Raw genomic sequence first — 72,089 nt, forward strand, 5'->3', positions numbered from 1 at the left:
TAAGAGTAGTCTCACTTTAGTCCCAACCACTTATTAGCCAATATATTTTGAGGTACTTGATGTCATCTTTCTGAGACCATCTCGACTATAAAAAGGATATATTTTCTACCTTATCTACTTCATAGCCTCTTGGGAGAAACTAAGTTTATTCATTTAATAAACACAGAGCCCTGCGTGTGCCTGGCCCTGCTGTAGACAACCAGTGACGTGTCATGAGCGAAACAGACAAAATCCACACCCTCGTGGAGTTTGCATTCTAGGTGGGAGACTGATAAAAACCAGAATAGACAATAGTAGATAAATACTATAAAGTGACAAGTGCTGTAAAGAAAAACACAGGACAGGGCTTAAGAGAGTGATCCAGGAAGGAAATAACATTGGACAGAGATTGAATAAAGAGAGATCAAGCTAGACAATGATGTGAGGAAAGGGCGGTCTGGAGAGAGAAGGAACAGAATTTGTGAAGTTCCTGAAGTCAGAATGAACTTGGGGTTCATATCTGAGGCACAGCAAGGAATAAGCCGGGACAACGGTGGATGATGCTGGAGAGGTAGGTAGGCAGAGGCCAGCTCATGCAGCCTTGCAGGCGGGGCAGAAAGGATGCATGTTACATGTTATCATGCTCGAGAGAGGAAATAGTTGGACACAAAAACACGTGACTGAGCAACAGAGACAATAGGCAAAGGAGGTGGAGCACATGGGCTCTGATATGCCCGAGTTGGAATCTTGGATGCACCGCTGTGTGTAGCCTTGGATACGTTAATTTCTCAGCACCTCAATTTCCCCATTTGTAAAACAGGATTAATAGTACCTACCATGTTAGAGTGGTGTTGACAGTTAAATGAGATATTACATATATAACCCTTAGAATAATTTCTATAACACAACTGCTCAGTAAATGTTAGCTGTTATTACTATTAACTACCAAAGTGTGTGACAGCCTGAGTTCACTAATACAGAGTTGTCTAATTAAGAATCTACCATTTATTTTTTAAAAGATTTTATTTGAGAGAGAGAGAGAGAGAGAAATAGCAAAAATCACCAGCAAGGGGAGCAGCAGAAGCAGGAGAAGCAAACTCTCCGCTGAGCAGGGATCTGGACGTGGGGCTCAATCCTGAGACCCCGGGATCATGACCCAAGCCAAAGGCAGACGATGAACCAACTGAGCCACCCAGGTGTTCCTACAATTTATTTTTTAAACAAAAAATTTACACATAAAGAAAAAACCTTTTAAAACAGAAAAATTAATTGCATATTTTTAAATATATAAAGTGTTAAAGAATTCAGGCAATAAATGAAATTAACCTCCTACAAAGTACTGGATAATATTTTTTTGAAAAGATTTTATGTATTTATTTGGAGAGAGTGACAGAGAGAGCGAGTGTGCACAAACAGGGGAGGGGCAAAGGAAGGAGGAGAGGGAGAAGCAGACTCCCTGCTGAGCAGGAAGCCCAAGACAGAACTCAATCCCATGGCCCTGAGATCATGACCTGAGCCAAAGGCAGACGCTTAACGACTGAGCCCCAATTCTGGATAATATCAAAGTTCTTAAATATAAGGGATGTTAAACACACCGAAGGGCTTTACTGCCCATTGTTCTCTTCTTCAAGGGACCAGCCCTCCCTCTTCCCATGATTTTTCTTGATCCATGTAATAATGGTGAGGAGGGAAATAAGATCCAGGTCTGCCCAGAGTCCTCCATCTGCACTCTGCCATCACTGTCCCCACCCACTCTCTGCACTGTATACCCATAGTGATTGTTCTAAGAATGAACAGGACAAGACCCAGACTAGGACAAATCAGAGTCCTCCTTGAGGTTTTTGCCAAACCATAGGAGAAAGATGCTCTCTCTCTGACATCTCAAGCCTCCAGCAGCCAACACTACCTACCACCAGGTGGACAGAAGGAAGCCAACACAGAAGCATCAAAAAGTGGAATCAGAGCCCTGCTGGGAATTCATTCATGTCTAATTCATTCATGTCTACCTCTGCACTTGACAGTTATGTGAACCATAAATTCCTGTTCTGCTTAAGGATTTCGTTTGTCACTCGTACCAGAAGATTCTCGATATACATACCTTCCATGAAAGAGACTCTGATTTGCCAAAATCTGTAATAGCTTGTGTCTGTATAACATTCTTTATATGATGCTTCAAGAATCCACTACATTTAAAAATTTAGTACAAATGTTACAGGATGGATAAGGATGAAGGTTAGAAATCAATATCCACTTAACTGATAAACCTAGGCACAGACTTTGTCAATATTGTTGGTAACCCTGTTTTCAGATCTACAGAGGACCTCATGCTAGTAGAGGCACCTTAGGAATGACCTGTGTCATATCAAGCTTTCATTGTATTTATTACTTTTCAGAGAAAGTGATTTCAGTCTCAGTAAAAACTAATACGTGTACCATGGTGATGCCATTTTTGCATCTTTGTGTAATAATAAAAAAGGCAACATCTGTTTTCAATAGTGGACTATGATTCCATATCCACAAATTCACCCTATTTTGTGTTTTTATAACTTTCCCCTTACTTTCACAATATTTAGAAAAACCTTGGTTTTGCTGTCTGAATGTAAGAAGGATATTAGAGTAATGTATAATGGAAGCAAACCAGATTAAGAACAAAGCTATTCTTTTTTTTTTTTTTTAAGATTTTATTTATTTATTTGACAGACAGATCACAAGTAGGGAGAGAGGCAGGCAGAGAGAGAGGGAAGCAGGCTCCTTGCCAAGCAGAGAGCCCCATGCGGGGCTTGATCCCAGGACCCTGGGATCATGACCTGAGCCGAAGGCAGAGGCTTTAACCCACTGAGCCACCCAGGTGCCCCCCACTTTTTAAAATTTTTTTTTGGCAAGTTTTTTTTTTTTTTTAAGATCTTTATTTATTTGACAGACAGAGATCACAAGTAGGCAGAGAGGCAGGCAGAGAGAGGAGGAAGCAGGCTCCTCGCTGAGAGAGCCCGATGCGGGACTCAATCCCAGGACCCCGGGATCATGACCCGAGTCGAAGGCAGAGGCTTTAACCCACTGAGCCACCCAGGCGCCTGAGAGCAAAGCTATTCTGAAACCCAGTTGCCAACCAGCTACTCAGTCACCTACCTTACTTAATTTGCTCTCTTGGAATTGAAGAGCAGCCAAAAACAAATTCTCTTCAAAACTGGTTTAAGATGTACGTGCATAACAAAATGCTGTGAAACAAGGCTTCTGATACCAGTAAATAGCTTGAAAGAGGCAGGTGAAAAATCACTAGGAATTTATAAAAACTTGGCAGAGATGTCTGTCATTTGGGTCATGCAGGAAACTACCCTGATAAATAAGCACACTGAAAAAGTCTTGGTGTAAAGCATAGCATATTTTACCACCATTTGAAAAGTAAACATGTTTTTGTTTTTATTTTTAACTTGTCTAAGTCGAAGCACCCAGTGCCTTTAAGAAGCTATTTCTGGTGACGGTACAGTGTTCTGACACCTTTCCTCTAAGTAAAATTGACACAGCTGCTGAAATTAACATTTTTATCTCCATGGACCCACATGTTTCTGAAAAATATAAAATACCATGTTTTCTGCTAACCAGCATTTAGAAGCAGCTGTTAAGCCAAACCTACTCCAGTCCCCGGAGAGAGGGACTACGTTATCACAAATTCCTATCCCCTGTGAATACTGTAAGGCCTTGAACAGGGTGGGTAAACTCAGCTCAAACTAACTAAACTGGATAGATGTGCCTGTGGCAGCCCAAATCCCATCTGTTGGAATCTGCATATAGATAATGCGTTGGCAATCCAGCAAGTTTGTTTGCTGCCTAGAGCTAAAGAGGAAGGAAGAGCAACACAGCTGTAATGTTTTTCTTACATCCAGTAAAGAAACCCAAGGCGCTGGAATCTTTCTTCTTGGTCCCTTCACCGCTATCCAGCTATACATTGCCACTAGGGCTCTCTTGGGTTCCTGGACCCAACTTCCAATGTGTGGAGGTGGAAGGCTTCCCCACACATCCAATCAACGCACCGGGTATCAGCTCAGTGTCCTACAACTCAACTAAATTCTGGCACTATCTACTCAGAACATTAGATTCCATTGATTAAGGGTTCAGTCCTAGAAGACTGCTCTGCACCCCACCATTTCAGACACCAGCCACAATCCTCATGCTGTTACCCGTGATGCTGACCAACAGCTACAGGTTGTGGAGTCTCCAGCCTCCTACTGGGTTGGATTAATTTGTTAGCACAGCTCACAGAAGTCTGGGAAACATGTTTACCAGTTTGTTAAAAGATAGGATAAAGGATAGGAACCAACAACCAGAGGAAGAGCTATCGGGACAAGGCATGGGGAAAAGACATGGAAGCTTCCATACCCTCTCCATGTGTGCCATGTGTTCACCAACCCAGAAACTCTCCAAACCCAGTCCTTTCAGGTTTTTATGGAGGCTTCACTGCATAGGCATGATAGACCAAGTCATTAGTCATTGGCGGATTCAACTTCCAGCTCTGGCCTCCGGAGGTGGTTGGGGGTCAGGACTGAGTCCCAACCCTCTAATTACATGGTTGGTTCTCCTGGCAACCAGGCTCACTCTTGGGGGGTAGGATCTAAAAGTCACCTTCATTAATAACAAGACACCCATTTCACCTTTTTGTCTCTGAAGCATTTTCAGGAACAGTGGATGAAGACCAAATATGTCTGAGAAATAATATTTTGGTCATCTGAATGACCACATCTACATTTATTACAAATCATTTTATCATGGGCTCCATCATTAGAGATTAGAATCACACAGACTGGGGCCCCTGGGTGGCTCACTGGGTTAAGGCCTCTGCCTTCGGCTCAGGTCATGATCCCAGGGTCCTGAGATCGAGCCCCTCATCGGGCTCTCTCTCAGCGGGGAGCCTGCTTCCCCCTCTCTCTCTGCCTGCCTCTCTGCCTACTTGTGATCTCTTTCTGTGAAATAAATAGAAAATCTTTTTTAAAAATTTAAAGAAATCACACAGACTAATGCTTTACTAGTTAATATGCCTCAAGACTCAAGAATTATTAAACATTTGTCATGCACTTTCCTACCTGTTAGAACATAAGTGATTGGTCCAAGAAAAGAGAAGATAGGTATGCAAATAATTGTAACACGGAACAGAACATGATTAGGGAGAAATAAGCATAACGTAATAGGGATTCAAAGGGGGGAAATCATATGGAAAAAAAGGTTAATAAACAACCTAAAGAACAGAAATGATCAGAATGATAGAGGGTTGACAGAGAAAAGAAAAAGAAGAAAAGAAAGCAAGAGTTATGTTAAAGAAAAAAGAGCTGTGAGCCTGCCCCAAAGCTAGGGGAGATACAGCGAGTAGAGAGAAATATGCCTGGGAAGGTAGATCAGGGTCAGAGCACAAAGGACCTGAGGATACTCTGTTTCATTTTTATTCTGCAGTCTAGAGGGAGCCTGGGGTCTCCAAACTGGGAATATTTTAATGTATGATTACATCCATTTTAAAAGGAAATTAACTTCCAGGAATCGAATGTAGATTACTGAGGGTGACAGAAGAGGTACTGAAGGCAGGAGACTAACTGGAAGGTGGTAGTGACAGGTCAGAGTGAGAACAGTTACAGAGAAGCTAGAAAAGGACAGATGAAAGCAGTACTTTGAAGGTAATAGTCACAGTTCAGTAATTTAGAAGATGTAAGGATGAGGGCAAGAAGGGCATCAAAGATGACCATGCATAGCATGGGTAACAGGAAACACTGCTCCACAATTAACGGCATTTTTTGGTAGGGAAATTTTATGAGTTTAGTTTTGTACACATTAAGTTGAAACAAAAGGATTCAAACTTAAAATTTTTTTTCAGCTATTTTGAAAAATTTTGCTTTGACTGCTGAGTTCCAAAATTAGCTCTGAGCTGTCCAGCTCCATGCTCAAATGCTTTTTGGGGGGGGGGGGGCGTTAGAATATCCCCTTTCTCTAAGACCTGCCACTTTTACTGTCCAAAAATTTCATTTAAAAAAAAAGAGGACATGGTAATTTTAAATGTTTTTCTCAATAGTCTTTCCCCTCTCTGCCATCAGTAGATATTTTAATTTTTACTATAATAAAATTCTGGATGCAATAAATTTTGTTAGTAAGATGGGTGAACAAAGAACCATAAAGTTTGGGGTTCTAACCTTATACCAAAGCCTCTGACTCTAAAACATATCTTTTAGCTGTTGTGCCATCTGTTTAGAAACTAATGGTTTAAAAATAGATGATCTTTTAAAGGCAAATGACATGAAAATAATAGAAAATATTAATATAGCTCTCATAAACCTACACTACGGAAAACAATGGTGTGTTTCGGGCATTGCTTTAAAAGAACAGGATGAGACGATGTCACAATGAGATGCTTAATAAAGAGTATGTGTACACTGTAATGTACACAGATAAAGAGGAAGCTACTTCAAAGAACTGTTAAGTCACAGTTACTAATTAGGTATTTCCATAGGTCTCTGTTCACACTGTTATTGCTGGTGATTAATTTGTAAACTTTATCTAGTAGTGTGTACATTCATACCTATATACAAAAGGTGACCCTTCTCTTTCTATCTTCTAAGTCTATACTAATTTGTAAAATATAAACATACAAATCTGTTCTACCTTGTCTACTATCTCCATCTTCCCTTTCACAACTAAATTCTTGGAACAAGCTACCCACATATTAGTCTCTGTGTCCACACCTTCCACTCACTCCTTAGCCCCCTGCAACAGCCCCTTCCACCTTCACAAGCCCAATGAAGTCAGTTCTCACCAAGATCAGCAGGATCTTAATGAAGACTTTGTGGGGTTAGCCCTCTTGCTTTGGGGACTGAGTAAGTTAATTCTATATTTAGTACTAAGTGTCTGAAATGTTAAAAATATGTTTCAAATGTATCTTTCATTGGTCTATCCATACCTTCTATAGGTATTCCAGCAAGTGGATCTTCATTATTTATTTATTTATTTTTTAAAGATTCTATTTGAGAGCGAGCGAGAGAGAGCAAGAGAGAGCACAAGCGAGGGTGGGGGAAGGATAGGGGAGGAGCAGAGGGAAACACAGACTCCATGCTGAGCAAGGAGCCTGATGCAGGGTTCCATCTCAGGACCCTAAGATCATAACCCAAGCCGAAGGCAGATACTCAGCCAACTTAGCCACCCAGGCACGCCTTTGCTGGTCTTTTTCAAAAGCAAAATATGTGAGGGTAGCTACCAGCTTCTGGGTATGGGGCTTTGTGACTGTTTTCCTTAATGCCAAGAGCCATTTCGTTTCTGGCTTATTGTCTTTGTTTCTGGCTATAACTGCCAAAATTTCATGCCAGGGTGAATTACTGTAATGTAATACTCCCTGAACTGTGCCCAGCCCTACCTGTCTGAGTTAGGTCTTTACACTTTTGAAAAAATACCAGTTGCCAAGTTCTGTAGTCCAACTAGAACGTGAGTTCAAAAAGTTCTACAAATTTTAAGAACCGCAGTTTAAATACTTTAAGGATTTAACTTTCTCTTTTGCCCAGATTCTGGAAAACTATATGTTGATGAGATTCTTGTGAAGATTTAAAGTGGAAGAGCTTACTTTACCTTATTCTTTTATTTTTCTGGTTTAGTTCTAAAAATACAAGTGAGTGTAAATATGATGGCTTCTCAATTATTTTAAATAATGAACATAAAAAATTTTAAAAAAAAGAAAAGAAAAAGACTAGCTTGTTAGACTTTAGAAAAATCCCTTCAATGGGCTCTTGAGGGCAAGACTTCCAGACAACACAATGATCAATGCTTATAAAACAAACTGTGGTCAGTAAGTAGACAATGTCTGGGGTCACTAGTTTGCAACCATAGTGCAGGAAAGTGGTACAAGATTTGAAGAGGTAGGTGGGGACCAGTACACGCAGAGAGGGTGGTAGAGAAATCAACGAAGGGCTTTAAGTAGGGCAGCAATGCTTGCTGTTATAGGAAATGCATTGGAAAGGGATAGAATGAAAGCGGGGAAATCAGGAAGTTGTGACGGGAGTAAAGGCAAATTATGATGGAGCTTGACTAGGATACTGCAGTAAGGATTGGAGAAGGCAAGGGATATGAGATACATCATGGAGCAGTCAAAAATGTTTACTAAAAGGACTGGTTTTATATATTTGAGAGAATGAACAAAATCAACACTGAGAAATGACAGTGGAAGAATGCTTAGTGTGGGGAATAGTGTAATTAAGAATAGTTTGGAGGACAAATAAAAAGCTCAGTTTTGGACATGCTGTTTGGTGTGGGAAACATCTTATGTAAGCAACAGACATTCTGAACCCTCTGTTCTACTTCTTACATCTTATGTTTTGATTTTGGTCCAGCAATTGCGTATCTTTTTTCTAAAACCATCTTTTACTTTTTTATGCACATCGCTCAGTAAATTCCTAGGCATATAGGTAGTGCCTAATAAATGTTTACTAATGTTCTCAAAAATAAACATCTTCAATCAACTCTATATTCATCAACGTGTTCTCATTCAAACCACAAAATTCTGGGTAACTCTAGTCTAGGTCTACAGAACAATACTTGGGCTTAGAACAACAGAGCATACTATTCTGGGTCCAATTCACTTCGCAATCTGGTCCACTTCTCCCCCTAGGACTGTTTTAAAAAAGACTCCTAGATTAGATTCTTTATTTTGTGATTTACCATGAAAAATCCAGAATGCTCCCAGTAGGTTAATGGAGAATAATTTGCTTCCCAAAGTTAGCACTGGATCAGGGCACACTTCCTGATAGTTTCAAGCTAGAGTGGGACTCCCATAACTGTGGTCTTGACTCAGACCTTCTTACCCATCCCCCCTTACTCCCAATAAACTGACTTAGGGATTACTAATAGGGTTGAATTGGCAACAAACCGTAATTTTTTTTTTCCAGATTTTATTCATTTGACAGACAGAGATCACAAGTAAGCAGACAGGCAGGCAGAGATAAGAGGAGGAAGCAGACTCTCCACTGAGCAGAGAGCCCGATGCAGGGCTCTATCCCAGGACCCTGGGATCATGACCTGAGCTGAAGGCAGAGGCTTTAAACCACTGAGCCACCCAGGTGTCCCAACAAGCCGTAATCTGCTTCAAGTTCAATTTCTGAAATCCAACATTCTGGAATAGACTTTCAAAAAAAAAAAATTTCTGATTTCTGATTTCTGTGGGATCTAACTTGCTTGGTAACAGTTTTGTGGTAGGTGACTAAAGAGATTGTACTTTGGTTTTCAGGAGCACTGCATACAAATCCGGTTAGTAGCAAAGTCTTGCTGATTAGCCCAGCCTTCCCTACCAGAAAGGCCTCCTCAGAATGGCTAGAGGGTGAGTGTACTGCTTACTCCTTCCTTTTTCCCCAAAGCAATGGTTTCTGCTCCATTTGCACACATAAATTTAAAATCTCTATAAAGGCAGGGAAATTCTTTTATGTCCATAGCTCCCAATTAGCTTGACATGGTGACCTACAATAAAGAGCTTATTTTTCAGTTAGGTCTTTCTTTTATATAGGAAGATAAAAGGAAATACAGCTGACCCTCGAACAGTTTGAACTGCATGGGCGCACTTACATGCAAATATTTTTTTTGATAGATCCACCAGAGTACTATAAATGTAGTTTCTCTTAAGATTTTCTTTAAGGGGCACCTGGGTGGCTCAGTGGGTTAAGCGTCTGCCTTCGGCTCAGGTCATGATCCCAGGGTCCTGGGATCAAGCCCTGCATCGCGCCCTCTGCTCAGCGGGGAGCCTGCTTCTCCCTTTCCCTGATGCTTGTGCTCTGTCTCTGTGTCTCTCTCTCTCTTGCTATCTCTGTCAAATAAATAAACAAAATAAAAAAAAAAAAAGATTTTCTTTAAAACATTTTCCCTGCAGACTTTATTGTAAAAATATAGTATATCATGAGTATAACATATAAAATATGTGTTAAGCAATTGTTTACATTATTGGTAGGCTTCAGGTCAACAGTAAACTGTTAGTTAAGTTTTGGGGGAGTCAAAAGTTACACGTGGATTTTCAACTGTGTGGGGAGTAGACACCCCTAACCATTGCATTATTCAAGGGTCAATTATACCTTGTCTTTTAAGTAGCTGCTTATGTAAGAGATACTTCAGGTAGCAGGGAGTATAACTAACCAAGAGTATAACTAAACTGTCTTCTTCCTGTGTTTTGTTAGTTCTATTACTGGTAAGACCTTTTCAGGTTGAACCATTTTCTTAGAACAATTCATACTGCAAAGCATACTGCTTATAATTCCTTTTTGCTTAAAAAGTGAGGTCATATGATATTAAGATAAAAAAGATCAGCCTGCACAATCTTCTTCTATTTCTAGTCAAACACGCTGTTATCAATTCAAAAAGAATTAAACAGATGAGAACAAAAATTTATAGAAGTCCTCTTTCATTCCAATAATCCTATTGGTAATAGAACTGAAATGCTGAACACTCACTTGGCAGACTTACTGAAAAAAACTTCAGGTTGGGCAGTTGAGATAAAATCATGACTAAAACACTTGCCAAATCCACCCTCACCTACCTACTTTCAGCATTACCTCCCCCAAATAATTCCTCAAATAAAAAACTAGATGAGTCAACCCCCCAACCAGAACCCCCCAAACACTTAGCTGGGGCAGCTAACCAAGGCTTGGGGGTGTAAGCCACAGACCAGAGACACTTGCTGTAGGCTCTTTTATTTTCCTAATGTGTAGCAGATGAGCTGATGGGGAGGAGAAGGCATTTTGGAAAATTGCTTAGAGCAGCAAGTCTGAGCAATAGTTGTATCAATAGTAAACCACAGCACAAAACAGTTCCTTCCCTGTCACATGTGCTAAGCAGTCTTGGTTGGGACCATCGCTCATCTAAAATGGTTCCTGCCCAGGGAGCACAGGGACCAGCCCTGACCAACAGTGCACCCACTGTGGTAGTGAGCCAGTCACAACAGGAGGGCACATGCAGCCCACAAAGGGGAGCTTAGGGCTGACTGTGCCTCTGGGCTCCACAGGACTCATTCTACATAAGGTCAATCCTTCAAAACTAGGAAACATAGCTGATTTACCGTTTTGGTTTTTTTAAAGATTTTATTTATTTATTTGACAGAGATCACAAGTAGGCAGAGAGGCAGGCGGAGAGAGAGAGAGGAGGAAGGAAGCAGGCTCCCTGCTGAGCAGAGAGCCGATGCAGGGCTCCATCCCAGGACCCTGGGAACATGACCTGAGCCCAAGGCAGAGGCTTAACCCACTGAGCCACCCAGGCACCCCGCTGATTTACCTAATATATAGAAACAAATGCAGAGATGTGGGCAAAATGAGAAGACAGAGGAATATGTTCCTAATAAAAGAACAAAACAAAACCTCAGAAAAAGAATTAAATACAACAGAGATAAGCAATCTGTCTGATAAGGAATTCAAAGTAAAGGTCATAATGATACTGCACTGAGAAGAACACACATGAACACAAAACTTCAAAAAAGGGATAGAAAATATAAAGAACTAATCAGAGCTGAATAATAACTAAAATGAAAAATATGATAGAGGGTATCAACAGCAGCTTAGAAGCTCCAGAAGAATGGATCAGTGATCTGGAAGACAGTGTACTGGCAATCACCCAAGCTGAACAATAAAGAGAAAAAAAGAATTTAAAAAAAAATGAGTATAGACTAACATCAATCACACTAATGGGCTAACATCAATCACACTAACATTTCCATTACAGGAATCCTAGAAGAGAAAGGAGCAGAAAATTTATTTGAAAAAACAGTATGTGAAAGCTCCCCTAATCTGGAGAGGGAAACAGACATCAAGGTCCAAAAAGTGCAGAGAGCCCAAACAAGATGAATCCAAAGAGGTCCATACAATGACACATACTAATTACAATGTCAAAAACTAAAAATAGAGAATCTTAAAAACCGCAAGAGAAAAGCAACTAGTTATGTATAAGGGAAGACCTATAAGACTATCAGCTGACTTGTCCCTGGGAAGTTTGCAGGCCAGTAGGGAGTGGCTTGATATGTACTACAACCAACAGTACTCCAGCTGGCAAGGTTATCAATGGCAATTAATTGAAGGAGAGACAGAGATTCCCTAAAAAACAAAAGTTAAAGGAGTTCATCACTCCTAAACTGCCCTTACAAGAAATGTTGAAGGGACCTGTTTAAGCGGAAAAGAAAAGGTCAAAGCTAGAAGAAAATGATGAGAAAAAAATCTCACTGGTTTAAAGCAAACATTCAGTAAAGGTAAGTGGATCAACCACTTATAAAGCTGGTATAAAGATTAAAAGACAAAAGTAGTAAGACCAACTATATCTACAATAATTAGTTACGGAATACATAAGATAAACTATGGACAATTTGACATCAATTACATAAGACCTGACTGGGGAGGAGTAAAAATGTAGTGCTTTTAGAATGTGTTTGAACTTGAGTGACCGCCAACTTAAAATAGACTGCTATATACACAGGGTGTTATATATGAACTTCAAGGTAACCACAAACCAAAAACCTGTAATATATATACAAAAAATAAAAAGAAAGGAATCCAAATATAACACTAAAAGAAAGTCACCAAGTCAAAAGGGAAGACAACAAGAAGAGAGGAACAGAGAATTACAAAAACAACCAAAACACAATAAAACAGCAACAAAAGCACACACCTAAAAAATACATATATATGTATGTATATATATGTAAAATTATTTTTAAAAAGCACACACCTATCAATAATTACTTTAAACATAAGTGGACTTGAGATGTCAGCTCCTCCATAGGCAAAACACATCCAATCTGATGTACTTCTCTGGTGTATAACTAGATGTTCAAGAACTTTGTGCAACATGTCAGCACCCCTGAGGAAAAATCAACAAGTGATTTTGTCAGTGATACGGTGTGCTATGCCTAAAAAACGGCCTCTCTACTCGCTGGCCCATTTCCCAACACTTGTTGGAGCTGTTAGCATTCTTGGCAGAAAGTTAGAGAACCTAACTCCAGCCAGCTCATTAAAACAGTAGCTATAAAATCAATTAAAAAAAGAAAAAAAACCCAAACATAGGATAAATGACTGAATAAAAAAAACCAAGACCTACCTATATGTTGCCTACAAGAGACTCACTTCAGACCTAAAGACACATACAAACTGAATGTGAAGGGATAAAAAAAGATGTATATTACATACAAATGGAAATAAAAATAAAGCTGGGACAGCAATACTTTTATCAGATAAAATAGACTTTATTTTTTTTTTAAGATTTTATTTATTTGACAGAGATCACAAGTAGACAGAGAGGCAAGCAGAGAGGGGGAAGCAGGCTCCCTGCTGAGCAGAGAGCCCGATGCAGGGCTCCATCCCAGGACCCTGAGATCATGACTTGAGCCGAAGGCAGAGGCTTAACCCACTGAGCCACCCAGGCGCCCCCAAAATAGACTTTAAAACAAAGACTGTAACAAGAGACAAAGAAGGGCATTACATGATGATAAAGATACCAATCTAAAAAGATAGAACAATTTTCAGTATCTATGCACCCAAAAAGGAGCACCTAAATGTAGAAAGCAAATATTAACAGACATACAGGGTAAACTGTAATAGCAGGAGACTTTAACACCCCACTTAATCAGTGGTTAGATCATGCAGACAGAAAATCAATAAGGAGGGATGCCTGGATGGCTCAGTCAGTTAAGTGTCTGCCTTCGGCTCAGGTCATGATCCCAGGTTCCTGAGACTGAGTCCCATGTTGGGGCTCCCTGCCTTTCCCTCTACCCCGCTTCCTGCTCATGCTCATTCTAATAAATAAATGAAATCTTCAAAAAAAGACAAAAAAAATCAATAAGCATATAGTGGTCTTGAATGGCACATTAGACCAGATGGACTTAACAGATAATATACAGAGTATTCCATCCCCAAACAGTCGAATACACATTCAAGTACACATGGAACATTCTCCATGAAAGATCGAACTAGGCTACAAAATAAATCTCAATAACTTTAAGATCTAAATCATATCAAGCATCTTTTCTAACCACAACAGTATGAAACTAGAAATCAATTGCAAGAACAAAAAATGGAAAAAACAAAACACATGGAGGCTAAACAACATGCTAATAAACAACCAATGGGTCAATGAAGAAATCAAGGAGGAAATAAAAAAATACCAGAGGCAAGTAAAAATAGAAACACAGCATTCTAAAATCTGTGGGATGTAGCAAAAGCAGTTCTACTAGGGAAGTTCATAGCTTATAGACCTACCTCAAGAAACAAGAAAAATAATCTAACCTTAACACCTAAAGGAACTAGAAAAAGAACAAAGCCCAAAGTTAGTGGAAGGAAAGAAATAATAAAGATCAGGGTGGACATAAGTGAAAGAAAAACTGAAAAAGCAATATAAAAGATCAGTGAAAGTAAGAGCCAGTTCTTTGAAACAACAAACAAAACTGATAAACTTTAGCCAGACTCATCAAGGGAAAAAAAAAAAAAAAAAACAGCTCAAAGTAAAAAATGAAGAAGTTACAACCAACACCACAGAAATACAAAAGATTATAAGAGATTACTACAATTAGATGTCAACAAACTGAACAAAAGAAATGGATAAATTCCTAGAAAGATATAATCTTCCAAGAATGAATCAGGAAGAAATAGAAAATCTAAACTGACTGATCGCTAACCATGAAACTGAGTCAGTAACAACAAAAAAACTCCCCACAAACAAAACTCCTGGACCAGATGGCTTCATAGGTGAATTCTACCAAATATTTCAAAAATAATTAGTAATACCTATCCTACTCAAACTATTTTAAAAAACTCAAGAGGAAGGAATGCTTTCAGATTTGTTCTATGAGGCTAACATTGCCCTAATACCAAAACTAGAAAGATACTATAAAAGTGAAATGTCCATGATGAATACTGTCCATGATGTCCATGATGCCAATGTCCATGATGAATACTGATGCAAAAATCTTCAACAAAATATTAGCAAAGAAAATTCAACAATACATTCAAAGATTCATACAGTACGATCATTTATCTCAGGGATGCAAAGAGGGTTTAATATCTGCAAATCAATGTGATGTAAAACATTAACAAAATGAAGGATGAATATCATGATCATCTCAACAGATGCAGAAAAAGCATTAGACAAAATTCAATATTCATTTATGATAAAAATTCTCAAAAAAGTAGATATAGAGGAAACATACCTCAACATAATAAGTCATTTATAACAAACCCAAAGTTAACATCACACTCAACAGTAAAAAGTTGAAAGCTTTTCCTCTAAAATCAAGAACAAGATAAGAATGTCCACTCCTACCACTTTTATTCAACATAGTACTAGCAGTGCTAGCCAAAGCAATTAGACAAAAGATATAAAAGCATCCACAGTGGTAAGGAAGAAGTAGAACTGCCACAATTTGTAGATGACATGATACTATGTATGGAAAACCCTAAAGATTCCACACAACAAAAATATCAGAATAAATGAATTCAGTAAAGTTTCAAAATACAAAATATACACAAATATGCTGCATTTAAATACACTGTTAACTATCAGAAACAGGAATTAAGAAACAATTCCATTGACAATTGCATGAAGAAGAATATAATACACAGAAATAAATTTAACCAGGAGGTGGAAGCCCTATACTCTGAAAACTGTAAGATGCTGATAAAAGAAACTGAAGATGACATAAATAAATAGGTACACCACACTCATGAATTGGAATACTACTAAAATGTCCATATTACCCAAAACAATCTATAGATTCAGTGCAATCCCTATCAAAATATCAGTAGCATTTTTCACAGAACTAAAATGAAGAATTCTAAAATTTGTGTGGAACCACAAGACACCCCAAATAGCTAAAGCAATGCTGGGTGGGTGGGGGGGGGAACAAAGCTAGAGGCTAGAAGAACAATGCAACCAAATCACACTTCCAGATTTCTAATTATATTATAAAGCTTTAGTAACCAAAACAGTAGGATATTGACACGCTTACAAATAGTGGCACACACAAAAAAGAAAAATCCACACAGTTAAAAAGAACAGAATAGAGAACCTAGAAATAAACCCACACTTACAGAGTTAATTAATCTATTAAAAAGGAGGCAAAAATATACAGTGGGGAATATTCAATGAAACTATATCACTATTTACACCGTATTAAAAAAAAAAAAACTCAAAATGGACTAGGGAACTAAATGTAAGACTTGAAACTGTAAGACTCCTGAAAAAAAAACATAGGCAGTAAACTCCTGGACATTGGTCTTAGCGACAGATATATATATTTTATTTCTCTCCTCAGGCAAGGGCAACAAAAGCAAAAATAATTTTTTATATAGTGAAAGAAACCATCACCAAAATGTAAAGGTAACCTATGGAATTAAAGAAGATATTTACAAATCATGTATCTGATAAGGGTTTAATATCCAAAATATACAAAGAACTCACACAAGTCAACACCAAAAAAACAATCAATTCAAAGAAAAAATAAGTAGAGAACCTAAATAAGCATTTATCCAAAGAAGACATACATATGGCCAACAGTCACAAGAAGAGATCCTCAGTATCAATAATTATCAGGAAAATACAAATCAGAAATAGTAAGAAATCAACTCACACAAGTCAGAATGGCTAGTATCAAAAAGACAAGAACGACTTATAGCGAACTGCTGAATAACTGTATTTTACACCTGAAACTAATATAACACGGTATGATAACTAATGGGAATTAAAATAAAAACTTAAAAAAATGAAATGGGAAAAAAAAAGAGAAGAACAAGCGTTGATGAGGATGTAGAAAAATGGAAACCTTATGCACTGTTGGTGGGAAGGTAAACTGGTACTGCCACTATGAATAACTATGGATAGTACGGAGGTTCCTCAAAATGTTAAAAACGTTAACACCAGATGTTTCACTTCTGGGTACTTACCTAAGAAAATGGAAACATGAATTCAAAAATATATATGTATTCCTATGTTTACTTCAGCATTACTTACAATAGCCAACATATGGGAAACAACCTATGTGTCCATCAACAGATGAACTGATAAAGATACAGTATATATGCACAATGGACTATTAATCAGCCATAAAAAAAAAAAAGAAAAGAAATCGTGCCATCTGAGACAACATGAATGGACCTAGAGGGTATTATGCTAAGTGAAATAAGCCAACGACAAACACTGTGATTTCATATGTAGAATCTAAAAAACAAAACAAATGAACAAACAAAACAAAAACAGACTCATAAATATGGAGAATTGGTAGTTGCCAGCAGGGAGAACAGGTGGATGGGCAAAAGAGATGAAGTGGATTAAGAGGTACAAATTTCCAGTTATAAAATAGTAAATCACAGGGATGTAAAGTATAGCAACAGCGAATACAGACAATAATATTGTAATAACAACGTATGGTGACAGACTGTAACTAGACTTATGGCAGTGATCATTTTGTAATGTATACATGACAAATCACTATGTTGTATAGCTAAAACTAATAGAATACCGTATATGTCAACTATATTTCAATTTTAAAAATATTAAAGTATATATATAAAATATAAATCTATAAAATATTAAAGTACAACAACCACATCAACCGCATCTTTATCTGTCCCGGATATGTAATTTACCATTTCTTGCTAAGTTAGCCAAAAGTTATTTATTTATTTGTTGAGGGAGGGGGGAGCACACAAGCAGGGGGAGCGGTGGGCAGAGGGAGAAGTAGGCTTCCTGCTGAACAAGAAGCCCGATGCAGGACTCAGTCCCAAGACCCCGGGATCATGACCTGAGCCAAAGACAGATGCTTAACCACTGGGCCACCCAGGCATCCCATAAGTCAGCAAAAAATTGAAGTCTTATTTTAACAAATTATATACCACCTACAGATACTGTGCACTTATAGCTACCAAGCCTTACCTTTTTTTTTTTTAAGATTTTATTTATTTATTTGAGAGAGAGATCACAAGTAGGCAGAGCAGCAGGCAGAGAGAGGGGGAAACAGGCTCCCCGCTGAGCAGAGAGCCCGATGTGGGGCTCGGTCCCAGGACCCTGAGATCCTTCAGACTGAGCGGAAGGCAGAGGCCTTAACCCACTGAGCCACCCAGGCACCCCAACAATTATTGTTTTTTAAAAGATTTTATTTATTTGAGAGAGAGAGAGAACATGAGCAGAGTGAGGGGCAAAGGGAGAACCATGATCCCCGCTCAGCAGGGAGCCTGATGCGGGGCTCGATCCCAGGACTTGGGGATCATGACCTGAGCCAAAGGCAGAGGCTTAACACACTGAGCCACCCAGGCGCCCCAAACCCTCCCTTTTCTTTTTTTTTTAAGACTTTTATTTATTTATTTGACAGAGAAAGACAGAGCTAGAGAAGGAACACAGCAGAGGGAGTAGGAGAGGGAGAAGCGGGCACCCTGCGGAGCAGCGAGCCAGATGTAGGGCTTGATCCCAGAACTCTGGGATCATGACCTGAGCAGAATCGAAGGCAGATGCTTAACCAACTGAGCCACCCAGGCGTCCCACCAAGTTTTCAGTTTAAAACAAGAAATAAAAACTCAAACACATGAAAAATATTCCTACAAGCACACAATGTTTATCAATAATCCAAATAAAGTTTATTTGTAAGGTGCAACCTCTAAGGAATTTTATGTATCTAAAAAAGCATGGATAAAAAACATATTTAGTTGGTCTGGATTTGAATCCCGTCATTTAGCATTTAAGAGAGACTGAATAACTTGGCCAAGAGCTTTTTCCTCCCTACAAAGTATTACTAAGAATATTTGCTTTGTGTGGTTGTTCTGAGGATCAGATAATAATAAAGACTGAGCACAATGATGGGCAAGAACAAATAATAGGTTTTCAAGAAATGGTGTTCTTGTTACCATTTGTATAACAAAACAATTAGTTTGCCACAATATACTCCAAGAACCTCTCATGGTATTCAGAACACGTGGTAAACAGAACATGGGCCTAAGACAGGTGGGTAACAAGAAAATAAAACCCACAGGAAGAAAACTGTCATACTGCTATAGTTTCTTATAATGTGTTTACTAACCTAAAGGGGAAAAAATTATGAACATTTGGAGAAAATGGCACTTTCCTTCAATATTCAATTTAAAGTTATTAATATTTTAACAATCTTTCATACCATTATGTGTCTCAGATTTTAAAGAGCATCATTGCTCGATTTCAGACTGAAAAATGAACAAACAAAAAAAAGATACTAAAAAAACTAAGCAGAAGTGATGTTGACTAAAAACCTATCTTGGCTAGAACTGAACACTGACAGACAACTTTCTCCAAAGGAAGATCTAACTTGAATTATATTCATTTTTTTATATAGTCCAATAACATGTCAGTGAGGAACTCATGACACGAAAATGGTTTTACTCAATTACATAAGACTACCTAAAATTCTACTGAGCATGTCATTTTTTACATCTTACTCCTCTGATATAATTATGTACTTCCTGAAACCAGAAATGAGTGTTTGCCTTTGAGTTTGTAGAAAACAGCAAAACCAGTTGTTAAAGGTCTTACCTTTTCTTCACTATATAGCAGCTATTTCTACAGAGTACATGCATACTTTCTTAGAGCTCAAAATGAGAACACCAGAAACAGAAGTCTATGTGCATGAACATATGTATACACATATGTATCAACTTACATTCCCCGAAGTGGATTTAAACCAGTAAGAATACTTCAACATTCTAAATTCAGAAAGCAAAAAGCAGACACAAACACTATTTTGTTTATAAATCAGAGGCATAATGAGCTAGTAAGTTTCAGTCAGAATACTATATAGTTTAGAAGTACTCTGACTGGATCCCATTAAAAAAAAAAACTCATTCAAAATAAAAAGCACATTCTTCTAACAGCAAAGAATTCTCCCACTTTTTATTTATTTTGACATATTGGTATTTTCATAAACTTGCAAGTGGAAGATAAGCTGTTCAATAAAAGCTTTCATATATACAATATACAGAAATTATTTTAAAAGTCTGTTCATATAATGAATTCTTTTGGTACTGACAAAAAAATTAAGATACAAATAATTGACTAGAAATGAAACTATCACTAAACTAACACAGGAACTGCACTTCATTTCAGGAAAAAAAATCCAGATCTTACTGTGTTAGAAGAATAAAGCACATTTGTAGTATACATTATCATATTCCCTTAAAGCAGGACTATTTAAAGTTTTTAAATTAAAAAGTGTTCAGGGTTATTCTGTCTGTACATTCAGGAACTATCATATCACCGGTTACACACAATTCTCTCATCATGCAAAAAACCTGCTAGCTGTTTTCTAAGGTCTAATCAAGTCAAACAATAAACTAATTATAGCAATTTAATTAGCAAGCTATAAATCAGAGAGGTGTAGAAATTCCACAGTTGAATTGTATTTTCTGTCTATAGTATGGCTGCTGTTCAACTTTCTCCATACATTAGAAGAACTAATAGGCATTGATAGTCAAATAAACATTTCATTGTAGCAGCAAATGATAGAATATGTGAGAGAAAGAAGAGTTCCTAATTCCATGACCATCTTTATTACCCTTTTTAAAGGTAAAGAGCTGTGTGTGTATATGTGGAAAGAAGTAAGAAACAAAGGCAGGAGGTTAAGACAGGTATATAAAGGGAATGTTGAGACTGTATCAGAATTGTATTTATTTAAAAAACTGATCTGAAAGTCTGCCCATGGAGTGTACAAAAGCAGAGCAGATGTTCCTGCAAGTTTAACCTGGTAATTTATTTGTGAAAAAAGCTAGTTTTGATGAGGAAAAAGTCAATCCTGTCCTTGTAAACATAAAGAAACTCAAGGGGAATTTTAGAGATAGTAGGCCAGAAAACGCCAACAGTTACTCTTATGATCCTTTTCAATTAAACAGACAAATCAAGTTGAAGACACATGTTAAAATACTGTTCAGACTGAGTATTACCAGCTTATATAATCTGCTATTCCAACTGGATTATGATTTTAAAAAAACCCCACTTTTTATAAGAGCTATCACATCTAGAAGTGAAGAAAATAAATTAGATCCCCCCAAAAGATATTATTTTAACCTCTAAAGCATAAAAAGCTATATAATATACAAATTAACCAGTGTTCTTACAAAAGTAATGTAGTTTTGGACTGATGACATTATGCTATATTTGTGGTGAAGTACTAGGCACAAGAATATATGTATCAATTAGGCATTTTCAGTCTAATTAGTCTTGAAAGTCATTTAATTCTTGGCAATATATAATAACTGGTACGCATTTTGGTACTTAAGTCATGAATTGTTGAGAACAAGAAGCAGTGTATTATAGGAACAGGGTCTGTATCTGACAATTACAGTGCTGACAAATCTTTTCTATGAACTCTGTGATTTGTTTTGCAGTTGGTCACTTGTAGTAGATCCTGCAAAAATAAAAGGAAAACAAGTCAATATAATTTAATGTGTATTGCCAACCTTGGAACTACCTGAGCTAAAGTCCCCTTTTACTGCCACGGATAATAAATATAAAAACCTAAAAAACAAATAAGGTATATATGATGTAGGCTGATTAGTGACATAAAAGAATTAGTATACCTCCTAAATATTCTAAAGACCAAAACAAGAGTATCTACTTAGTATTGGGACAAAAGGTTTCAGATTAAACATTTCTGTGAATAAGTCACAAGCAGCAGTTAAGACAACTCAAATATCCAAAGTTATTAAAAGATCTCAAAACAAGAAAATATTTCCTTAGCGTCTAAACACGCTACTTTTCTTTTTACAAAAACAGCAATAAAACAGATGAGGATGGGCAGAGGTTGGGGAGAGGAGGAAAATGACAATGTTCATGAAGTAATGGGCTACAGAGAACCTGGAGATTTTAAAAGCTGGTAAATTTTTTTTTTTTAAGGGCTCAAAAAGAGTAGAGTACAAATAAGGAACTGACTTCCCTAAGCCTGATTACAGAGTTTTTTCTATCCTTGTGGAATCGATCCTAAAGAAGATATACTCCTGTGTAAAAAGTACTTCTCCAATGAAGAAAAAATAGGCACTGAGCTAACACAAATTTTAATCATTTGTTATATTTATTTATTTTTAAAGATTTTATTTATTTATTTGACAGACAGAGATCACAAGTAGGCAGACAGGCAGGCAGAGGTGGGGTGGGAAGCAGGCTCCCTGCTGAGGAGAGAGCCCGATGCGGGGCTCGATCCCAGGACCCTGAGATCATGACCTGAGCCGAAGGCAGAGGCTTTAACCCACTGAGCCACCCAGGCACCCCTCATTTATTATATTTAAAAGAAAAAAATTTATTTATGTAACTAAATGTGTGAAATCTAATATCTTACCAGCAATTATAGACAAAAGGCCAGAATTATTTTTCAAAAGCCATGACTTAAAGAAAAAGAACTCCATGGCACCTGGGTGGTACAATTAGTTAGGTGTCCAACTCTTGGTTTCAGCTCAGGCCATGATCTTAGGGTCATGAGATCAAGTCCCACATTGGGTCCACCCTCAGAGCAGAGTCTGCTTAAGACTCTCTCCCCATCTAACCCTTTTACACTGTTGGTGGGAATGCAAGTTGGTGCAACCACTTTGGAAAACAGTGTGGAGATTCCTTAAGAGATTAAAATTAGAGCTACCCTATGACCCTGCAATTGCACTACTGGGTATTTACCCCAAAGATACACAGGTAGTAAGAAGAAGGGCCATCTGTACCCCAATCTTCAAAGCAGCAATGGCCACAATTGACAAACTGTGGAAAGAGCCATGATGCCCTTCAACAGATGAATGGATAAAGAAGATATGGTCTATATATACAATGGAATATTATGCCTCCATGAGAAAGGATGAATACCCAACTTTTATATCAACATGAATGGGAGTGGAGGAGATTATACTATGTGAAATAAGTCAAGCAGAGAGAGTCAATTATCATATGGTTTCACTTATTTGTAGAGCATAAGGAATAACACAGAGAAGAAAAGGAAAAGTGAATTGGGGGAAATTGGAGGGGGAGACAAACTGTGAGAGACTGTGGACTCTGAGAAACAAACTGAGGGTTTTGGGGGGGGTGGGCGTTAGGTGAGCCTGGTGGTGGGTACTAAGGAGGGCACGTATTGCATGGAGCACTGGGTGTGGTGCATAAACAATGAATCTTGGAACACTGGAGAAAAAAAAAGACTCTCCACATCTGCCTCTCCCCACCCCCTCAGTAAACAAATAAATCTTAAAAAAAAATCCTTTTAATCTCTGACACAGTGTTACTGATGCAAATTTCCAGCAAATGAAGGACATTCCTCGTGCCAGAGTCACCAAGAACTGATATTAAAAGTCTGAGTACGAGCGCCAGGGTGGCTCAGTCGTTAAGCGTCTGCCTCCGGCTCAGGTTGTGATTCCAGGGTCCTGGGATCAAGCCCTGCATCCGGCTCCCTGCTCAGCGGGAAGCCTGCTTCTCCTTCTCCCACTCCCCCTGCTTGTGTTCCCTCTCTCGTGGTGTCTCTGTCAAGTGAATAAAATCTTAAAAAAAAAAAAGTCTGAGGAGAAATTGATGAAAAGTTATAACCAAAGAAACATTCACTTTGAATACATTAAAATAAATCACCAAGTTATAGGTAAATGGGAAACAGAGACTGATTAGGGTATGTCACCTAAAAATGGATAATAAACTTTAAAAGAGGAAGAGGGAGACATGTAACACTAATTACTTAAAATGAAGTTTGTTCAGTTAAATATAAACTAAAAAAAAAAAAAACAACCCATGGTGAATAAAATGGAAGTGAAATGCTGTATGAAACAAAAGGCAAAAGCTTAATAGGGAATAAAAAATATTATAATTAGGGTATTAAATGAGACAGTCATTAGGTTCTATCACAGAATCATTCATACTTCATATACGCGCACCAAAACAATAATATATATATATAGTGATTTACTTTCTTAAGGCTTAACCATCTGAGGCACAACAAATAAAGTTACATCTCCAGTTTTCAAGTACAAAGCATCAGTTTTCAAGTACAAAGAGTAGGTAAATGGGCACAAAATCTGCATTAGCAGTACAGAAGATTCATCCTCATTAAATACCAGAATTTAATTAAAAAAATAAAGTCTATTAACTATGATGGATTAACAGTTGGCAGGTTGCAAGGGCTAACTGTCCAAGACTTAAAAACAAAAATCAGACAAGTATTTTTGTCAATCCAGTAGTCAAAAGAGTCAACATCAGAAAGATATGACATACTCTACTTGAAAGGACGTTAAGAACAAATCTTCCAAATTAAAAGCGTGCTTCTTTTAGAAAGTTTAAACCTTAATTTAGATTGGTATGACAGATAGAATATAATCTGAAACATCAAAAACAAAATACAACTTAATGTGAAGACAAACATCACTCCTTAAGCTAAGTAAACAAAACCCCCATATACATATGGTCTTAAATCAAAACAACTCTGGGCATAAAAACTTTATTTTGATATTGGCCACAGGGGCTGAGATTTTAGAAAGTTTGGCATAATAAATTTAAGTGAATTTCAAAAAAAATTTTCTGAGCTTCTCCAAACATGTAAAGCAAAATAAAGTATGTTATTTAGGCACAAAGAACTACAAGTCTCCATGAAAATTTCAGAAACATCTAACCTTGATTTAACTCTTCCATGTTCATGCTTTCTTCAGCTGCAGTCTCTGACATTTCTTCGTCTTCCTCATCATCATGTAGGTCTTTTGAAATTAATTGTCTAGCTAATTTAATATTCAGTCCTTCATTGTAGTGAAGCTTCCTTTTCATTTCAAACTGTCGCTTTTTTTCTGTAAGATACAAAAAGTAGGCTTAGGAAGTCCTCAAAGATTAGGAAAATACAGCCTGCTCTGTTTGGTAAATAAACTATTATTGGGGGTGTCCTGGGGGGCTCAATCAGTTAAGCGGTTAAGCATCTGCTTCAGCTCAGGTCCTGGGATCCAGGGTAGGGCTCTCTGCTCAGTGGGAAGTTTGCTTCTCCCTTTCCCTCTGCCCCTCCCCTCTCCGCATGTGCACGCTCTCTCAAATAAATAAAATCTAAAAAAAAAAAACCACTTTGGGGGATCTGGGTGGCTCAGTGGGTTAAGCCTCTGCCTTCCGCTCAGGTCATGATCTCAGGGTCCTGGGATCAAGCCCCGCATCGGGCTCTCTGCTCAGAAGGGAGTCGGCTTCCCGCCCCCTCTCTGCCTGCCTCTCTGTCTACCTGTGATCTCTGTTTGCCAAATAAATTTAAAAAAAAAAAATTAAAAAAAAACTTATTGGAACATGATTGTGCTCATTTGGTTCTATAATGCTTATAGCAGCGTCGAGTAGGTGCAATCAAGACCACATGAGCCATAAAACCTAAAATAGTTTGTTTTTTTTTTTACAGAAAAACCTAAATCTGGCCCTTTACAGAAAGTCTGCACACCTCTGCTTTTAGATGGTTCAATACATCTTACTAGGAAAATAGGACTAAAAACCACCAGTAGTTAAATTTGTGAAGAAAATTTAAAGACATAAGAAAAATCTCCAGAAAGAGTTGAAAATGAGCTACACTTGTTAAAAATTGTAAAAAAGCTTTTTTTTTTTTTTAAACAAGGGAGAAAAACAATCTACATACACCATGTATATGTCATTTAAAAAGTCTGCATGCATGTGTATACATATGCACAGAAAATAAGACTCAACAATTAGCATGCTTAACTTCGGGTCAAGGAACTGTGGGGTAATCTCAGTATTTTCAAGTCTTCCAGTTTTATAATTAATTACAAATTCCCTGAAAAATTCTTTTTAGCAGGGTGCCTGGGTGGCTCAGGCACTTGAATATCTCTGCCTTTGGCCCAGGTCATGATCCCAGGGTCTTGGGATTGAGTCTCTCATGGGGCTCCCTGCTCAGCCAGGAGCCTGCTTCTCCCCCCTACCTCTCCCAGTTACTCGTACTCTCTCTCTCAAATAAATAATAAAGTCTTCAAAAAAAGAATTCTTACTAGCAAATAAATAAATAAATAAATAAAAATTCTCATTATCCATGAAGAAACTGCAGTGATTTAAAACACTGCTAGTTAAAACGTAACCTCATTCCCAGAGTAATTTTAAGAAAAAGCTGTTATAAGGCACAGTGAAGTAATCCTAGACTATTCTTTCATGTATAGTGTTCATCACAGAAACATAGGTTAGCAGCAAATCAGCATAACTGATCATATTTTATTAACAGCATTTAAAGACTATTTTTGTAGAAGTAGTTCTAAGATTTTAATATTTCTTAGACTGGTAAATAAAAGGGGGGATGACATAAAATTGCCACCCGTTTGTCAAACAAGAGCATTAAAATTCATTTATCATAGTTTTATTATGTTCATAAAAGTATTTTAATGCCAAAAAGCATAGAGAAATCTCTGCATAAGGCTATTCAAAGTACTTTCTCAATCTCCTTTAATTCCCTCTCAGTTTTTATAACCATCTATACTCACAGATGACTTACACTTAAATTTGTTTCAAAAGCAGGCATTTATTGTTCTTTTCAGCCTCTATTTGGGTTGGGAAAAGGAAAGTTCTGAGACCACCAACTCAGTATTCCATAAACATTTGTTTCAAATGACCAAGATCTTGCCAGGCATCTTTCTTCTTTTCTACTTACGAATTACTTTTATGATTTGTCTTACTGTTTGAGAATACCATATGGTAGAGGGAAGTAAAACTGAAAAAAGAGGCCAATAAAAAGACCAAATCCTCATGACTTAATTTTTAGTGATGCCTTTCAAGTATTCAAATGATGTAAAAACCAATATTAAAAAACAAACAAAAAAATGGTTTTACAAACTTCCAGTGACCAAATAAATAAGTCATGGAGATGTAAAGTACAACTTAGGGAGGATAATCAATAATATTGTAATAACACTGTTTATTATATGGTGACAGATGGTGACTATACATATGATAAACACTGAATAATGTACAAAATTGTTTGATCAATACATTGTACATCTGAAAACCAATGTAACATCAATCGTATTTCAATAATGAATTTTAAAAAATGGTTCTGACTGCCTCCAGTACTGCAATACTCACTCAGAAATTAACCATTAATATTTTATGATTTTATAATTTTTTCTAGAAATTTTTCTAAAAATAACTCCTATATTTTTCTATATGATGTTTTTTCACTTACTATATAGTTACAATTACTGTATGTCCCTGTTCGCCCAGGCAAGGTTCAGTTTATGCCCACCACCTGAGGAAGTACAATATGACCCTTTCTTTCATGCTAAAATGATTCAGAGTTTAGACAATTAAGTATATGAAGATATAGTAAAAAATTCCACCATGTACATAGCAGATTTATATAATTTTTAAACGGTTATAAAGTATTGAGTGACTATTTAATCCTCTATTCTTGGGGAAAAATTTCTAATCTCCCTCTATGTATTTTCATGTTTTTATACACATACATTCTGCGCTTTGTTTCTATTATTTTCTCAATATAAACTAGTGTTTTTTCAAATTGTGTATCAGGATTCTTTAATGGGTATTTTTAAAAAATATTTTATTTATTTATTTGACAGAGAGAGAGATCACAAGCAGGCAGAGAGGCAGGCAGAGAGGGGGAGGCAGGCTCCCCACTGAGCAGAGAGCCTGATGCAAGGCTCCATCCCAGGACCCTGGGACCATGACCTGAGTCGAAGGCAGAGGCTTTAACCCACTGAGCCACCCAGGCGCCCCCTTTAATGGGTATTTTTTAAAAAATGAAATAAAACAGAATAAACTGGAATGCATTACACATAATAAAGGTGAGTACGGTTTTGTGAAATTTTTCTTTTTATAATTTATGCATACATATATAACATGGAAGACTTAGTCAATAATGTTTACAAAACATTGGAATAGACTCTGGGAAACTGAATTGCTAAATCAAAGGGTATCATTTTCCTTTAAAACTTCTGGCGCAGGGGCCCCTGGGTGGCTCAGAGGGTTAAAGCCTCTGCCTTCGGCTCGGGTCATGATCCCAGGGTCCTGGGATCGAGCCCCACATCGGGCTCTCTCCTTGGCGGGGAGCCTGCTTCCTCCTCTCTCTCTCTGCCTGCCTCTCTGCCTACTTGTGATCTCCCTCTGTTGAGAAAAAAAAAAAAAAAAAAATTAAAACTTCTGGCTCATATTTTGCCATACTGCCCTCCAGAAAAGCCAGACCATTTTCATGCCCACCAACAGTACATAAATAACTTATTCTCCACATTCACACCCAAAGAAACTCATTCTTTTTAACCTTTGTTGCTCTGAAAGGAAAAGAGACCATGATGCTGTGTGTTTATTTATGTACTATGTTGGTACTATGTATGTATGTATATATGTAGGCTCCACCCTGAGTCTGGAGCCCAAGGCAGGGGTTGAACTCACAACCCTGAGATCAAGACCTGAGCTGAGATCAAGAGTCAGCTGCTAAACCAACTGAATCATCAAGGTGCCCCCATGATGCTGTTTTAATTTACAGTTTTTTATTCCTAGAAGTTGACATTATAGTATTTCTCTTTGGTGAATAATATTTACAGTCTAAGAAAATTATTTATTTTTAATCCTAAGAGATGCTGAACTTGGTTTTGTTATAGATATTTTCTAATTTTAGAATACTCAAAATGCTTTATATAAGTTTAAAACATACAATATATTCATTTTGTAGAAAGAGGCTAATACAAGTGTTCTCAATCTTCTTTAACTATTTATGTTCATTTTACCTGTAATCCTTGTATGGTAGAGCAACATACTACAAAGAGCACAAAGATGTTAAGATTTTAGGCCTGGTTCTAACAATAATCAACTCTCCATGTGAACTTCACAAGCAAATTCCCTTTTTTATACTTTTTTTTTAACTATTCTATAAAATAACGGAGAATACACCAATTATTTAAATCATTAAAAGTTATTATTTACTGAACACATACAATATGATAGAATCAGAGTTAAGTGCTTTAAATTCTTTATATCATTTAGTACTCACAATACCTCTGAATATTTTTATAGATCCCAATTTGAAATGAAGAAACTGAGGCTCAGAGAAATTACAAATTAGACACCTGACATTCCTGGAGTACAAACTGATTTGTCTGACTCCACTGCCAATATCTTAATTGTTATACTATAAGTTACAAGACATAATTTTTTCCAAGAATTTCTATCAATAAACAAGGACTTTCAGATATGTATTTTTTGTTTGTTTGTTTGTTTAAAAGCAATAAAGAGGGGCGCCTGGGTGGCTCAGTGGGTTAAAGCCTCTGCCTTCGGCTCAGGTCATGATCCCAAGGTCCTGGGATCGAACCCCACATCAGGCTCTCTGCTCCGCAGGGAGCCTGCTTCCTCCTCTCTCTCTGCCTGCCTCTCTGCCTACTTGTGATCTCAGTCTGTCAAATAAATAAATAAAAATATTTTAAAAAAATAAAATAAAAGCAATGAACACCCATAGGAGTCAGTAACTCTACTAGAAGGACTTGAACTTTTGAACTTGTAACCAAATTGTTCCCCCTGCTGGCTAATTCATGGTACTACAATCTGGGGGGGGGGCGGAAATCCTTTAATGAAAACTGACAATATAGGCTAATAACAAATTCCTGTTCTCAATAGATCATGTTTTTAAGAGAATAATGAGGAAACCAGCTCCAGAAAGAACTTATATATATATATATTTTTTAAGATTTTATTTTATTATTTACTTGACAGACAGAGACCACAAGTAGGCAGAGAAGCAGGCAGAGAGTGAGGAGGAAGCAGGCTCCCCGCTGAGCAGAGAGCCCAATGCGGGGCTCGATCCCAGGACCCTGGGATCATGACCCGAGCCGAAGGCAGAGGCTTTAACCCACTGAGCCACCCAGGCGCCCCAAGAACTTATATTTGAAACAGTTTTCAAGGGTCTTTGGAATTTATTTTTGGATAAGTTAGGAAGTCACTGAGGAGACAAGACCTACAATATAACTTGGGATTAGGCTACATATACATTTTTTTTTTTTGTCTCATACAACAATTAGGCTCAGACCATCACAATTTGTTGAATAAGCTGTATTCTGAAGATGACAGGAGTAGCAAATTATACCTTAGGAGCTACACCTGATGAAGATTCTGACCATTACCTAGCAAATATTCAGAATCGCAGTTCTGAAGTTTCTGAACTTTTTTTTTTTTAAAGATTTTATTTATTTATTTGACAGACAGAGATCACAAGTAGACAGAGAGGCAAGCAGAGAGAGAAGGAAGCAGGCTCCCTGCTGAGCAGAGATCCCGATGCAGGGCTCGATCCCAGGACCCTGGGATCATGACCTGAGCCAAAGGCAGAGGCTTTAACCCACTGAGCCACCCAGGTGCCCAGTTTCTGAACTTCTTAACATCCACATTTCAAGGCTTCAAGTATACCACTAACTCTTTTTCTTTTTTGTGAAGATGTGTTTCTGTTTTTCTTGCATCTTTTTTCCTATACATACGCTTGGTTTTTCCTTTTAAAACTAGTTTTAAAAAACTATATAAACAATTTTAATTCTTGAAAAGACTGTACATTCACATGGTTCAAAGAGTGTAAAAAGCAACAAGATAAAATATCTTCCTTTTCCTCTTACCTCCACAGATAACCACTGTTACTTGAAATAACAAAAACCATGAGCAAGTAGCAATGCCTTAACTGTGTGTGTACTGTGTGGACTACAAGAGCCTCTTCCAACCCTGCTGAAAAGGCTCTTTTATCTTCTTGCATATGACATCACTGTTCTTTTTTTATTCAATGGGACCTAAAAAAGATCACTCTACATATGACCATCTTGGTTCATCTGGTAAGTTTCATTACTGTTTTAAAACAGAAAAAGCACAAGCAATTGGTAAATTAGCTCTTACTGCTATCCATTTTAAGATCATCCAAACACTCACTGACACCAAAAGCATTACTATTTACTGAGCATCTACCCTGTATCAAACAGTAAAAAAGAAGAAAAAAGTACAAAGAAAGAAACGATAATTACTTAAAAGATGGTAATACTTTCCCAAATTCTTGAAATCAAGGAAGGTGGTATTTGTGTGCAGGGGGAGGGAAACTGTTATCCACTAAACCCATGTAAGTAGAATCTGAATTATAAATATGTTGCTCCCTAACCTCCCACCATCCATTTCCCCAAAAGGAAAACCACTTGAAAACCTTCGAATAATGAATTTATTTAAGCAAAAATTATTAGCACAGTGCTGAAAGCAGTAAAGGAAATCAACTACCTTGTTCTTCAGGTGAGAGGTCACTATCCTCATCTTCACTGCTTGCTTGTTCATGAACCCGATACTTTGGCTCTGAGCCTTCAGCAGCAGCTAATCTACACAACAATCATTTACAAAGAAATCAACACTGTGATATTCTTTTATTGAGTGTCTCATTCATTCAACTCTCCAGTCTTATAAAAACATTTAAAGATCATTACTATGCCAGCTATAACCTGATGAGGAAAATAAAAAGCAAGAAAGTAGGAATGAGCATAGAAACCAGTAAGCAATAAGAACAGTGGAAGGTGAAAGAAATCAATGAACAGCAAGAAATAGTTTTTGTTTATGAACCCAGTTATTTTTGTGTAATCTCTAGGTGTAGACCCAATGTGGGGGCTCAAACTCACAACACCAAGAGTCGCATGCTCTTCTGACTGAGCCAGCCAGATGTACCATCTTACTTTAAAACATAAGATATTAATTAAAAACAACACCAATAACAAAAATACAAAACCATAGGGGATTGACCCAAGGAATCTGTGTACCAGGCTCTAGTACTCTTTCTGCTACCTGTACACCTTGATTTTAATCTAGAAACAAGACTATAAAGTTTGCTATAAGAAATCCAAATAAACTTAGCTCATGCTTTTTTACATTTGTACAAGTACAGCAGAATGCCTTTAACTCTGCACAATTAAAAACAAGTGAAAATGTGTAAGCGAAAATACTTCATAGTCATCAGTACTTACTTCTTAGCTAAGATATCTGGGGTCAGGGCTTCATTGGTTTCTGAATCACTCAGTGCATCTTCATCATCACCTACCATACTAGAACGAAAAGCACATTACAATTAATACCTAAACCATTATTTTTCAAGCAGAAAAATAAGGTAGAGAACCATAATTCTATTGATTAAGTTATAGTATCAACATATTTATAGCTCTGTTGTTCTATCTGAGGTTTAATTTAATTTTTTTAAAGATTTTATTTTATTTTTTTTATTTATTTATTTTTTAAAAAGATTTTATTTATCAGATAGAGATCACAAGTAGGCAGAGAGGCAGGCAGAGAGAGAGAGAGGGAGGAAGGGAAGCAGGCTCCCCGCTGAGCAGAGAGCCCAATGTGGGGCTCGATCCCAGGACCCTGAGATCATGACCTGAGCCAAAGGCAGAGGCTTTAACCCACTGAGCCACCCAGGCGCCCCAAAAGATTTTATTTATTTGACACAGAGAGCACAAGCAGGGGGAGAAGCAGAGGGAAAGGGAGAAGCAGGCTCTCTTCTGATACAGGGCTTGATCCCAGGACCCCGGGATCCTGACCTGAGCCAAAGGCAGATGCTTAACCAACTGAGCCATCCAAGTGCCCGGAGGCTTAATTTCAAATTGTTTCTATTCCACGCAAGTATTTGAAAATACAGCACCAATCAAGAAAACCCTCCAAATGATTTTTAAAAACCACTACTGTGACCATGAAAATAAATATTAAGAACTTGAATCATTTGTAAAAAATTTAAAAACTTCAATTATTCCATCCAGTGAGAGGGAACAAATATGTAGGAAAACAAAAACAAAACCAAAACCACTGTCTGGTTTTAGAAGAAGACAGAAACAAATGATCCATGCAGACATAAGGCTAGGTAAAATACCATTATTAGATCCTAAAGATCTAATTCAGGGCATTTAAAAGCTATTAGCTTTCCCAATCTATCCTCTAATATAAAATTTTCTCCCCACTTAATTGCAAACATGAGCATATTTAATTCTCAGGCCACTGAAAGGTATATAAAAGCAGAAGTCAGGGGCACCTGGGTGGCTCAGTGGGTTGGGCCTCTGCCTTCGGCTCGGGTCAGCATCCCGGGGTCCTGGGATCGGAGCCCCGCATCGGGCTCTCTGCTCGGCGGGGAGCCTGCTTCCCCCTTCCCTCTCTGCCTGTCTCTCAGCCTACTTGTGATCTCTGTCAAATAAATAAATAAATAATCTTAAAAAAAAAAAAAAAAAAGAAGTCACCTATATTTAAAAAATACTGATTTATATCTTTTCTGGTTAGTTGAAGAGACAAGTTTAAAAAGTGCTATAGTTTTGATGATGCATTTTTTTCCACGGGAGGTTATCAATTTGTAGAACTCTTATAGACAACTCTATATTATAAAATTTATAGGCAAATTGTATTTATGTGTATGTATATACATATATATGTATATATAAAAGCATTAATAACTTCTGTATACTAACTGTGAAATTCTTACATAGTATAACACGATCTTTCTACTAAACAAAACTCTTAAAAAAAAAGACCATGAAAGAAACTGGTAAAATTGAGCACTAAATTGATAAAAGCTGAGTACATGTACCTGTACATACATAAGGCTTCAATTACTTAGGAACCAAATAACTTTGGCAACTCCCAGAGGAAGGATATGGGTAAGGTAAAGGGGAAAAAAAGTACCAGATAAATACATTCAGATTTATTATATTTTAAAGATAAACAATCTAAAAATAATGCCTACAACTTTTTGAGTTATGTTCAATTTTAATTCTTGTCAGATAGGTATTTCCAACCAACAGATAAGGAAGGAATATCTATCTACCACCATTACTGAAAAGGAAAAAAGCCCTGACTGTGGCTTCTGCGGGGCCTGGGGAGCTCAGTCATTAAGCGTCTGCCTTTAGCTCATGTCATGGTCCCAGAGTCCTGGGATCGAGCCCCACACTGGGCTGCTTGCTCTGCGGGAAGCGTGCTTCTCCCTCTCTCACTACCACTGCTTGTGTTCCCTCTCTCGCTGTGCCTGACAAATAAAATAATTAAAAAAAAATTTTTTTTACATACATTCTTGTAATTAGGAGAAAAATAAGGGTATAAACTTTTCATAAATGTTATGTCCATTTCTTCCCTCAAGTCTTATTAGTGTTCCGAGTTTTGGCACCTGTACCTATTTCATTATTTCTACCTTTGTCAAAATCTTCATACTTATCCTTGTTTTTACTGTTTTTGCTATCAACAAGGTATAAGTTATTTCAACTTACCTTCCAAAGTTTTCATCCACTGATTCAAAATACAGACTTCCTTAACTCTATTTTAACAGTAACTCCTGGATTTATGTTACCTTCCTTCCTAGACAAAATATTTCATTCCTGGAAATCTTTTTCAATACAAATTAAGGCACAGTCTGAATTAGGTATTTCTATTACTTAGAATCTCTATCTTCTCATAATGCTTCCTGGTACATTACTTTTGTCTTCATACTAATTATTGCCACACACTATAATTTTATAATTCATTAAAACAATTTTGGAAGGCAAAAACTGCCAATAATCACAATGTAATTATCTGAACTATAATATTACATAAGTTTAAAAATAAGGACATGTAACAATAGTAATGACCACTTGTCTTTGAATGGGTTTAAAAAAGCTGAAGTTATCCCTTTCTGCACAGATTGAATAAGCTCCCAGTTTCTTAGAAAGGAAATAAGCCCAACCCTCATCTTCCTTTTTATAAATAGATTATTTTAAGGAAGGCAAAAGTCATTAATCTGTGTGTATCATTAGTGGCTAGGGACCACGGAGTTACAGCAAATAAACAGTTACTACAATTATAATGTACAAAATGGATTCTCGGGGCGCCTGGGTGGCTCAGTGCGTTAAGCCTCTGCCTTCGGCTCAGGTCATGATCCCGGGGTCCTGGGATGGAGCCCCGCATTGGGCTCTCTTCTCAGCAGGGAGCCTGCTTCCCTTCCCCTCTCTCTCTGCCTGCCTTTCTGCCTACTTGTGATCTCTATCTGTCAAAAAAATAAATAAAATCTTAAAAAAAAAATGGATTCTCAATTTTTCCTTAAGGGGGGGTGGGGAGGGGCAGAGTGAGCAAGAGAGACTCTTAAGCAGGTTCCATGCCCAGTGTGGAGCCTGATCTCACGACCCTGAGATCATGACCTGAGCCTAAATCAAGAGACGCTTAACCAACAGAGCTACCCAGGTACCCCTAGATCCCCAAGTTTTAAAAGTTACTTGTTACTGGGACGCCTGGGTGGCTCAGTGGTTAAGGATTTGCCTTTGGCACAAATCACGATCCCAGGGATCGGAGATCGAGTTCTGCATCAGGCTCTTGGCTCAGCGAGGAGCCTGCTTCTCCCTCTGCCTGCTGCTCCCCCTGCTTGTGTGTATGTATGCTCGCTCGCTCTCTCTCTCACAAAAAAATGAAATCTTTAAAAAAATAAAATAAAGTGATATATTACTTATACTATTATACACAAATATGCATTTGGGTTATTGACTCGTGCTCTAGTAACAACTATAAAATCAAACAGAAACTTAAATCAGCTGTTATCCAGAAGCTCGTATAGAATGCAAAAAGGAAGTAAAAAAGGAATGAATCAACAAAACATTACCTATGGTAAGGAGTGCTAGGTTCATCTATTTTCATCAAACCATAGTCTTTGTCTGCTGGATGATATGTCGCCAGGATGTTCATTTCATCCCACTTCTGGGATTTTTTACTAAAATTAAAAAGAAAAAAAATTTCCTCAATGAAGTAAAAGATAAAAAAGTTACACATCTAAAATTGACAAACATCCAAATCCCACATTTCAACTTCTATCTGACTGCCAGCTTCTATTTTTACATATACTTTCTTGGAATACAAACTAATGTAGGGTAAAAATCGTAAGTAATTACAATAAAATAAATATTTTATAGTATACTTAGTGCCCACATATTAAAAACACACTATTCAGAATCTTCATCAGATATTCAAGACACTATATTATGACATGCTTAGTCTTCATCTGGCCTATAGAAGTAATAATAGCAAAAAACTGAAATGTACACATTGCATAATCTCAGTAGTTGAGGATTTTTCACCTATTATATGTCGTTAACAGTTTAATAAAAAACAATGAAATTTTCCAGACCCCTGGCTTGGGGCACTGACTATTAAAATGAGAGGATTCTGAGGCTGCTGGGTCCCCTTTCTCAGGGCACGAGTATCCTTTCCTCTGGCACCAGGACCCCATTTTGGTACCCCAGGCTATGGGGGCCCTCACTTCACTACGTTGTACTCCTCAGTCCCTCAGAGGGTGAAGCCTTCCCCTCTCTGTCTGTCACCACTCTGGGCTCTCCCTTGCACTCAAACTGAGATGCCAGCCCTTCCCAGGAATGGGGGCCAGAGGAAGAGGGAGAGCTAGGGAAAGAGAACCTGGAGTTTGTTCCAGGGTTTTGGGATTAAGTTCTTCATTAAGAAAGAATTTGGGAATACAAAGGGTATTTGTGGGGGCAGGGAATTTGGGGGGAATTAGTTGGAGGGAAGGAGAAGTTCAAGTATACTGTTGTTTTTAATCCCATTACTCATCACTCATCACTCATCATTTATTCTTAAATAAAGCAGCCTGGGACATACAAAAAAATAAATTAAAATTAAATTTAAAAAAACAATGAATACCTCCTTGGCCTAATTTTTTCAGAGATATCCAAAACAATCAAAAGAATTAGAACATAAAAACTACAGGGAATACCTCACTAAACTTAAATACCATCAATATTTAGGTTGCAAAAAAATAATAGTTAAGCTCTTTTTTTATCTAGAAAAATAAGAGTTTGCTAAGAAATGATATATTCAGGATACCTGAGATAAATCTACTTAAGAGATAAAAATAACTGTTTTATAAACATCTGTATTAATATCTAATCAACAACATATTTAAGGTGCTAAATAATTAGGTGACTTAATTACAAACTCTTTGGATCTACTCATTATATAAAGGACATCAAAGAGCTCTCTGCCACCCAACAATATTTTGTTACATATACAATTTGTGCCTTGGTTATATACTGGAAAATAAAACTACTATAAAATTAAATGTAGATTTTATACGGATTCAAGTCTTTTCTGTACTTGCACACGTTGGTGAGGTTTTAGCATAGGTATTTTTAATTTTCCTAAATCTACCAACACCCAGATTCTGAACTGTTCTTGAAAAATGATACACTCAAACTTTAATATCATATTCCCTTTACCATGCCCTGAGTCACCTTAAAATTATACATGCCGGCTCACGGCAGGTGAGCCTGACTTTTATGTTCTCTTGCTTTCTTCTCCAAAGCACCCAGTGTCCCTATTTCAGATGAAGCACTTTTTTCTTCTTCATATTTTAGTGTAGTAAAATGTGTATAACATAAAATTCACCATTTTAAACATTTTTAAGTGTACAGTAGTTGTGCAGCATTAAGTATAATCACATTGTTGTGAAACCACCAACAACAACCATCTTCAGGACTTTTTCATCTTCCCCAACTGAAACTCTACCCAGTGAACACTAACTCCCCATCCTCTCCTCTCCCAGCTCCAGGCAACCACCATTCCATTTTGTTTCTATGAATTTAACTACTCTGGGTACCTCATATAAATAGACTCATACAGTATTTGTTCTTTTGTGACTGGCTTATTTCACTTAATGTCTTCAAACCTCATCTGTGTGGTGGCATGTATCAAAATTTTCTCCCTCTTTTGGCACGTGCACCTGAATGTTTATAGCAGCAATGTCCACAATAGCCAAACTCTGGAAAGAACCTAGACGTCCATCAATAGATGAATGGATAAAGAAGATGCAGTATATATAAACAATGGAATACTATGCAGCCATCAAAAGAAATGAAATCTTGCCTTTTGCAACGACGTGGATGGAACTAGAGGGTATTATGCTGAGTGAAATAAGTCAATCAGAAAAAGACAATTATCTTATGATCTCCCCGATGTGAAGAATTTGAGAGGCAACGTGGGGAGTTTGGGGGGTAGGGAAGGAAAAAATGAAACAAGATGGGATCAGGAGGGAGACAAACTATAAGACTCTTAATCTCACAAACCAAACTGAGGGTTGCTGGGGGGGAGGCTAGGGAGAGGGGGATTAGGTTATGGACACTGGGGAGGGTATGTGCTATGGTGAGTGCTGTGAAGTGTATAAACCTGGCGATTCACAGACCTGTACCCCTGGGGCTAATAATACATTATATGTTAATAAAAAATTAAAAAAAAATTTTCCCTTTTTAAAGCTGATTAATGTTCCACTACAGACTAAGTACTTCCACTACAACTTCAAGTTGCTTATCCTTTGTTTTATCAAGAGGCAAAGGTTGGTCCAGACATACTGCACTTTTCTTTTTTAAATTCAGCATGGAATGTGTCTGAACTTTGAACTAACCAAACTTAAATCTCACTAATATTAAAAACACTTGTGTGAACTAAACTAGAAAAATAGAACCTGCTTTATAATATTGATTTCTTCATCTGTCTAGCTGCTATCTGAGTAGTACATAACTGGTCTTATGGCAGAAAAACAAACGAACAAACGAACCCCACTAGCACCGATGTTTAAGGTTCAAGTTCCAGTTACCTTTCACTAGTCCTCTAACTACAGGCAAGTCCAACAAACACCCTCTTTTGGGCTACATTTACTCTACATGGAAATTGTAACAAAATGGGAGTTTTATTAACAGTCTTTCTTTTAATATAAGTTGTTGAGAGAATCAACTGAAATAATGTCTGTGAAATCAAATTATAAAAGTACCACACAAACATAAAGGGTTTTTATGACTTTAAAATCTACAGTTTGGGGGCACCTGGGTGGCTCAGTCGGTTAAGCGGCTGTCTTTGGCTCAGGTCATGATCCCAGGGTCCTGGGATCGAGCCCCACCTCGGGCTCCCTGCTCAGCGGACAGCCTGCTTCTCCCTCTCCCTCTGCCTGCTGCTCTGCCTACTTATGGTCTCTCTCCATCTAATAAATAAATAAAATCTTTAAAAAAAAAACACTACCGTTTGGGGTTAAAAATCCAGGTGCCATATCTCACTTAGAACTGCAGAAAATGGGTTGAGGAGGTTATTCTGAGGAAATGTTTAAAACTGCTTTTGAACTGGATCCCTTCCACCTTGCCTTGCAAGACTCAACATTTACGTGATTTTGAAAAACTTCTATGTGCCACAGAATGAATTTTTCTAAAAAGCAATCAGTTTTGTATTCAACTAAGTCCACAGTTTCAGATATTTTGTTAAATATTTCCTATCTACAAATTACTCTGAATTTAGAAAGCAAATGCCTAGGTTTACTCATGCTATATAAAGAAAATAATCACAGTGAAGAGATATATTTCTAAAGATTTTAGATAGCAAACATGATCAAGCAGCTCTGATTAGAAGAATCATGAAAGAATCGTACACAAGCTTTAAGGGAATTAGATAAAGTTTGTGAAGAAAGCAATCCAATTAATAAGCAAAGGGAGTCTCAGGATACCATAACTAAATGTTCCCTCCTGAGAGAACAAATGCCTCTGAAGTGACAACTGAGGTTAAGTGCCAGGCAGAAACAAAATCACAGGTGAAATTTCATAAAACCTGCATTAAGAGGTAGTCCTATTAAGATTTCCTATTAAAGATACTGTAAAAGAAAGCGAGCACATCTCTACATAAAATTTGAAAGCTGGTAAAACTAAACTGTGTTGGAATGTATACTTACATGATTACCATAGAAGTCTGAAAAGTGGTTACGTTGGGAGCCAGGGGAGGAAAGAGTGTGATTGGAAAGGACAGGGGACATTCCTGAGGTGATGGAAACATTCTTTTTCTTGACCAGGATGGTGGTTAAGGGGTGTTTTATAATATATATAATAATTTTATAATATAACCATTTATAATTTTGTGATTTCTTAAACTTTAAAATTACTTTCAACACAACTTTCCATATTTGTATTACATTACAACAAAATACTTTAAAATAAATACATATTAATGACCTTGTTAGGTACTTCCTAACTTCAAAGTAAAACAAGTTATTTCTTAAATGATGTTAACAATATCAAATTAAAAATGATAACTTATCATCTTTACTGCTTAGAAGAATGACAGACCGTTAGAGGAGTTTAAAAGGCTTCTCCAATGGGTGGAAACCCAAACACCCTATATATCTATTTGGTGAGATAATGGGGGCGGGGGAGAGAACTATGGGATAAAGCAGAAATAATGTTTACTTAAAATGAAGGATAAAATTTAATAATGATAATCCCAGCACCCTAACCCACTAACAGTTTTGATTTCTGCAAATTCCATTACCATATAAAATAATATATATTACATAAAAGTATATGAACGATCAGTATATACAAGAATACATATAATGTGTACATACATATATAAAACAGTAGATACAGTATATAAAAATACATCTACTGATATGGAAGCATTAGTATATATATTTTATTTATAAAGCAGTAGATACTGTATACAAAAAATACATCTACTGATATGGAAGTTATTAGTATATATATTTTATTATAATAAGCCACTTGTATTTTTTAGTCTTTAGGTTTTTAAAAATATTTATTAAATATTTATTTATTTGGCAGACAGAGATCACAAGAAGGCAGAGAGGCAGGCGGGGTGGGGGGGGAAGCAGGCTCCCTGCTGAGCAGAGAGCCCGATGTGGGGTTTGATCCCAGGACCCTGAGATCACGACCTGAGCTGAAGGCAGAGGCTTACCACCCAGGTGCTCCTAGTCTCAATACTCAATAATAACTATTCGTCCAATGTTAGATATTTATATTGAATCCAAGTTTTTCCCATTTAGAATAAAGCAGAAATGAACACACTTGTGCATATTCTGTTCAATGATTTTTTTTTTTTTTTTTTTTTTTTTGTTCAATGATATTTTTAGGATAACTTGCTAGGATAGGCTTATCTGGGTTAAAATGCATCAAGGGCTTTATAGTTCACTCCATGTTGCCATATAGTTTCAAAAGAGAGATCAAGGGGCGCCTGGGTGGCTCAGTGGGTTAAAGCCTCTGCCTTCGGCTCAGGTCATGGTCTCGGGGTGCTGGGATCGAGCCCTATATCGGGCTCTCTGCTTGGTGGGGAGCCTGCTTCCCCCTCTCTCTCTCTGCATGCCTCTGCCTACTTGTGATCTCTGTCTGTCAAATAAATAAAAATCTTTAAAAAAAAGAAAAAAAGAGAGAGATCAATATGTAATGTCCCCAGTAATTACCAAAACTTTGCCAAGATTGGTTATTTATGTATGTGCTATCTCCACCTGAGCAGTAGGAATCATTACTTAAAAACTATTCTATGTTTCTTTGCTCATTACCTTATAAATGCTACATTTTATTTTCCTTATATGAATTATGTTTATATCCTTTGGCTTTCAATGGAAACCTTCTCTTATAAATCTAAGTTCTTTACATTTAAATATGAGCAAGTTCTTGTACATCTATATATATATAGACTTACAATGATGTAGAAAAACATAAAGAACTCAAATTTAAATGTAAAGATTTAAACCATGTTATGTATATATAAACAAAAGATCCACACAAAGTATAAGTCACATATATATAACCACATTATATGTAACCCAAATTCTTCCTGGTTTGTCTGTCTTTTAGATTACTTTCTACTATCAAAAGAACTAAAGTTTTATATATTCAAAGCTTTACTCCACTTCTTCAACACAATATTAAGAACAAAAGAAATTCTTAGAATTATTTGGCTCCAAAGAAGAGAACAATATCTTGCAAAAACATCAATTTAAATAAGGGCATTAAAAAATAGTTACAAAGCATACCAGGAATTCTTAGGTGGAAAGTAGTGAAGTAGAAGGAACTGTCAGCAAAGACACTAAATATGGAAATTAGGATCTCCAAAGTTTTGGCAGAAATAACATTAGTTATGGAGTAATAAAATCCAAAAAGCAAAAGTGAGTTTAATTCCAAGCTGTCTGTATTACCTTCTAATAGTTCGTTATCTCTATCTAAAAAAAATATGGGCATCACCACTTACATTGCAATCTGCTGGGAGGATGAAAGCACTGCTGGTTTCATTCTACCCCTCCCCTCTTGGAAGATTGGTTTTCATGCAGCCTAAATCTGGTCCAGAAAAAGTCACCCCTTCTCACTTTCACTTTGATAGCTCATTTGATACTGCCTCAAAGACCTACCCGTACATCTCATTGCTTGTGATTTGCTCATTTGGTAAGTTTTAGCCACGTTTGGAGTAAGAAGTGGAATTTTGCCTCAACGTATTAAACTTTAATTGCACACTTCAAGAAATGGTTCTTTCTTTAAATAAAGATTCAACTTACATAGGTTGACAACGTACAAGACTATGAAGCTAGACACAATTACCGAACAATTAAAGTAAGAGCTGACAATAAAAGCAATCAGTAATCAACAAGTCACTTTCATAAAACTTGACTCAGTGAGGCTTTACAGTCCGTATCCCTTTACAGGCAGAAAAAGATGAAGTTGAAGCATGTTTATATAAAAATTATATTAAAGGAAATTATTTCAAGCGCAATGTTTTTAAGCAGAATTTTCCTACACCACCTAAGAGTACTATTGAATGGAACATAGCAACTTCAAAGCATATTGTATAGAACGATCTACTGAGATGTGGAAAAATTAGATTCCTATAGTTCATTTCTATTTGAATAAGACTAACATTTGAGGATGAGATACTGAGCTAAACTAACGTTACATTTATTACCGATTTATTTTATTTATTTAATTTTTGTAAAAGCAGGGGTGGGGGGTAGAGGGAGAGGGACAAACAGCTCCATCTCAGGACCCATGGATCACAACCTGAGCCCAAGGCAGACACTTAACAGACTGAGCCACCCAGAAGCCCCTTATTAACTCATTTAATATAATTAAGCTACACATGGATATAATGAATAAGTCACAGGAAGTCACAGAGCTAATAAGTGGTAGACAGGACCCAAACCCAGGCAATCTAGCCCCAGATTAATCACTAACCTGTAACACTTCTCATAACATAAGTTCTAGTAACAGACAAACCATAAAAGACTCAATCTCAAGAAACAGACTGAGGGTTGCGGGGGGGAAGGGGGATGGGAGAGGGTGGTGGGGAAATGGACATTGGGGAGGGTATGTGCTATGATGAGTGCTGTGAAATGTGTAAACCAGACGATTCACAGACCTGTACCCCTGGGGATAAAAATACATTATATGTTTATTAAAATAAAAAAATTAAAAAAAAAAATAAGTTCTAGTAACATTTATTTTCACCAATTCAAAATGCATTCTCATTTTAATCTCTCTGAAAACAGTGTATCTTAAAATGGATCTTATAACTGACGGCATTTTCTTCTTTTTTGGTGGTACATAAAATCACGGTACTTAGAATCAATGGTTTCTTGTTTTTGATGAAATGCACATTAGCTACTCACTAGATCTGTTCAGACCTTTACAAGTTGTACACTATATTCAAGGTATCCTGACAGAATGAGAACTTCAAAATCATAGGAGACGACAGTGATATTCTAACTAGTTGAATAGTGTAATACCATATACTGAAATTTATTTTTGCCTGATAGTGTGGATCTACAGATTCTATCCAGTTGTAACCGAACTAACCCTCAAAAAATTGGTATCTGACAAGTGGTAAGTGAAGAAACAATTCATTGAAGATAACAGTATCAATGCAAAGCATAAAGTGAGTAAGAAAGTAACAGTACTGAGACAAAAAGAAAAGTCTGACAAGAACTGTGTAAAAAAAATTCTAAGACTATTTGAAATTTGGCATTATACGAATCTCACTTTAAGTGTATACTGAGCCTTGAAATATTATCTAATGATAGTAATAGATGAGATAAATCACAAAGATATCTGAAGCATATTTGAATTTTTTCCTACTAAACAGATACACAATAAAAACGTTTAGAGACGCTTGAAGTAAGACAACTCAACTTCTGGTCTTAAAAGAAAAAAAATCCCTTGGTCACATCTCTTCATGTTAAATAAAATATTATGTTAAGATATCCTCACAACTTATGAGGAGGGGGTGAAGTGGTGTACAGAAAAAGGAAACTACCACTGCATTTAACTTGGTAAAGGCACCAATAAAAGGTAAGTTATTTGCAGACTCTATATTTATAAATTTGCCCACTTGATAAAATTTATTTGTAACTCTAAAATCTTACGTGAGAGAGGCGCATTCTGTCTCTCGCAGACATGCACAGAACAGGGACAATTCTGAGATGCTCCATGCACATCTTCCCAGCTGTTAAACAAGGTGATTGATACTTTACCTTGTTGTTTCAGCTTTCAAACTGTAAGTAAGTGTCTCTTTTGTGTCCATTGAGTAACAGAGTTTTTTACTTTTTTGTACTTTTGTTGAATCCATTGTTTTAAATGGCTCCCAAGTGTAGTGTTCAAGTGCTGTTGAGTTTTTGAAACACAAGAGGGAACCTTGCAGGAACCTAACTCTGTACTTCCCCTAGAAGCAATGGTTTACTATTCACTAACTGAGAATTTGTGATGATTATAAAGAACAGAACTACCTAAAATAACAAGAATTGACTTAGATCCCGGGTCATTTTCATATCAATACATACTTCTGTTGCCTTATATTCTGTTCCAACATTTAAAGTTAAACCATTACACTACACTTACTAGTTTCTGAATTTTAAGTGTATTAATAAAGGGTATTAAATAAAACAATTATTTTCAGTCCTTTTTATAGCAAAAGGGGAATACTGGTTGTAATTAAATGACAATTAAACATTACAAAGAGAGTTCAACTATACTTTTATTGCTTCTGTTCAAAGAGGCTCTTATAAAGTTGCTAATAATGTTTGCATAAGCTGTGACATAATGTATATTGTATTACCAACAGAATTTGCTTTGCTTTATAGTCATATAACACTAATAATGAAAAAGTCCATCTCCTTTTACTACTTTGTTTACTATAAACATCATGAACCTCAATGAATTAGAGCTTGGTAGTTCCCTTTAAAGACTTAAGTGCTGTCTAACCTTCTAGACAAGTCAATCAAAATCATCCACCTTGGAACCTTGTAAATGGCCCCTTTTAAGTGAATCTGTCCTGCTAACAGCCTAGGATAGTAGCTTTCAAGACAGATACCTGGAAGTAAACCCTAGCCAATTACAGAAAGAGGCTGAAAGACTAAGACCTCGGGAAATTATGGCAGATCCAAGCTGAGAATAAGCAGAAGATAAGGAAGCAGAGAAAGATAGGGGAGAACAATAAGCCACTTGGTAGCCAAACAAAGAGAAGCTCACACTAAGAATAACTAAGTAACATAAATGCCAGTGAGAAAGATACTCTTGCTGTTGAATACCTTGAAACTGCATAAGAACTCTCTACAGTTTGTTTTGTCTTCCTTAGTCTTCCTGCTATACCTATGTTCCAGTGAGATTCTGTTTTCTTAATTCAGTAACCTACAACCATCATTCCCCACCAATTCCCATTTAAAGCAGCTTACCCAAAATAGAGGTTGGAAAATTTCCTGTTAGAGAATGTAATTCAAGCATCCAAAAGAGACTGGGAGTGTAGGAGTTGTGAGACAAATTAAGGTCCTTTCCAATCCCAAAAGGCCATGATTCTAAGCTGTCATCCTACTTTAATGTTTTCTTCAAGGTAACACAAATTTCTATAAATTTACCACTACTAAGTAGTAGTTCCTTTTATAGTCCTAAACTGGTATTTAAACAGGTGTGCTCTAGTTGTAATGTTTTTACAAATGTCCCCATTTTAGTTTTTTGACTTTACCGATTTCAATGATAACTTCTCTTAAGCCTTATTTCTGGAATATAGAGTCTTTATATTTTTAGTATCTTGTAACACACAAGACCCCTAGCACTTCTAATCCAGTGGTATATTTTACACTATGTGTATGGTACTATTTTCTTTTAGTTGAGCACTGCACTTTGGATGGCTTCCTCTGTGCATAAACATCTTTCTCCTTCTTTTAAAAGGGGTGGTATGTTGTTTCATTACACCAATGTACCATAATTGGTATTTCACCAGTCCTTATTAATAAACCTTGGCTTGTTTCCAATTATTTACTATTACACACAATGCTATGGGAAACATCTTTTTACACGTGTACCTGTGAGTATATACAACTAAAATATCACCGGATCATTTTAGTTTTAGTTGCTACTCTCTGAACTGTTCTGAGCTTAGGTCTTTCAAGAGCCACAAAGACTACAAAGCACTTCAAATTCTTGTTGCAGATGCAAAAATAATTAGTACTAGATTTCCATTAAATATAGACCAAGACTCGGAAAATTTTGTTTTCTCTTAGTGTAGAGATAATGACAGATCAGGATCTAAGAGTGAGGGTGGCATGATGTCTCTGATAATGTTCACCTAAAAAGGAACGACTGTGGAAACTCGATTAGAAAAATGTGGAAAAGGTCTCGTATTGGCTTGAGACTGGATCTTAAAGGGTTCCTAAGCCAAGAAAAGATTTTTATTATTGAGGAATTTTAGATACTTCAGATACAAGATTAAGAAATAACGAACAGGTGAATCTCTGAAACTTCTATATGATTCTTTCATGTTCCTAATTTCCCAAAGTTCAAAGATCAGATGTTTGTTTAAAAAATATTACATATGCGCGTGTACTTTTTAAAGAAGGGGAAAAAACGATTAACGTCATAGCTCCTGCCTTCTTTAGAATCACTAGAATCGGCAGCCTGGCCGGAGGAGGGAGACCCGAGCCGCGCGGGAGCCGCATCCACGCAGCCGCCCGAGCTGCCAGTCAGCGCTCGGGGTCGAAACTGGGGCCGAAACAGGGGTCGGGGCAGGGGCCGGGGCGGGGCAGGGGTCGGGGCAGGGGCCGGGGCAGGGCTGGGGCCGGTAACGGCGGCGCGGGGGAAGGCGAGGCCGCCTGGGCAGGAAGGAAGAGCTTCCTAGGCCCACCCGCGGTCGTCGCTCCCGGCTCTCACCTCAGCTCTTCTTCGACACTCCTGCCGGGCTGCTCGGCCGAGGCCACCACAGAGGAAGTCGTAGAACTCTTGTTCTTCAGGATCCCCTTGATGGGCCGATGCGAGGCCGTCGAGGCCGCCATTGCCCGCCGCTCCGGCGGTCGGCTCAGCGTCGCTGCTTGGCGCTGGGTCCAGGAAGGAAAGGGCTGGGCGCGAGCACAGACTCGCCAGGCAGCCGCTGAGCCCGCCTGGGGCTAAAGCGGCCGCACCAGCTGTCGCGGACACGGCTACCGGAGTCGTTGTCACGACACAACGACCCCGAGGCCACGGCTGACGCCGCGTGACTGACGGCCCTTCGCGCGCCCTTCGCCACCGACTCTTAACCGCGGCCTGCGGAGAAAAGCCGGCCTAGCTCCCCAGCGCGGGAGGGACGCCGACGCCGAAGCCAAGCGGACCCGCCCTCTCGCGATATCTAGGGAGGGGCGGGGGCGGGGCGAGAACAAAGCCAACCTCCTCGCCCCGCCCCCTCCTGGCTCTTCAGTCAGCAGGCTCGGACGCTGAGTCCGGGAGCTGTTTCAGGGAACGTCCGGGAAGGTTCCTGTTTTGCCTCGGTATAAAGTTACAGATCTCTCCAGGCACCCACCCACCCTCCCACCACCTCATAAGGTCTATATTGTTATTTTTGTGTTTTATAGATCGGAAAACTGAGGCTTACGGTGACATCATTCCACAAAGATGTTAGCTGATTTTCAAAGAAATGATATATGTGTCACCTCTTTCCTTCCATTTAACCGCATAAAAAGTTTTAGTTTTTATAAATTCATGGAATATCAGCATTAGAATGGCCCTTAGAGACCTATTATGAAATCACAGAATGCTGAATTTTATGAAATCATAGAAATAGTCTAATTGAAATAGTCTAACTTATTGTACCACGGGAGTAGCTAAAGTACAGAGAAGGGAGACCAGACCACCACTATCACACTTCCATAGTGTGTGGTCATAGAACTTGGGACTTCTGACCTCTGGTGTTTCTGAGTCTTGTCTTTCCCCATTTTACCACGCTCTCCCTATGTGTTTGTAATCCTATGAAAGGAATTGCTGGCATAAATTTCTAGAATTGTGATTTATAATGTTTCCCTAAAAAATCCAGGAAATTCACTTAAGTTGTCCAACACTGGATGAAATAGGCCAGAAACCTTGGGTGCTGTTGTTTAGGTAGTTGTAAGAAGAATCCCAAAGGAGAAAAACAAAAACCAAAAACCACACACACACCCCTTCCCCAAGTCTGTGTTCTGTTCCTGGGTGTGAGGGAGAGATCCCAGAGAGAACTTTGATGAGAGGAGAGAGCTTGAGCCTCTAGGGTATCAGGAAAAGTGGGTGTCCACATTGGGGGGTGCAGTGGATGTTGTGAAGTACAGGGAAGGGCAGAAATTTGAAGCCCTAGGAACAATTTCAGAATCATGCTGTATATAAAGTCAAGCTAGCAGAGGGTATGGCGTCTCTTCCAGCCATCCAGCCTCTCTCCATGCAGGCCCACTGCCAGGAGTTTGTACAGATGGGAAAAGATGAGGTTTCAGAAATTAAGCAAGTTGCTCCCTCTTATGGATTGAATTGTATCTCCCCTAAAAATAAGATAAGTTGAAGTACCTCCAAGTGTAAACTTATTTGGGAATAGGGTAAGTGCAGATCTAATTAGTTAAATAATACGAGGTCATCCTGGAGTTGGGGGCGGTATGACTCCAGTATGACTCTTGTCACTGTAAGAAGCTGGTTGTGTTAAGACAAGGAGGGCACCATATGATGACAGAAGATTGGAGTGATGCATCCATAAGCCAGGGAAAAGCAGGAGTTATCCAAAGCTGGGAGAAAGATGGAACAGATTCTCCTTTTGGGCTTTCAGAAGGAACCAGCCCTGCTGACACCTTGATTTTGGACTTCAAGCTTCAGAACTGTGAGACTTTAAATTTCTAAATAGTTTAAAGGTACCCAGTTTGTGGTACTTTGTTATGGCAGCCCTGTACACCCCTCTCCTGCCTACTCCTTCCCCCAGTTCCCAACTCCCTCCTCACCAGGCTCTATCCTAGCACCCTTTCCAGATCAGGCCTCATCATCCTCATGACCAGCTAGAGCAGAGCAGACTGGTTCACCCAGAACTGTCATCTCCAGGAGACCAGCCCCTTGGGGGATTCATAGACCACAGATCTGGAAGGAATGTTGTCAGTCCCACCAGTAGCTAGCCAGCCTCTCCTCCAATAACCCCAGCGGCCTGGAGCTTGCCACCACCCAACGCAGCTCAGTTTATCTTTGGACAATTTTGACTCAGAAAGTTCTTCCTCCAGTTGAGCTGTCATGAGTCCCCTGGGGTAGGAAGTGAGGTGAGAGAATGTGTCAGGGGATAAGGGCTGCATTCTGCCTTAACCCAATAGCAGCCGGCTCTCTCTTCTCCTATCTCTGGGCCCCACATCTCATCTCCCTTAACACAGGCTCTGCACTTTAAGGAGCAACACAGTTCATGTCCTTAGAACTATGCTCCTCAGAAATGACTTCAGGGTTCCTGAAAATTATTCTGGTTCTATTGTCTGCCTCCCCCCACCCCTGCTTGTAGCTGAGATCCTAGCATGGAACAGTAAAGGAATGACTGCTGAATGAAGATAACAGAGGGGAAGTGAGCAGGAAGGGCAGAAAGGCAACAGCTTTGCCAGTCAGGGTCCCCTGTGTTCCCCAGGGATTTCCCCAGGTGTGAGCTCCACAGTCATTCTTGGCACTTTCCTCTCCAGGCCCCACTTCTGTTCCAAGCCACAGGTTCCCAGCTGCCCTCCTCCTTCACCGCCATTAGATCTGACCTCACACCCGGACAGCCCTGCCCAGCCCCTGGGGCAGAGAGAAGGTTCTCATTAAAGAGGAAGCAGGATGGCCACCTCCCTTCCTGAGTCCTTACCACCACATTTTCTCACACCTGCGTTGCCACTCTTGCCCTGTCAGCAGGAGCTCAGATCAGCAGTGCTAATCCTGTTTTCAAGGGAATACAAAAAACTTCCCATCATATTCTAAATTATTGGGCAGATTTGCTTTGTTCCTGCTTGGGCCCACAGTCACCTCCCTGAACCTGTGACTGGGCCCCTAATTAAGCACTGTCTTGCTTTGAGACCCTTTAATGAAAAGGCCTTCCAGAGTATGATCTAATGTGTTTTATTACAGTTAATAGAATAAAATACGTTGGAACAGGAAGTAATGAAGAGTTCTCTGAAGAACCTTGAAAAAACGTTTCCCTCATCCAAATTCAAACTCTGCCTCGTGTATTATTTCTTTCACCCCCAACCCCACTAAAAATGAGTGCAAAGAGGACTTTCTTAATATTCAAAAAAATCATAATAAAATGCTAGTTTGTAAGAGTGTGAGTGCCAGTGTAGATTTTCCTTGTATTTTAGAATAATTGAACCACTTGATTCCTCAGCATGGCCCGAAGAAGTTTTCCAAATGCTTCTAAATAGAGCTCTCCTTCTACACCTTGCTGAGATCCACTCTTATTGGAAGTCATCAAAACAGCCCAAACACTAAATTTGGCTGTATTGGTATTATTTCCTGAGTGTTGAGGGTTTGGCCGCCAAGAGATGGATTGTAGATGGAACCTTCCATTGTGGATCCAAGTTTCTGGAGGTAGCTATTAATCTCAAAGCAAATCATATATTTCAAAATATATTCATATTTAAGGATTTTCTCACAATTATTCCTGCTTTCTTTTTGAAGACTGCATATGGTTGCTGATTCAATGCTACATATAGAGAGGAGGACAGAAGATCCTTTTAAGGTACACCCTTACGTGGCTGAGCCACTTGGCTCTCTGCTCATTGAAATTGGCTAACGAGGCCAATGCCACTTGGTTTCTCCCCAAGAAGAGAATTTCAGACCTAGCAAGGGCTTCAGTAGCTGGCTTTACCCAGCCTGCCTAAGTCATCAACCAGGGTTCACTGAGCAGAGAAATGATAGTACCTGCCTTCCAACCTCTGGAACAGTACCCAAAGGTTGTGACTTAATGACCACTAGTCAGCAGCAGTTCTTTCCCTGCCAAGAATAGCACATCGTTAGTTCCAGTTTCAAGTAATTGCCCTACAACAAGAAAATCACAGATTTTGCAGTACACGTGGTAGAAATTCATGGTAGCAGGGGCAAGATTATTTAAACCAAATACAAAAAGTATTCAAAAAGAGAGAAAGCCAAGGACAAAGATGAATAATTTTCTGCTTTTAAAAAAATGACTTTGATTTGCAATACTGTTCTCTTCAAAGATATCTCCCAAAAGTTTTCTTAACCTTACCACAAAAGCCCCCAGTGTGCCAAAATACTTTTCCAAGAAGACTCACAGAACATAGACAGACCTGTCAGGTATACAAAGATTTCGTTAGTTAGTTTCCAAATGTTCCCTGACCCTTTAAGAACTAGTTAAATTGAGGGAATCTCAGGAAGCACTTCCTTTCTTCAAAATCTTTAGTATGAAGGGCTTGGAACAGTAAGTAGGAAATATGAATTATTTTCTTGGCTAAGCCACCAATTTATCTTGTGCCTGCCAGAAATCACTCAGTTTTTTGTGACTGTAAATTTTTCATACATGTCAACTGGTCTGGTTTGTAAATTATTACAAGAAGTAAGCAACATTGCCATACACTGTAATTTCATTATGCTAATGTTGCCAGATGCTATTGCGTTTTAATATTCTGTGGACTCATAATAGAATCAGGAGTACAGATTTTGATTCAGAATACATGCAATGTTTGTACAAACACTTCCTGGAAAACCTGAAATGTACTTTGAAGACTGTATAGTCATTGTTTACACTAGGAAGGCTTTTTCCTTTAATAACTATGTTTATGCTCACTTACATTTGTTCTACTTTGAAATTGCTCAACTATGTAATCTTCTTATTTGTATCTGATTGTTGTTACTGTCTCCATATTGGTCTAGGGGCCAGTCTCCATTTTCCTTGATGTCTGCTCATCTTCACTCTGCTCTCATGCTAAAACAAAAATTAGGTTACATCTTGAGTCTGAATTTATAAATTAAATTCTGCTTTGCCAGCTGTGGCGTGGAGCACAGAGCCAGTAGACCTTTCTCTGCTTCCGTCCTTTGCTCAAGGAGCTCAGTCTTCAGTGACTGCTCTTTGCATAAGATAAAGTTCAAATTCCTTGGGACTTCACAATCTGGCCCCATCTGTTTCTCTTTTCACATCCCCTTCCTTTCTCCCTGTGTTCTTCACACCAGTCACACTACCCTTCTCAGGATGCCAGAGCGCCCCATGTGCCTTCACTTTTTCATGCCTTTCCCAATATGCAAAATGCCACCCTCCTTTCTTGCGCTGGGATTACCCCAGCTCGAAGGCCACCTCCTTCCCTACTCCACTTAGGTAGAGTTAGTCTTTGCCTCCGCCAAGATCCCTGGGAACAGTTTGCATTCCTCTGTCTCATAGAGTCATAAATTTCTAAGTGTCTGTCTGTCGCATGGTGGCCTCTTGGGGGCAGGTGGGTTTCTCCCTTCACTCGCCAACAGCACAGCTCAATGAATGTGGTGTCTGTCCAAAAGAAGCCCTCGACAAATGTTGATCAAAGCAGTGAACAAACGGCTCTGAAAGTCTCTTGTTCTATGGGCCAGTTGTGGTATGAACAGCTGTAATGCAGGAAAGGAAATTAAAGCAATGAGAAACAAACTCGCGCATGTGTGCGCATACCCACATGCACACCGCACACCTACTTTTTTTTTTTTTTTTAATGCACATCTACCTTTAATTAGGTCTCTCCAAGCTTTGGTCCTATGTTCCATAAGAATAAAGTTTCTGTGTTTGTGAGGGTGTATCTTCCTATAATGCGTCCTTCAAGTATTGTACCACGTGGGCATGTGCTCTGCATAGGATTCCAGACCCTCTGTGCTCTCCTGGGGCCAATGCAGGTGGGGAAAAACCCTCAGTAAGGACACACAGAGCTCTCACAAGAGTACCTGGTGTCTAGCTCTCTCCCCCATAGATAGGAAAGTCAGGAGAAAGCAAAACAAGGGACACTGTGGGGAGAAGCTCACATTGGGGAAACCAGTAGCAGGAGCCATGTGGGTTGGTGGTTTTTGTGCAAACGTTCTCATCTGTGAAACATAAAGCAGGAAATGATGAAGGTTTCCAATAACCTTTTTAAATATGTCTTATCCAGAAAATGCTAGGGTGCAAAAGAATTTGCTTCTCACCGTTTCTCATATGGGGTTTTCTAGCCAGCATCTTGAATGAAACTGAATGAAAAAGGAAGCCACAGTGAAAACTAGTTTTGTCCCTAGGGTTTTTTTTTTTAAGATTTTATTATTTATTTGCCAGACAGATATCACAAGTAGGCAGAGAGGCAGGCAGAGAGAAAGAGAGGAGGAAGCAGGCTCTCTGCTAAGCAGAGAGCCTGATGTGGGGCTCGATCCCAGGACCCCGGGGACATGACCTGAGCCAAAGGCAGAGGCTTTAACCCACTGAGCCACTCAAGCACCCCAGGATTTTTTTTTTAACTGTGGCACCCATATTGTTGTATTGTAGGTAACTAACTAGAATGTTCTTTATAACTGCCTGCCATTAATAATTTACCTACTTGGAAACCCAACTCTCTCCAAAATAATAAGTTCACATTAATTTTGTCTCAGTTTTATGAAGATCTACCCTACCCCTAGTATTCTGGTATTCCTTTTTTTTTTTTTAAGATTTTATTTATTTATTTGACAGAGAGAGAGAGAGCACAAGTAGAGAGGCAGGCAGAGGGGGAGGGGGAAACAGACTCCCCACTGAGCCCAATGCGGGGCTCCATCTCAGGACCCTGGGATCATGACCTGAGCTGAAGGCAGAGACTTTAACCCACTGAGCCACCCAGGTACCCCTGCCCCTACAACTTTTTTAGAGTTGAAGCAAATGCACAAAAATGTTAACTGCTTTTGTTTAATCTTTTGTCTCTCTACGTAAGGGGAAATAGAAACAAAATTTGTATGGAATGGGTAGGAATAAAATCCTCTGGTTAAGCAAGTTAACATACCTACATTGGAATACATTGGAAGGATTAGGACATAATGAAATTAGGTCAATGCTAAAATAACCCTAAGCAGAATTTAATATAAATATTACTCCCTCCCCCTCCCCAGGCACTGAACTCTGCTTTCAGTTTTGCCAGGCTCTGGGACCTGGGCAGGCTCTTCCTTCTTGAGAAGTCAACTAGGAGCCAGTTACGCTAGCAGTGCTTCTTTCCAAGTTCAGCCAGCTCTCAGAGAGTTCAAAGGGCATAGTGGCTAGCTCTCTCACACCCAAGGCCAGCTCCGCTCACCAGGTCTCCCAGTCCTGTCACCCTGGATATGCAGTCTCTTTCCCCCACTGTCATCTTCAAGCATCTCAGTGTTGCTTCTCCTCAACTCTGTCTTCTGGGCAACCCAGCCTCCATTCTTCACAAACAAACTGCTTATACTCTGGGTAATAATCAGAGTATTTGATAACCAAAATGGTGCAGGCTGGCCCCAACCAAGCAGAAAGGAAAGTGGCCACCATGCAGGTGTGGGTTCATATAATTCAAGGCTTCTGCCGTACCAAGTGCTACCTACCCCTTTAGTTTGTGGGCTTACTGAGGGTGTGGTGGTTTGTACCGGGGTGGTCAGGTTATGGGGAACACTCTAGAAACTCAGAAGAGTGGCTTATCCTGGTCCTGTGTGCTAGAGCACACTGAGCATCAGCCCTCCTGGGACCCCAAATGACTTCCCAGAAAGTTGCCTACCTTCCTCGCCATGACAGAATTCTGGTTTTTCTCTCCCACGCAGCTCTTACAAATCACAGCTAGATGTTCACTGCGTGCCATGGAGCCCAGGGCCCAGAAGGGGTGGGGCTTTCCCTTGACTCTCCAGGCTGCTTCCTTTCTCATCGCTCCTCTACCCCAGCCCCCTCTGCAGGTAAAAACTCCCTCCTGAGCTACTTTGCATCCCTGTCCGCTCCTCTCAGTCGGGGCTATCTCATAAGCTCTTGGCAATCTTCACGTTTCATCAAGAACTTTGATTCATTTTTTCCCCTCATTTTCACTGCAAATCAACAAGTTGCTATTCTGATTTTATTTTTAAAATGCAAGTTAAATTACTTCCTAGATCACTCCCTTCGACAGTAGCATTGCGACCCTTACTCTTTGTCATGGTTTTCATGGGGAGCGGACCCTTGACCATGGCTCCTCCACAGCCCCCAGCCCCCAGATGATACTGAATGAAGTGAGTTCTCTTGTGTGAGAGTCTTTCCTCTGCCTGGATTGCCACCTCTTCCTTCTTCTAGTTTGGGCTTGCGCTGGTTTGTCCTGAATGAAACTCAGGATTTGCTCCTGAGTGAAACCTTCTTTGACTCTTTCAGGCCAGGGTCAAGTGATCCTCCTCTATGCTCGCATAATGCCCCATTCTAACCTCGATTACAGCCTCCTTATTCTACGTGGTCTCCGAATCCTATGTTGCGATGCGATGATTGATTTTTTTGTTTATCTCTCCCTCTAGACTCTGGGCAACTCAAGTAAACTCAGGTCAATTCTCCTAAAAGCAGTGTGCCTAATATACTGCCCCTTTTTAGTATTTGTGGGGGTAGCCTTTCCTACCCCCCCTCATTTTTGGCATTTTTATTTTGTTTTCTCGTGTTGAAATTTTATTTTATTTTATTATTTTTTTAAATGAAATTTTTATTTTTGCAATTCAGTTTGCTTTTTTCTGGATGGAATTGCTGGCTTCCCACAGACATTAAATGTGGCTCTAGGGCACTCCCCTTCAAAGAGGTAGTGTTTGTGGTTACCTGTGGTGGAGGTTGAGCCGCAAAGCCTGAGATGGAGCAATTAGCAGACATCTGGAAGCATTGTTGTGGATGAGACATTGAAATATGGAGACTCTGAAGACTGTTGTTTGTGGGTGGATCCCAAGTATAAAGGCTTGAGAGAACTTGCTTTCTGTCTCCCACAATATTTGGTAAAAATAGCACTTACAACTAATATTTCAGAATTCAGTATATTTTATGGTGATTTGAGATCTTGATTCATAGTAAATAAAAGAAAAATAACAGTTATAAGGGAAATAGCAGTACCATCAATCATAAGATGTTGCAAATCTGTTATGAGCTAATTTGAAATACAAAGTTTGAGTTGCTTTTGATCCAAGTATTTTAAAAAGTCTTTAAAGTGCCAGAAGTAAAGGAACAAAAAATAGAACAGATAAAAGACAAAGGTACTCAAAAGAGGGTTGACTTTCTAGCCAGGCTCCACACCCCGTCATGTGTTAACTTCCTTTCTCTGCGCTAGAAGTGAGGGATACAAACATGAATGACAGAGTTCTTGCCCGGCAGGCCCTCACCATCTAGTAGGAGAGGTATGGCAGCCCCCCAACAGCAAAGAGTCAAGGAGATAATTTAGGTTTATTATTTAGGGTGGACACATTGGATTTATCTTTGGAAGCGGTAACTCTTTTTTTTTTTTTTTAATTTTATTTATTTATTTGTCAGAGAGAGAGAGGGAGAGAGAGAGAGAGCGAGCACAGGCAGAGGCAGAGGGAGAAGCAGGCTCCCCGCCAAGCAAGGAGCCCGATGCGGGACTCGATCCCAGGACGCTGGGATCATGACCCGAGCCGAAGGCAGCCGCCCAACCAACTGAGCCACCCAGGCATCCCTGGAAGCGTTAATTCTAAGAAGAAGAATAACTGCCTTCCCGCCACAGCTAATATGTGAGCCATTGGAGTTCTTACACATGATTCAAATAATGAATCAAACCAGTCCTCAGAGTAGGAAAACATTGCCCAGGTTACCAATCTTTGTCCCTTGGGTGGAAAACTACCGTACTACTTCTTGTCCAGTATTGAATCTGGTGGCTTCAGGTGATGTTTTCTGGCATGTTCTGTGGATTCTGTTTTTAGAAATTTGTTCTACCACCTAAATAGTTTATTTTGTTATTCTGAAATAAGAATTGTGCTTAGTTTTAAATCGCTTTGCTTTGTGATTTTTTTTTTTTTTGAGTTTTGTGTTTAACACTTAGGGCACCATCATTCTGTATTAAAAGTAATCTCTTAGGAAACCACCTATTGGTTACTCTTTGGGCTTTAAAAGTAATGCCTTTCTTTAAGATGGTGATAGAAGCGGTTGCTACAATATTATTAACTACAATTATTAATTATGAGGTTTCTTTGGGACCTAAGAAATTCTCAGACATAGGCTATTCTTTGGTAAATCTCTCATCTTCACAGTCTCCCCTTACTGTGGTAATTCTTTTGCTGTTGGTTAGCGGTAAACTTACTTATGGGAAGACATGGCACCTCAGGTTTTTGTTTGTTGGAAGTTATTAGAATTGAAATTATTTGAAATGCCTTCTCCTTTCAATGACAGATATACTTTTCTATTATAATTCAAAACAGATTTAGGAATGGCCAACATTTTCAAGGAGCAAGAAGAAAGGATGAATGAATGAATTGGGGTGCATTTTCAATAACATACAAATGGAAAATGAGAACTGGACACAAATAAAATATTCAGGCTTATTTTAAAATTACCAATGTATTTCAGTCAATGTATCAAGTACATGCAATCAGTTTTTGTCCCTCAAGTCAAAAGGAGGCAGCCTAGTCTCATGGGAAGCGGGGAAGTGGGTATTAGAAGCTCCTATTTTCATGGTTCCTGTTCTGTCCTTGACTAGACAGACCCAGATGTTGGGAAGCTCTTACCAAATCATTGCCTTGCTTCCTAGTAGAATTGCCTCTTTTTTTTTTTTTTAAGATTTGATTTATTTATTTGACAGAGAGAGAGATCACAAGTAGGCAGAGAGGCAGGCAGAGAGAGGGAGAAACAGGCTCCCCGCGGAGCAGAGAGACCGATGCGGGGCTCGATCCCAGGACCCGGAGATCATGACCTGAGCCGAAGGCAGAGGCTTAACCCACTGAGCCACCCAGGCGCCCCTAGAATTGCCTCTTAACTATGTGAAACAATATCCCTAAGGCTAAAAATAACCAGCATCTGAGTCCAAGACTTCCATGATGGTCATCTTGTGTACCTAGTAGCCCTGGGGAGTCCTCCTCTCACTAATCTCTAATGACATCGAGTGTCAACAAACCTAGCCAAAGTTGCTTTCCTTTTTAAAAATATTTTATTTATTTATTGGAGAGAAAGAGAAAGAACACAAGCAGGCGGAGCAGCAGGCAGAGGGAGAAGCAGGCTCCCTGTTGAGCAAGGAGCCCAATGTGGGACTCAATCCCAGAACCCTGGGATCACAACCTGAGCCAAAGGCGGACATTTAATTGACGGAGCCACTCAGGTGTCCCACCAAAGATGCTTTCTTGATAACCATGCCTTGTATATAACCTCCTATGTAGTGGTTATTGACTTACCGAATGTAACCCTGACTTTAGACCAGGTCTCTGTGGTACCCTTTTCTCATAGGAAGTGTTTTGTTGTTTTATTTGTGGGGGAAGGAGCAAAATGAGGCAAAAATCCCAAATCATACTATGAGTAAATTACTTCTCTGATAGGAAATAGGGTCCAAGTCAACCATAACTAGCCCCATACTTTTATTCAAATCATTTCACTTTGCTGCGTTTCGGTTTCTCCATCTGGGAGACAAACATGCAGATGTGTATCTATGAATATGCACACAGAGGTATATGTGGGAACAAAGCAGAAATAATAAATTGGGGCACAATCTGTGCTGGATATGTTGAAGCACATGAGTATGGGATATTTACATTAATTTGGGTTCTGTTCTCACTTCCATAACTGATTCTTTTTGAGAATGGCCATCCATTCATTTGTTCATTCACTCACTCATTCATTCAGTAAACATTTATTGTCTAATATGTCAGGGACTATGCTAACCTCTGAGGATACAAGATATAAGTAGAAAAGTGAGGATCCTGACTTCAGAAATCCTACATTCTAGTGGGAAATGTGGACAATAACTACATAAGCAAATAAGTATATAAGATAATCGCAGAGAGTAAAAAAGAGGTTAAGAAAGAAAAGGGGTTCTGGGATTAAGATCATGGAGCCAATCACTTGCATGTAGATGTTTCTAGAGATGCCATCTGAGCTGAGACTTGACAAATGAAATGTCAAACTTGAACCTCTCAGCCTGAAAAAGTAGAGAGGTTATTCACATTAGTAATCCATAAGTGCAAAAATGACCCATCTTGGGCGCCTGGGTGGCTCAGTGGGTTAAGCCACTGCCTTCGGCTCAGGTCATGATCTCAGGGTCCTGGGATCGAGTCCCGCATCGGGCTCTCTGCTCAGCAGGGAGCCTGCTTCCCTCTCTCTCTGCCTGCCTCTCTGTCTACTGTGATCTCTCTCTGTCAAATAAATAAATAAAATCTTTAAAAAAAAAAAAATGACCCATCTAAGACTGTTTCCCGTGCACAGTAACACTTTGTACAAAATGAACAGAATGCCGTCAGGCAGAATAACACAGATGTCAGCCTCAATGTTTTAGATTTCCTTGGCATCCTCCCATAGGGTTGGTTCTGGCCATGACCAATGTTAACCTTAAAAACAAAACTGCCAGTTATTTTACCAACAAAAGTGGATTTATTTGGAAATGACAGAGAATCACAATCCAGAACAAACCATCTACGGCAAAACTATAGACAAGTCCTGTGAACAAAGGAGAGGAATACTCTTTTATAGAGGAAAAGAGGAAGTGTGTGGGGGGGTGCTGTTATAAATCAAAAGTCCATTGGAATAAACTGGGAATTCGCAGTAGAGTGGCTTTTCATTGGCTGAGTTGTGTCGGTCTTTCATTGGCTGAGCTGTTGCCAGGGGAGGAGTAAAAACTTCCTTCTTTTTGCTGGCATAGTAAGGTAGTATCCATGTGCATGGTCTGGCTCTTCCTGTTGCGTCCGCCGCGGACTGGTAGGGCCCGAGAGCTCCCCCTGCTGACCTTCAGCTCCACTCTAAATGAGGTTTCCTGGTACTCATTTTCACACCCGCTGCTCCCTCATCTGGGGACAGGATGCAAGGAGTCCTCTGACTCTGGGGTACTTGGCTTCATCAGTTCTGCTCCCACCAGGCTGCAGGCAAAGAACAAACACCTGCTTAGTCATAGCTGAACCGTGCTGAGGAAAGAGTGCCCGCCTGCTGCTGCTTCCAGCTCTGCTCACGCTGGCCAAGGAGCTCCTGAGCCGTTTGTCATCTCCTGGGAATAGAGCTGACTCAGAGCATTGGCTTCCTGTTTGACCTGGGAGCGGTTGGCAGCCAACGGCTTGGATGAGAAGCAGGTGGAGCTGGTGGCTGCCTATGTAATATGGCTTGAATTTTTCTCCCCTGACCTGTCCTCAGTGCTTGAAAAAAATTTTTTTTAAAGATTTTATTTATTTATCTCACAGACAGAGATCGCAAGTAGGCAGAGAGGCAGGCAGAGAGGGGTGGTGGGGAAGCAGGCTCCCTGCTGAGCAGAGAGCCCGACACGGGGCTCGATCCCAGGACCCTGGGACCACGACCCCAGCCGAAGGCAGAGGCTCAACCCACTGAGCCACCCAGGCGCCCCAGTGCTTGAAATTTGACTGCCAGAAGTTAGCATCCAATCCACCGTTCAGTTTTGGAAGGTTTTTGTTTGTTTGTTTTTGGTCTTCTGTTCTCTCAAGTTTTGGAGGAGGGGCCACTCTTTAAATATGATAATTAAACATCTTAAAAGGGACTTGCAAAAAATTCTAGAAATGACAAGAGTCTGTTTATAAGTGACTTACCCAGAATTACCCCATTTCTGAAATGACAGTTTCATACACTCTACTCTTGGAACATAACTCCAAGTCCTCTGACCTGCCCCCTGTGTTACTCTCATTTATCTTGCTCTTCAGACTCCTGGAGACCTCTCTTGCCATGACTGGTTCACAGTGTGTCTGACGTAAGACACACACAGAGCTGCAACTCAAGGTAGAGTTCCGTGAGTTTATGTCTACTATTTCCCACCATTCAGCCTAAGAAACAATACATTATGGGACACCTGGGTGGCTTAGTCTGTTAAGCATCTGCCTTCAGCTCAGGTCATGATCCCAGGGTCCTGGGACCAAGCCCTGTGTCAGGCTCCTTGCTTAGCGAGGAGCTTGCTTCTCCCTCTCTCCCTGGCCTGTAGCTCCCCCTGCTTGTCCTCTGTATGTGTGTGTGTGTGTGTGTGTGTGTGTGTGTCAAATAAATAAAATATTAAAAAAATAAAAAAGAAAGCAAACATTACTATGGTAGACTAAAAATTCCCTCCCTCCCAAAGATACCAGGCCTTAATCTCTAAAACATGTAAATGTTAAATTTGGAAAAAGGGTCTTTGCTGATGTGATTAAATTAAGGGTCTTGAGATGAGATTATCCTGGACTGTCCAGATGGGTTCTAAATATCATCACAAGTATCCTTATAAGGGAGGTGGTAGAAGATTTCACACACACACACACACACACACACACACACACACACACACACACGAAGGCCCTGTGAAGACAGAGCAGGAAGAGATTTGAAGGTGGGAGTGGTGGGACCACAAACTGAGGAATGCCAGCAGCCACCAGAAGCTGGAAAAGGTAAAGAAGAGACTCTCACCTAGAGGCTCCAGAAGGAGCATGGCCCTGCCTGTACTCTCATTCTGACTTAGTGACCTTGACTTTGGACTTTAGGCCTACAGAACTGTGAGAAAATAAATGTTGGTTGTTTGAAGCCACCAAATTTGTGATAATTTCTTACAGCAGGCACAGGAAATTAATACAATTACCAATGCAGTGAAAGCCACTGGTGTTTCCCTACCCAACTGCAACCCACTCCTACCTTAGGAGGTAACTAAGACCTTGAATTTGGCATTTATAATTCTGAGTTTCATTCTACTTTGATGACATGTGTGTATTCCAAAATAATGTCATTTTTTTTTTTTAAAGATTTTATTTATTTACTTGACAGACAGATTACAAGTAGGCAGAGAGGCAGGTAGAGAGAGAAGGGAGGAAGCAGGCTCCCTGCCGAGCAGAGAGCCCGATGCGGGACTCGATCCCAGGACGCTGGGATCATGACCTGAGCCGAAGGCAGCGGCTTTAACCCACTGAGCCACCCAGGCGCCCCCAAAATAATGTCATTTTATGTATTCTACTGCATCTTTCCACATTTTCCTTTTGCTTTTACGCTTCTGCATGTTTTTGTTTATAATTATAAATATATATCTGTTATATATATTTACATGTAACAGATAGATAATCATATTATATATGGTGAAACATGTTACTCTAGTTCACTTTTACTGTTGCATAGTATTCCAGTGTGTGTGTGTGTGTGTGTGTGTGCGTGCGCGCATACTCCAATCTTAAAATCAGTTTTTCTGCCGATGGATATTTATTTAGGTTGTTTATAGTTTTTCAGTCTTTCAGACAGCAACGCAACGAAGATTTTTGCACATGTCTTCTTGTGCCCACGTGTGGAGTGTTTGTAATTTATTGTAATTTATTTACCAGAGGATGCAGTTACTAGATCAAAGCTTATGTCATCCTCAGTTTGGCTAGATACTGCCAAATGGCTCTGATAAAATACCAATGTACGCTTGGTGGGCTGGATTCTGATATCAGTAGATTTCAGGAAGGGGAATGATGTGTACCAAAGGTGCAGGCATGGGTAACACAGGCGGCGGTAAGTAGTCAGTTCTGTTTCACAAAACAGCAGTTCCCATTTGAAGCCTGAAAGCAAATCTGCATTGTGGCGGGGCGGGCGGAGGGGTCTTTTTGCAATCTTTGGTAATTGTGGCATGCCTTGGTTGAGACCAGTGGACTGGGTGCCTGAGAAGGAGCAAAGGGAGAGGGGGCAGGTAAACTGGGCTGGGAGGGCCACCGGGAGGGCTAAGATGTCACCCAGGAGGACGCAAGCAGGTGGCACCCAAAGTCTCCAGCAGAAGCGGGCACCAGCCCCTCTGCAGGTATCTGGAGGCATCAGGAAGGCTCTGGCATGTTAGGGTAAGAGATTTGGAATAAAGGTTGGCATTTGGCCTCTGACAACCCTTCTTTCTCTCAAGTTCCCTTTGTACGGTGCTCACTGAGAGTGACTTTATAATTCAGCTTGATGTTGCCTCCCCCCCACATATCTGGATGCATTGAACATGCTGTAGAGCTGGCTGAAGATTGGCATTCTAGATTTTAATTATAACTGGCAGTCCAGGAACAATGTAATCCATCCCATGCCCTTGCAGAATGTAACAAGTTTTATGAATAAAATGTGAGTATCCCTCTGAAAAAATGTATATATCTGAATAATGTATAGTTTGAAAAAGCCATGTATATTGATTAAAAAAATAAAGTGTGTAAGTGTATGCATGTGTGTACATTGATAAGGATTAGAAGGGGACACAAAGGTACAGGTACTTTCTCCTTTTTAGGAAAAGCTGCACTTCATTCATCCCGTACAAAACTATAGAACGATAAATGTCTGATCTGGAAGGGTCATTGGAGATACATCATCTGGTTCAGCTCTTTCAGTGATGTGCGGGGGAGGAGGCTAGGCTGCCAGGGGAGGGGGCTGCTGGGGTGAGCTGCTGGCTTGCCTGGGGCTGAGAGTAGTGCTAGATCCCATTCCAGAGCACTTTCCACCAAGGCACCTCAGCATTGCCAGCTTGTTCAGCATTGCTGATAAACGTTAGATAACTCTTTATGAGGCCATTTTTCATTTCATATCTGGCATTTATTCAAGGTAGTAATTTTAGCATATGAGTTGACCATATTTTATTTACCCAAAGGATACAAACATAGTGATTCAAAGGGGCACCTGCACTCCAATGTTTGTAGCAGCAATGTCCACAACAGCTAAACTGTGGAAAGAGCCCAGATGTCCGTTAACAGATGAATGGATAAAAAAGGTGTGATATAGGTAGATACCAGAATATTATGCAGCCATCAAAAAAGAGAAATCTTACCATCTACAATGACGTGGATGGAACTAGAATGTATTATGCTAAGTGAAATAAGTCAATCAGAGAGAGACAATTATCATACAATTTTACTTATATGTGGAATTTAAGAAACAGACGATCATAGGAGAAGGGAGAGAAAAATAAAAATAAGACAAAATCAGAAGGAAGACAAACCAAAACACACTATTTTTTTAAAATTAGCATATGGGGACGCCTGGGTGGCTCAGTTGGTTAAGCGGCTGCCTTCGGCTCAGGTCATGATTCCAGCGTCTTGGGATCGAGTCCCACATCCGGCTCTCTGCTCCGCGGGGAGCCTGCTTCTCCCTCTGTTTCTGCCTGCCACTCTGTCTGCCTGTGCTCTCTCTCTCTCTAACCAATAAATAAATAAAATCTTTTAAAAAAATAGCATATAATGTATTATTGGTTTCAGGGGTACAGGTCTGTGAATCATCAGGCTTACACATTTCACAGTACTCACCATAGCACATACCCTCCCCAGATCCATAACCCAACCACCCTACCCCTATTTCCCACCCCCCAGTAACCCTCAGTTTGTTTTATGAGATTAAGAGTCTCTTATGGTTTGTCTTGCTCCCTGGTTGCATCTTCTTTCATTTTTCCCCTCTCTACACCCCATGACCCCCTACCCTGCCTCTCAAATTCCTCATATCAGAGAGATCATATGATAATTGTCTTTCTCTGATTGACTTATTTCACATAGCATAATGCCCTCTAATTCCATCCATGTCATTGCAAATGGCAAGATTTCTTTTTTTTTTTTTTTTTGGTGGCTAAGTAATATTCCATTGTATATACACACCGCATCTTCTTTATCCATTCATTAGTTAATGGACATCTGGGCTCTTTCCATAGTTTGGCTCTTGTGGACATTGCTGCGAAAAACAGTGGGATCAAGAAGCCACTTCAAATTACACATTTTATCTTTGGTGTAAATACCCAGTAGTGCAGTTGCTGGGTCATAGGGTAGCTCTATTTTCAACCTTTTGAGGAACCTCCATACTGTTTTCCAGAGTGACTGCACCAGCTTGCGTTCCCACCAACAGTGTAGGAGGGTTCCCCTTTCTCCTCATCCTCGCCAACATCTATTGTTTCCGGAGACTCTTAATCATAGGAAACAAACTAAGGATTGCTGGAGGGGAAGTGGGTGGGGGAGATGGGGTAAGTGGGTGATGAGCATTAAGGAGGGCACGTGATGTAATGAGCAACTGATGAATCATAAACTCTACACCTGAAATGAATACTATATGTTAATTAATTGAATTTAAATAAACATTTTTTAAAAGTTGATCATATTTAACAAATATTTAGGGGTGCCTGGTTAGCTCAGTTGGTTAAGTGTCTGACTCTTGATTTCGGCTCAGGTCTTAATCTCAGGGTCATGAGTTCAAGCCCTGCATTGGGCTCCATGCTGGGTGTGGAGCCTGCTTAAAAAACAAAACAAAACATGGGGCACCTGGGTGGCTCAGTCAGTTAAGCATCTGACTCTTGATTTTGGCACAGGTCATAATCTCAGAGTTGTGAGACTGAGCCCCAGAGTTGTGAGACTGAGAGGTTCTGCACTCAGTGGGGAGTCTGCTTTGGGATTTTCTCTCTCCCTCTCCCTCTGCTGCCCCCCACCCACCACACTCTCTCTCTCTCGAAAATAAAATAAATCTTAAACAAAACCCCTCAAATATTTAAAAATTTTAATAGTTTGTCATAATTATCAAGGTGAAAGTGATTGTTTTTTGGGGGAAATCTTTATAAAATTACATAATATTTAGACAACAATCAAATAAGAACTTTCTAAATTACTTGAGAGCCTCCTTCATGTCTCCTAGAAGCATGCAGAGGACCTTGTTGGTAGTAATGTGTTGCTTTAACAACACATTCTATATTCACACAATAAATCATCATCTCAAACGTATTGGGATTATGGTGGGATGGGAGAACAATCCAGAAAGGCCTTCGAGTCTGAGGTAGTTACTAGAAGAAAAAGCTTATTTCTTGCTTGGTGCTCGACTTCCCAGAGGGTCGGGTTGAACTAGAAGGAAGTCTTAGGGTCTAAAGTTTTAGGGCCTACATTACAAATATCTATAGCAAAAATTACCAAAGGGGAAGATCACCTTGTAATGCCAGCACTCTAACACATTAATGGCTTTCAGTTTCTCTGTTCACTTTTAGTCCTTGATTTTATGCCTTCATTCCATGTAATTATAAGTATAGCATAGATACAATGGTACATTCTTTTTTTCACTCAACATTATAATGTGAACACTTTTGTCTTAGTGCTATTTTGGTTGCAAGGAACACTCAGTCAAGTTAAATTACCTAAAAAAGGGGGGGGCATGTGTGTGTGTGTGGCTAATCTTGCACAAATTCTAGGACGGGAAACTAAGACAGTTAAGCTCCATAGGAATTGGAGTCAGGACACGGTAAGCCATCAGCTTGGGAGCTGCTTTGTTTGGGTGGGGTCTCTGCTCACCTCTGTCTTGGGTAGGGTCTCTGCTCATCCCCGCATTTCCATTCCACACCCTTGTAAACTTCAGTTGTGCTACACCAACAACGAGCACCCCAAACAACGTGACCTCACGGTTCCAGAATTTTCAATCATCCTCTCTCCGGATCTCTTAAAGCCAAATCCTGATGTGATGGACTTCATTTACCTTTTCCATCCAGTTAGGCCACAAGACTCAGAGGTTTCTCATCAGCCTGTGGCCTGGCCATCACTAGCCCAGGTGGATACATCTCGGTTCCAGACACCAGCTCTGCAGGGAGCAAGGCCACGTGCAGGGACGCCGCCCCGCACCCCAAGCACTGAGTGTGGCAGGGCAGGCCCCAGCTCTCTGGTGGCTGCCTTGTCTTCGTAACTAGGAACTTTCATGAATGCACGTGAAGTCAGGGTTTACCATTTATGATCCCATCCCGCTGCTGGTAGGGTTAGCTTCTGTTTAGCTCCTTTTGGTTTGGGGGCTGCTACCACTAAAACTGATGGATATTTTTGTGCATCCTTCTTCCCTTTCATCTGGATTATATAAAATAATCTTCCAATCCCATTGAAACGACACTCTCTGAGCACCCTCAGGATATAAGACGTAACCTTAAAAAAATTTTTTTTTAAGTACCTATATTTGCTAGAGATTTGTACATAGGCAGTTACAGGCAAAAATAAGAGGGTGTGATATCTGGGATTTGCTTCAAACCCTCTAGGAAAAATATTGGGGGTCCTGGGGAGGTAGCCAAAACCAGACTGGTGAGATGTTTATGACTGTTAGAGCCCATCATAGTTCGTGGGGATTTATTCTCTACTACTGTCTCTATTTTGCTGTTTTCCCCACTTCCCTTCTTTTCCTCTCCCTTCTGGATTTTTCTGTTCTTTTCCCCATGTATCCTTTTGCTACTTGATGACTGCATGCTTCCCTCTGGATTTCCCAAGAAAGTTTTTCTGTGGCTTCTTCGCCCCTGATATCTGCTTCACAGGTCCCTTTTCCTTTACTAGGAAACTGCAGTCCATCCGTCTACACACGCAGCCAGTAACTTGTTCCAATACGTACTTCGAGGTTCTGTATCGGGCCAGACACTGTAAAAGGTAGTAACTTTAGTCACCTTCATGGTCTTTGATGTTGCCAAATAGGTGTGAAGAGGAATGCAGTCACACCTTATCTTGTTCTGTGAGTTAAGAGATCGGTAACACTCTCAGGGATAATAGTATTTGAGAAGAGGAGCCAAGAGCCCTCTGGTCAGGTGGGCGGCAGGATAAAGCACGGGGCACAATGGCAGGCAGAGCTGGGGAGAGGGTCTTCTCCTTCAGTACCTACCTCCCCCTTACCACCTTCTTGCCTGGTAGTTTTGGGATTAAGGGTTTCTTCCCAAGATCCAAACATGATCCATGTGAAAAAGCCAGACAATTGTGGTGCAGGAGTACACGAGGGCATAGTTCTCATACGCCCAAACTGGAAGCTGCAACTTGAGGTCCTATTTCTTTAGTAAGAGAAAAATTGTACCTTTAAGATGCTTGGGATTCTTGTAACATTTAATAGAAAGCATTAAGGGCGCCTGGCACCCCCTTGACTTACTTAAGATAAAATTACTACAAGATTGGGGCGCCTGGGTGACTCAGTGGGTTAAAGCCTCTGCCTTCGGCTCAGGTCATGATCCCAGGGTCCTGGGATCGAGCCCTGCATCGGGCTCTCTGCCTAGCGGGGAGCCTGCTTCCCTTCCTCTTTCTCTGCCTGCCTCTCTGCCTACTTGTGATCTCTGTCAAATAAATAAATAAAATCTCTTAAAAAAAATAGAAAGCATTAGAAGTTTCCAATGCTCAAGGCAATCCATACCTTATATTCATGCTGAAAAAGCAAAACTCTCATCAGATGGCTTAATTTTGTCTTTGTCTCCCAAAGCATTTGTAGATTACAAATGCTATGTGAACTAAGTGAAATTGCAGGGGGAGAATTCTGAGACCTTTCCAATTTTAAAAGTCATGATGTAAAAACAAAACAAAACAAAAACCCAAAAAATAAAACCTCAAGGTGGTTCCCAATTCTCTGAAGTTGGGACACCCAGAGCCATGACTGTGAGATCCTGTGGGCGCCTATGTCTTACGGGGACTGAGACTCTCCCAGAGCTCCCCACGGTTCCCTCTATGTGCTGCTACCTTTGCACACCCCAGCTTGGACTATACATGCATCTATACTTGTCAGTTTCCCTCGCTAGTCTGGGAGCTTCTGTGGGATGACAAGGGTTCAATGCCTGGAATGCAGGTGGGCCTCAGTACATATCAGTTGAATGAAAGACACCCAAAAAGTATTTTCTTAAAAAAAAAAATTCCACATAGTCTTCTCCCTTATTGATTCTCCCCTGCACAGACCCCAAGATGGTCTCCTGAGTTAGCCTGACTCTGAGGACCTCCTGATGAGAAAGTAAATACTTCAAAGAAATTGCCTGTCAGAGACTCAAAAAACGAAGTGATTCCCCCCTAAAGGAGTGCCCACTGCAGGACGGGGACACCTGGATTCAGGCCCCCCACCACAAGCCTTTGCCATCAGCTGTCCCCTTCCAGAAACAGGATTATTACCTTTAAACTGTGCACTGCTTTGTTTCTTTAAGCAGAACTGTTCAGGGATCTCCAAACATAAGCTTATAATGAAAACCCCACAATAATCAATTCAGAATCTACTGTGAGCACAGCAGGTCAGCAACAAGTTTATTATTAGACTGGCAAGGTCACAGACTGGTGCATGGCTAAGTGTTTGCGCCAACTCTCCTTGACTTTCTCTCCATGGGTTTCTGCTGTCAAATTTCCCTTCTGGTGTTTGCAATGGTTTGCGGTGGTGGGTTTTTCTTTATGCGGATGGGGGAGCAAAGCAAAAGAAGTAACAGAGAAGTAATGCAGGTTCCCTCTAGAGCCTCTCACAGTGACTCGGGGCAATTCACCTGATCTGTGATAGTCATTTTCTCAATGTCAATGTCATTAGAGGTCAGGATATCTTTTAGATAGGTCACGGTTTCTGGAGGGAGATAAGGGTTTCTTCCCAAGATCCAAACATGATCCATGTGAAAAAGCCAGACGATTGTGGTGCAGGAGTACACGAGGGCGTAGTTCTCATAGTCGGTGGCCAGAACCCAGTATGGAGCCGACGGCATCACTGAGAACCAGAGGAGGGCAGTGTTAAGAGGGAACAGGGCAAGAGGAACCTTCATCTCCAGGACCCAGGAAGCCAGGGTCCTAGTTCTTCTACACGAGTGCTTCTTAACTCTGAATTCATGTGGGAATCTTATGGGAGCTTTAAAAAATCCTAGGCCAACACCCTCCAGGCCTGCCCAGATCCTGATGTGGAGGTGACTGGAACTCCTGAAGTCTCCCCCCGTGATTCCAGGTTGCAGCCCGAGCTCAAAGCCATCATTCTGGATCCTCCCTCCCTGGCAGCAGATTGGTCTGCAGAAGGCAACAGTTAATAGGGAATTTTGTTGGACCCCCCTAGACTAATAGGCTGCACTTAGCACTAGTACAAATGGAGGCACCACTTAGATAAGTGGAGTCAAGAATGTGAAGTCAGGGGACGCCCGGGTAGCTCAGTTCATGATTTGAGGGTCCTGGGATCAAGTCCCACATCAGACTCCCTGCTCAGCGGGGAGTCTGCTTATCCCTCTGCAGCTCCCTCTGCTTATGCGCGCTCTCTCCCCCAACCCCTGACAAATAAATTTTAAAAATCTTTAGAAGAAAAGAGAATGTGAGGTCAGGGGCCCCAGGCTTTCCAGATCTGTACTTCCCCGATTCCTTTAGAAACTGCCTGGGGAAGGAATTAAGGACTAATGTTGATTTGTTTGTTTTTCTTTTTGTATGATCGTCAAAAGTTCCTCTGTTCTTAAGAATATGGTAAATCAGGTGATAACAGGTTAAAAACTCTTCCTCACAAAGGGCCTATAAAGATTCATTGAATGACATCTGCCTAGTATCAAAATTTCAGCATTAAAGGGTCCTTACGGAGAGGGAAGATTTACCTTCTCCATCTGAATCCAGAAACTTGCTCTATGAACTTAACCTCCACACCACAGTCCAAGGCAAGTAAAAGTCATAGCCTACCTTGTTCAAGGTAAGTGGAACATGAACCCAAATGGCAGAAAGCTGTGAGCTGACCCCATAAGAATAAAAGATTTGGACACATATGCCGTCATGGGTGGTTTGCTTTCTTGGGTTTCAAGCATCCCACCACCTCCACTCCAAAATAATCCCTGTTTGCCAAGCCAAACCATATCTCAACACTCGTGAATGACCATGAGAAGCTGGACAAAGGAGGCAGTGTGTGAGAGGTTAGAGCTTGGCTGGGCGTCAAAGACCCAGCTGGTCATCAGTATAACACGAGAGCGCCAGTCCAGATGACAACCCAACAAGGTCCCTCCTCTCTCTGACTTTCTACCTGTTTATAAATATGAAAAAGGAAGGACACTTGGAGGATGCCTGATGGACAGAAGCCTGTACAAGGCTACGGGGCCCACACTGAGTGCTGTTTCTGACTTACTTTTCTAACCCTGTTGGTGCCTGCCTGCTGGGCTCACCATGAGAGCTCGTATTCGTCATATATCTGCTATCTGTGACTTTCCACTGCTTTGTGCGTTCCCAGCTGGACCAAGAACTCTGCAGCCCTGAGTTGTCTGGAGGAAATATTCTTCCAACCTCTTTTGGTGATGGCCTCATGCCCCACCTGCACACAGCCAGGGGTTCACATGCTGTCTTCCTCCCACAGGGTCTTAGATCTCAAGACCCATTTACCTAGATGTTTCGTCTCAGCAAAGAAAATTTCCATGTTTCTGTATTAGAAAACTCTGACAGCCTCCTACTGCTTCTGGGAGGCACTTCAACCCAGGAACACGGCTTTTGAGGCTCTGCCCAGTCTTGTCTTGTGCTCCACGTACCTGCCCATCCCCTGGGCTTCTCTCTGCAGGCCTTTCCTCTTGCCACTCTTGCACTTGGGGCAGCCTTTCCCATAATCCCCCACACACCCTGGAAGACCCAGGGCAAACGTCTGATCCTCCACCAGAATAAATCTCCTCCTCCTCTGCTTGCCCTGCCAGGAGCTCCTGCCTCTTCCAGCTCCTGTTCCAAGCTTCTTTTGGAAAGTTGTGCCCATAATATTTGGCCTTGCCTCCTATCCTCACCCCTCAATTTAGAGTTTGGGGTCCTATGTTTTGGTCCCAAGTCTGCCTCTAATTAGTCCAGTGACCTTGCCTCCATCAGCTAGATTTTCTGCACTTGGACTTTCTTATTTGTGATATAAACAAGAGAAACTGACATGTACAAAGCCCCTTCCAGTTTATGGAGCATGTACCATCTCATTTTCCTTTATGACACTGGGCGCAGAGGTAAAGATATTTGCCCATGTTCACATGTGCAGGAAAAACTGTTTTCATCTCCCAGCATTCCTATCTTGGTGTATGAAATAGGAGTGTCCTCTCTGCCCCCATCTAGGGGCTTGATGGGGGGTGGGAGGTAGTGATTCCTCTTGCAGCTGTGACTTCAGTATCTGCCACTTGGGTGGGGAGAAGGACCCTCGAGCACACTGGGAATTAAGAAATCTCACATTTCTGACCTGCCTTCTCCCGTGTGTCTCTATCAACAGTAAAACTAATATTTAGTGTTTTCTCTGTTGCCCGTGTCCATTCCTCCATGAGCCCAGAGCTCGGAGGGCACATGCCCATGATCAAATATCCCTCAGAGAAATCCACAGTGTGGCGAGAAAGTGGCAGACAGAGCCGGGGCTCAGATTTACCTTCACTCATTATCTCTTGCTGTCAAGCTTCTGTGCATATC

The 72,089-nt window shown here is 39.8% G+C and overlaps 2 protein-coding genes across 3 annotated transcripts in view; both read right to left on the bottom strand.

Moving 5' to 3' along the window:
- Positions 1 to 18,535: 18,535 nt before the first annotated feature.
- PPP1R2 (protein phosphatase 1 regulatory inhibitor subunit 2) lies at positions 18,536 to 47,354 on the bottom strand. Its single transcript, XM_080828206.1, has 6 exons — positions 46,902 to 47,354; positions 35,540 to 35,647; positions 31,905 to 31,982; positions 31,174 to 31,268; positions 24,582 to 24,749; positions 18,536 to 21,367 (listed from the first exon to the last, which is right to left on the bottom strand). The coding sequence occupies exons 1-6, from the start codon at positions 47,021 to 47,023 to the stop codon at positions 21,321 to 21,323; spliced, it is 618 nt and encodes a 205-aa protein (XP_080684332.1). The 5' UTR covers positions 47,024 to 47,354; the 3' UTR covers positions 18,536 to 21,320.
- A 21,593-nt stretch (positions 47,355 to 68,947) lies between these two features.
- The window catches only part of APOD (apolipoprotein D), an 18,033-nt gene continuing 14,891 nt past the window's right edge, over positions 68,948 to 72,089 (bottom strand). For both annotated transcript variants that reach the window (XM_080827830.1, XM_080827831.1), the window contains exon 5: positions 68,948 to 69,426. In XM_080827830.1, the coding sequence (XP_080683956.1) occupies positions 69,191 to 69,426 (236 nt within the window). In that variant the 3' untranslated portion in view covers positions 68,948 to 69,190. The remainder of the gene's footprint in view (positions 69,427 to 72,089) is intronic.

Source organism: Martes martes, assembly GCF_963455335.1.
Source record: "Martes martes genome assembly, chromosome: 1".
NCBI lineage: Eukaryota > Metazoa > Chordata > Mammalia > Carnivora > Mustelidae > Martes > Martes martes.

What these genes read in the sequence shown, in the direction of transcription:
- PPP1R2 (XM_080828206.1), bottom strand. Translation starts at nt 47,023, where the DNA reads ATGGCGGCCTCGACGGCCTCGCATCGGCCCATCAAGGGGATCCTGAAG. An exon ending in CCTAGCACTCCTTACCATAG is followed by an intron (nt 31,983 to 35,539) that starts GTAATGTTTTGT and finishes TTTTCGTTCTAG; the next exon opens with TATGGTAGGTGATGATGAAG. An exon ending in CCAGATATCTTAGCTAAGAA is followed by an intron (nt 31,269 to 31,904) that starts GTAAGTACTGAT and finishes ATTGTTGTGTAG; the next exon opens with ATTAGCTGCTGCTGAAGGCT.